Below are 67,213 nucleotides of genomic sequence, written 5' to 3' on the forward strand. Positions count from 1 at the left end.
CGTTATTGATTACATTCCCCAAATTGAATTTCGTATCCCTGTGGCAATCTTGTGGTTACCTATTGTGCTTTCTAATCCCCTCATCTTCCTCCTTATCTCCACCCCCCTCCCATCTAGCAACCCTCAGTTTTTCCTCTATGTCTCTGAGACTGTTTCTAATTAGTTCATTCATTTATTCTTTTCTTTAGATTCCACATATAAGTGAGATTATATGGTATTTGCCTTTCTCTGTCTGACTTATTTCACTTAACATAATGTTCTCTAGGTCCAGCCATATTGTTGCAAATGGTAAGTTTTCATTCTTCTTTATGGATGTGTAATACTCCATTGTATAAATGTACCACAGATTCTTAATCCTGTTGTCTAACATAGGGGTGCATAAATTTTTTCGAATTAAGAGTTTTGGAACTCTCCGGATAGCTACCTAGGAGTGGAATTGCTGGGTCACAAGGTAGTTCCTTGTGATACCTCCATACCTCTCCTTGAGATACCTCCATACTGTTTTCCATAGTGGCTGCACCAATCTGCGATCCCACCAACAGTGGACAAGGGTTCCCTTTTCTCTACATCCTCGCCAGCACTTGTTGTTTGTTGATTTATTGATGATAGCCATTTTGACTGGGGTGAGGTGGTATCTCATTGTGGTTTTTATTTGCATTTCTCTAATGATTAGTGAGGTTGAGCATTTTTTCATATATCCGTTTGCCATCTGTATGTCCTCTTTAGAAAAATGTCTCTTCATGTCCTCTGCCCATTTTTCAATTGGGTTCTTTGTTTTTTTGGAGTTGAGTGAGTTTTTTATAAATGTGGGATATTAACCCCTTATCAGATATATCATTGGCAAATATCTTCTCCCATTCAGTAGGATCCCTTTTTGTTTTATTGATGGTTCCCTTTGCTGTGAAAAAACTTTTCAGTTTGATGTAATCACACATGTTTATTTTTTCTCTTACTTCCCTTACCTGAAGGGATATATCAGCAAATATCTTACTCTGGGTAATATCTGTAAAGTTTCTTCCTTTATTTTCTTCTAGGGATTTTATGGTTTCAGATCTTAAATTAAATCTTTAATTCATTTAGAATTTATTCTTGTATGTGGTGTAAGGAGGTGGTCCAGCTTCATTTTTTTTTTGCATGTGTCTGTCCAGGTTTCCCAACACCATTTATTGAATAGACTGTCCTTACCCCACCGTAAATTCTTGCCTCCATTGTCATAGATTAAATGACCATATAGGCATGGATTTATTTCTGGGCTCTCTATTCTGTTCCATTGATCTATGTGTCTGTTTTTATGCCAGTACATGCAGTTTTGATTACTGTAGCCTTGTAGTATAATTTGATGTCAGGTATCGTTACACCTCCCACTTTGTTCTTATTTCTCAAGATTGCCGAGGCTATCCAGGGTCTTTTATGGTTCCATATACATTTTAGGATTATATGTTCTATTTCTGTGAAAAATATCCTTGGTAGTTTGATAAGAATTGTGTTGAATCTGTATATTGCCATAGGCAGTATGGACATTTTAACAATATTAATTCTTCCTATCCATGAGCATGGTATGTGTTTCCATCTATTTGTACCTTCTTTAATTTCTCTCTTCAGTGTCTTATAATTTTCTCTGTACAGATCTTTTACTTCTTTGGTTAAATTTATTCCCAGGTATTTTATAGTCTTTGAAGCAATTGTAAATGGGATTGTATTCTTAATGTCTCCTTCTGATATTTTACTATTGGTATATACAGACACAACTGATTTCTGAATATTAATTTTGCATTCTGCTAATTTACTGTATTCATTTATCAATTCTAATAGTTTTTTGGTGGAGTCCTTAGGGTTCTCTATATAAAGTATCACGTCACTTGCATAGAATGACAATTCTACTTCCTTCTTACCAATTTGGATGTCTTTTATTTCTTTTTCTTCTCTGATTGCTGTGACTAGAACTTCCAGCACTACGTTGAATAGAAGTGGAGAAAATGGTCAACCTTGCCTTGTTCCTGATCTTAAGGGGAATGGTTTTAGCTTTTCCCTTTGAGTATGATGTTAGTTGTGGGTTTATCATATATGGCCTTTTTTATGTTGAGATATGGTCCCTCTATTCCCACTTTCTTAAGAGTTTTTATTATAAATGGTGCTGGATTTTGTCAAATGCTTTTTCTGCATCTATTGATATGATCGTGTGATTTTTATTTTTCATTTTATTAATGTGGTGTATCACATTAATTGATTTGCAGATGTTGAAACACCCTTGCATACCAGGAATGAATTCCACTTGATCGTGGTGTATGATCTTTTTAATGTATTGCTGAATTCTGTTCGCTGTTTTGTTGAGGATTTTTGTATATATGTTCATTAGGGATATCGGCCTGTAGTTTTCTTTTTTTGTAATGTCTTTGTCTGATTTGGGGATCAGGGTGATAGTGGCCTCATAAAAAGTATTTGGGAGCCTTCCCTCCTTCTGGATTTTTTGGAATAGTTTGAGGAGAATAGGTGATAATTCTTTTTTGAATGTTTTGTAAAATTCACCTGTAAAGCCATCTGGTCCAGGGCTTTTGTTTATTGGGAGCTTGTTGATTACTGATTCAATTTCCCTGGTGGTAATCGGTCAATTCAGGTTTTCCATTTCTTCTTGAGTTAACCTTGGAAGGTTGTATGCTTCTAGAAAATTGTCCGTTTCTTCCAGATTGTCTAATATGTTGGCATGTAAATTTTTTGTATTTCTGTGGTGTCTATTGTCACTTCTCCTCTTTCATTTCTGATTTTATTAATTTGAGTCCTCTTTTTTTCTTTTTTTTTTTTTTTTTTTTTTTTTTGATGAGTCTGGTTAAAGGTTTGTTGATTTTGTTTATTTCTCTAAAAACCAGCTCTTGGATTCATTGATCTTTTGTATTGTTTTGTTTTGTCTCTATTTCATTTATTTCCACTCTGAGCTTCATTATCTCCTTCCTTGTACTCCCTTTGGGCTTATTTTGCTGTTCTTTTTCCAGACCTCTTAAGTGTGGAGATAAACTATTGTTGCATTGCTATGAATTTCCCTCTTAGGACTGCTTTCGCTGCATCCCTTAGATTTTGGGTCATCGTGTTTTCATTTTCATTTGTCTCAAGATATCTTTTGATTTCTTCCTTGATCTCATGGTTGACCCATTCATTATTTAGTAACGTGTTATTCAGCTTCCATGAATTTGTGTGTTTTCCAGTTTTTTTCCTGTAGTTGATTTCTAATTTCATAGCACTGTGGTCAGAGAAGACAATTGGTATGATTTCAATTTTCTTAAATTATCAAGATTGGTTTTGTGGCCTAACATGTGGTCTATCTTGGAAAATATTCCATGTGCGCTTGAGAAGAATGTGTATTCTGCAGCTTTGGGGTGAAATGCTCTGAAAATATCATTTAAATCCAACTGGTCCAATGTGTCATTTAAGGCCATTGTTTCCATATTGATTTTCTGTCTGGAAGACCTGTCCCTTGTTGTCAGAGTTGTGCTGAAGTCCCCTACTATGATAGTGTTACTGTTGATCTCTGTCTTTATGTCAGTCAGTATCTGTTTTATATACTTAGGTGCTCCTATGTTGGGTGCATAGATGTTTACTAGGGTTATGTCCTCGTGTCAGATCGATCTCTTTATTATTAGGTAGTGCCCATCTTTGTCTTTTAATATATTCTTAATTTTAAAGTCTCTTTTTTCAGATATAAGTATTGTAACTCCAGCTTTTTTCTCATTTCCATTTGCATGAAATATCTTACTACAACCCTTCACTTTCAGTCTGTATGTGTCTTTTGATCTGAGGTGAGTCTCTTGTATACAGCGTATGCAAGGGTCTTGCTTTCTTATCCACTCAGCCACCCTATGTCTCTTGATTGGAGCATTTAATCCATTTACATTTAAAGTGATTATTGATCGGTACATAGTTATTGCCATTTTTTTTAATTTGTAGTTAGATTGCTTTCATCTTTCTTCTGTTTATACAAGCTGTTTTAATATTTCCTGCAATGCTGGCTTGGTGGTAATAAATTCCTTTAGCTTATTCTTTTCTGGGAAGCTCTTTATCTCTCCTTCAATTTTAAATGATAGCCTTGCTGGATAAAGCAATCTAGGTTGTAGGCCTTTGTTTTTCATCACTTTGAGTACCTCCTGCCACTCCCTCCTGGCCTGCAAAGTTTCTGTAGAAAAGTCATTTGATAGTCTTATAGGAGTTCCCTTGTGTGTAACCCTCTGGCTTTCTCTTGCTGCTTTTAGGATTCTCTCTTTGTCTTTAACCTTCGCCATTTTAAATGTAATGTGTCTTGGTGTGGACCTGTTTGGGTTTATCCTGCTTGGAACTCTCCGCACTTCCTGGGTTTGTGTGTCGGTTTCCTTCACCAGGCTAGGGAAATTTTCAGTCATTATTACTTCAACTATTTTCCCGATCCCTTGCTCCCTTTCTTCACCTTCTGGTATTCCTATGATGCGCATGTTGTTGTGTTTGATGTTACCCCAGAGGTCTCTTAAACTATTTTCATTGTTTTTTATTCTTTTTTCTTTTTGTTGTTCCCTTTGGGAGATTTTTGCTAACTTGTCTTCTAAGTCACTGATTCAGTCCTCTGCCTCATCTAACCTGCTGGTAATTCCTTCAAGTGTATTCTTTATTTCAGTTATTGTGTTCTTTAGTTCTAACTGGTTGTTCATTATGACTTCTCTATCCTTCTTTATGTTGTCACTAAGCTCCTTAAACATTCTTATCATCAGTGTTCTGAACTCTGTCTCTGATAGGTTGGTTACCTCTGTTTCATTTGGTTCCAATCTGGAGGCTTCTTCTGTTCTTTTATTCGGGACATGTTTCTTTGTTTCCACATTCTGGCTGACTCTCTGTATTTGCTTCCATGTATTAGGTAGATCCCTTAGGGTTCCTGGTTTTTGCTGGGTTATCTTATGTAGTATGTGTCCTTTATATTTGACTTGCACCACTTCCCTATTCTCCTGTACGTGTGCTCCAAAGGTGACCCTTGTGTTGTGTATATTGTTCTGTCAAGGTTGAGCTTTAATTGCATTTGGCTGGTCAGTAGGTGGGATTGACTCCTAGGCAGACTAGTTTTGAGACTTGGCTCTGCCCACAGTGGATGCTTTGCTGTGTGAGGGTTGACCGCTCAAATGAGGCTTGGCCTCTATGGGCTCTTGTGCCTGTACAGAATTCGCTCTGGGTGTGTTACTTGTAGGTCAAACCCAGTAATACTCTGGTTTGGTCTGGAGTTGGCCTCTTGGTGTGTTGAATCTTCTGCCTCTTGGGCTGGGCCCTTCAAGTAATCCTTGTACGAGTCTCTTAGCTGTTCTGTGTGATAAGCAGAGAGTCCTTTGATGGATTATAGATGTTCAATTTGTGATAGTTTGAACTCAAGAAGACCACCTCGCTTCCGCCATTCCTATGACCTATATCCTGTCTTTCATATTAATAAAGTTAACATCCATACTGCTTCAACAGGAGTCAATATATGTTTTAAAATATTTGAAAGAGTATGTCATGTTGTAGACCAAATAATCTAGGACACTGAGGCATGTATCTGAATTCCAGACCATGAAACAGGGAAAGAGAGAATGTCAGAATACTTATTCAATGTTTTATGGCTTAGACTGGAATATAGCATAATTCATGTGTGCTCACATTTCGTTGTGAAAATTAATACACCAGGACATACCTGGCCGCGATATAGGAAATAAAGACTCCAGGTGTGTGGTCATGTGCTAAGAAAAAGGGGCAAACAGATTTTATTTATTTATTTTTTGATGGTGGAGGCAACCAAAACTTACTATGACTTTTAAAATAGAATCATAGTATATTAGAATATTCAGTAGGATATGTTGACCATAGAGAAATAGCACAGTACAGTTAGTTCATAATAGCATAGGTTTGGAACCAAGATGCATGTTTTCCAACTGCATTTCTACATTCTGTTGACTTTGTGACCTTGAGTAATTTACCCAACTTCATTCTGTAGGTTTTCTCATCATGTGGCCTTGTCATGAGAATTAACGACTTAACACCTTTCAAGTATTGGACACACAGTAATTAATAATTGTTTTGCTATTAGCAAGAGTGAAAATGAACTCAAATTGGAATGGCTGGTCAGCTCAATAAGTTTTTACATTTGGATATAAATCCAAGTTTTTACATTTGCTCTAGGGCACAACTTTCAACACTGTTTATAACAGAAATAATTTCTGGATTGTGTCATTATTTAGGTGCTGTTATAAGTTATACAAACAAATTAGACTGGGCTTTATGGTCCTTTGTCCGGCTGCATGAGGCTTAACTTCTACACGTTATTTCTGGTCCAGTCAAATCAAATAATTCAAAGACCTGTGCATTCAGCCATATATAATTCTGCTTCTGTGAGTCTTTCTACCTGTGAGATCACCTTCATTTCTTCAAGTCCACATTCTACCAATTGTTTAATGCTCAGTTCAATACATAAAGCAAAACTTCGTGTCAGGTACGCTTTTCCAACTTTCAGAATTCTGTTCTTCCTTGATGGACTTCTAAACTTTAATTTAAAATTGTAACTATAGGTTCCACTGTTTATAAACATACTAAGATGTAAGCTCCTTATGGATGTTATCTTTGTTGCATTTATTCTTAGGAATATTTGTCGTTGCTTTGAAATATCATGAAAGTAGTCATTGTCATTTTAGACTTTGCTTTTGAAATTTAAGAACAGTGGGAAACATTCAGTAGCTTCCCATAAACATTTGTTGAATTTAACTAGATGTAATTTGAATCCCCAGATATGCCAACAATGGTATATTTTACATTGCCTATGACCAATCAATATGTGTAGCTGAGTATGTGTTAACACCCACCATTGAATATCTAATTGGATTCCAGGTACGATACTAGCTATTCTATATATGTTATTTTATTTCATCCAACTGAATTAAAAGAAAGCTCTGTGAAGATTACAATTTCTTCATATATGAAAAAACGTAGTCACGAGAAATGTCTTTGTAATTGTCAGAGTTGATATCTGTATTTAGGTCTGTCTTCAAACTTATTTCTTTGCATGGTAAATATTTGAGCTGAAATAATAAATGGAAGACTGATACACTTACTGTCTGAATGAATTTCTGCAAGGTAAACTCCTAAACGTCTTACTCGAATGTGCTTTCTAGGGCGACCCCAAGAATGACTCCTGGATCTTCACGCTGGCCGTGCTTCTGAGCAGCAGCTTTGTCTACAACAGCATGAGCACCATCAACCACCAGGCGCTGGAGCAGCTGCAGTATCCTTCCAGGAACTGAACCCCTGGGTCGTTGAGTCTATAGGGTTGGAGATCGACGCAGGTTCTCCTTCTGTCACTTAGTTGCCTTTGCTGAAGCAGAAGAACCTGGGGCAAAAGGGAGTGTTTATAATAACTTTTTGTTAGAGAAATGTGAGATTTGTGGGGAGGAAGTTCCTTTTCCTTAGCCAAATTGTAGTTATGTGACAGAACTGACAGAACTCATCAGGGCAAAGTCCTCCCCTTCCCCGGAAGAAGTAGAAGATTCCTCAGAGTTTGTGAGTTTCTTTCCAGACTTTATCTGGTCTGTCCGGGATTTCACCCTGGAGCTGAAGTTAAACGGTCGCCCTATCACAGAAGATGAGTACCTGGAGAATGACTTGAAGCTGATTCCAGGTATCAGAGCATGGCCTGGGCAGTGGATGGTCCAATAGGGGGTGGGAGGTACCAAACATTGTCCATCATCTCTGGGGTTGCTTGTATTTGAGATTAGATTGAAGTCTGTAGAAATAGTGACTGGAAGGTGGGATAAAAAGCTCTAGGGACTGGAGTCAGGTAAGAAAAGCAGAGCCTAATGTAGAGTATAACTATTTAAAACCATTTGTTCTTCACACAATTTAGCATCCAATTGTAACTTAGAATACAGTGGGTGCTAAAAACCTTCTAAAGACCAGACACTTGTGTTCCCTATTTTGGCTTCTGCTTTGCTGTGTTGAGGAAAACAACTGAGCAGATACTTGTTATGCATGAAATTGCAACGAAAAGCCTATCTAATAAAAACAAATAAATTTGCATACAAATAGATATTATTCTTTAGAAATAGGGCTATAGCTTTCAATTGACTGGATAGATACCCTGTTTCCCTGAAAATAAGACCGGGCCTTACATTAATTTTTGCTCCATTGGGGCTTATTTTCAGGGGATGTCTTATTTTTTTCATGTACAACAATCTACATTTATTCAAATAAGTCATGTTATCTTCGTAACATGTTTATAACATACTAAATGTGTTCATCTGGCTGAGATCTTAACTGGGGTTTATTTTTGGGGCAACACCGTATGGAATCTACAAAGATAACTTTATGTTTGTTGTTTTTTAAAAGATTTTCTTGGAGAAGGGGAACACTGCATTTTTCCCAGGAGCCATCAGATCTAAGACAATTTGTTGTCCTTCAATCTTAGTTGTGGAGGGTGCCGTTCAGCTTCAAGTTGTTGTCCTTCAATCTTAGTTGTGGAGGGCGCAGCTCAGCTCCAAGTTAGTCACCGTTTTCAATCTAGTTTCAGGGGGGCACAGCTCACCGGCCCATGTGGGAATCGAACCGGCAACCCTGTTGCTCAGAGCTCACACTCTAACCAACTGAGCCATCTGGCCTCCTGGCTTTATGTTTTGAATGAACCTCAAGAAATATATGTCTTTTCAATCTATGCTTTTACAATATTTCTAATAATTATGAGAATATTTCATTTTACTTTCTATGTCATAGCTTTCTATTAATTTCCCCATGCTAATAATTTCAAAATAATAAATTATTTTAATGGGTTATATTTATGTGGGTGAGTATCTAATGACCGTGAGAGAAATATCAAATCCATTTTATTTATTCCTGTCCTCATGTTTCTATTTATGCTTTCTCAAAAACACTTAATGAGAAATTGGCTAGGCAGAAGAGAAATACTATCAAATTAAATACAGTTCTTTAAAGAATACAGATATTAGTAGTAACATCTTAAAATTACATTTCAGTTTTATTTAGTCTTCAGAGGTTTTTGCTAAAAACAAAAGCTGTTGCATACACAAGATTTTTTAGCATCCAAACAGTTTTCCGTAAATAATCAGGATGTCATTCCTAATATTGCTCCATTATCCCTTGTTTGTGGCTCTTCCTTTTGTCCCTCAACTCAGTTTCTACGTGGAATCAAGTCGCTCAAACTCTTACATTTGAACTCCTTTTCTGTTAGTTATTCAGTAAGCCATATAGACAGTTTAGGCCTGGGAATAACGGCAATAAGCTTCTTATTGCCATATTAGATCTCTCCTCAAATTTCTACCCAGAGTTGTATCATTGGTGAGTTTGATGTTTTAAGAAGCATTGGATCTCTATACTAAGGGAGTTATAAATAGAACTTCTATTTATAGATGGCAAAGATACACTAGATGGCAGAAATATGAAAATCGGTCATTAAGTCTTTGCATACCTTGTCCTCAGATTCCTTGTAATCATCTCTGTTTTCTTTTTTTCTTTAGGCAGAAATCCCAAAGTCCCAATGTCCAATCTTCCCAGAGTGGGCATCGGCATTTCTTCCCTAAACGGAAGTGTTTTGTCTTTGACCGGCCAACAAATGACAAAGAACTCCTACCCAATATTGATAATGTGACAGAAACACAGCTGGAACCTGAATTCCAGGAACAAACGAAGAATTTCTGTTCTTATATCTTCAGCCAGGCGAGAACCAAGAACCTCAGAGAGAGAATCACGGTCACTGGGAAACGTGAGTCTCCTCTTCACATTTCTGTGAGGCCTAACACATATTGAATAAATCATGCGATGTGTCTTTTCAAGCATTTTAGTTTGATTCTATATAGAATTATAGGTCTACTAATATTAAATACCCGATGAAGAAATATTTGTATTTTATAATTACCACACTTTTTTGGATTTACTAATTCCTGTCCAAAATTGCAAACTTTATCTAATATCTGTGGCTTCCACCTATGTGATAAAGTGCTCTACTGATAATGAATTCTCTAAGGAGGTATAAAAATATATATACTATTTTCTCAAGGGAAGTCCTGCACAATAAATGTAATTTGTAAGGAGAATACAAAAGATATTTTGGGAATTTAGAACAGTCCATTAACAAATATTAGCCCATGAATACCTGAAACTATATATCTCATTAACCCTGCCTATCTATTGATCTACCTGTGTAAACAATTTTGCTTTTAATTTTTTAATGGGAAACTATGTTATCCAGATACCCTTCAGTGTGATAGATGAAGGTCGATACTTAATTTTATTTTAGCCCTGCGGTCTGAAGAACCATAAAGTTTAAGAGTCAGTAGAAAACTGAAGATGATGCTAGAAGAAGGGAGGGTGCGTGTGTGTGTGTGTGTGTGAGCGTGAGAGAGGAGAGAGAGAGAGAGAGAGAGAGAGAGAGAGAGAGAGAGAGAGAGATTGACAGAGAGACAGAGAAATATTCAGAAATGTAGCCTTAGAATCTTGGATCCTCTTGAGTGATAACTTTAAATTCATCCTCTAAATTTCCTGGCTTATTCAGGGCTAGGGACTCTGGTGGTGACCTATGTGGATGCCATCAATAGTGGAGCAGTACCTTGTTTGGAAAATGCAGTGACAACTCTGGCCCAGCTTGAGAACTCAGTGGCTGTGCAGAAGGCAGCCGCCCACTACAGTGAGCAGATGGCCAAGCGAGTGAGGTTCCCCACAGACACACTCCAGGAGCTGCTGGAGCTGCACGCAGCCTATGAGAGGGAAGCCATTGAAATCTTCATGAAGCACTCCAAGGATGACCAGAGGAAGTTCCAGAAGGAGCTTGTGGTACTTTGTCTTAGTATTTATTGACCTTTTGTGACTCTTCCTCTTAAACAATGAAGCCTAGAAATGCTGATATTGACCTCCATTGTTCCTCTCTTACTCATGGATCAAGTAGTTAGGAACCAAATTTCTCTTAACAGACTCTAATTCCAGGGTCTTTTCAACCTCTATTGCTTCTTGTTGCATCCTTGAAAACAGAAACATTGAATGCTGCAGCTGCAACAAAACATTGAGATTTGGTAATGCAACTCCAGTATTTTTGATGAAGAACCTGAAAGGCAGGGAGGTTAAAAAGATTTCCCCTGAATTGCAGAGATTTTTTAGGGTTATGAGTAAATCAAGTCTCATGATTCCTGTTTTATTCCCTGTTCCCTCTCCAACAGAATGCTTTTCTCATGAAGACCACAGTTAAACTTCTTTCTATCATATTCTTCAGAATTTTATCTTCTCTGTTCCTTTCTTCTGGTGACATCCCTTTATTTTCCCTTGTAGGAAATCCTAAAGAATAAGAAGGAGAGTTTCTTGCTGCAGAATGAAGAGGCATCTGCTAAATACTGCCAGGCTAAACTTGATCAACTCTCAACGGCCCTAATGGAAAGGATTTTAGCAGGAACATTCTCTGTTTCTGGCGGTCACAAGCTTTACCTGGAAACAAAGGAAAGGATTGAACGGGACTATTGGCAAGTGCCCAGGAAAGGAGTGAAGGTGAGGAAGAAGGGGAGCATGGGATCCTACAAATTAAAGTCGAAAGGGGGGTGGTCTTCCTGAAAATCTCAGAGGACAGCACCAGCTGTGGGTAATAAGAAAGTATGGGGATATCATGTCACCTTTAGTTTTTAAGGTCCACTATTTGCTCTTTCTTCCTAAATAGAGTAGAAATATTTAAAAATGAGTAAGAGTTTCTGAAATCCACAAGAGACAGAACAGAAATAATCATTTCTTCATGTAACAACATGACATTCAGTGTGCCAATGCAGATGATTTACTAGTTAAAGTCTGTCTTTCCATTCAAAGCTGATAAAACGTGAAAAAGTAGTCAAACATGTAGAAAATTGTATACAGAGTTATAATACGTATGAATCTGTGAAAATGGGTTTTATAGGTGGTGGTAACACATTACAATAATAATATAATAATAATAACAAAAAGTAATAATAATAATGCAATATATATCGGACTGTTATTGTTATAGGCATAACATTAAGCTCTTTCCCTAGACTTTTAAATTTGAAACCTAAAATAGCATTAAGAAGCATCTACACTTATTGTCAACATTTTCCACATTAACCGAGAGGCACAGATGGGTTAAAACAGCTTGCCTAAAGTCATAGCCCGCAAGTGGCAGAGGAGAACAGTACCCCTAGAGACAATATTTCACATTGGGAAGGCAAATATTAAAAAAACACCCGAGACTGTGGGTTTGTAGAATGGAACAGGGTTCTCACCGGCTGGTACCTGGAGTGGGTAGAAGGAAGTGGCACTGGGAGAGAGACAGGAGGGATGCAGGAAGCAAGGGATATGGACAACCCGTGGTGACTCTACAGAGCTTGCACACACTTTGTTTGGAACCACTGTAGAGTTTTAAGCATGAAGGAAAAACTACGTAGACATTCTAGTTTTTGCAGCAGCATTCTCCCCACTGGAGATGGAAGTTCTTTGCCCTTTCTTATTTCCTCAGGCGAATGAGGTATTTCAGAGGTTCCTGAAGTCACAGGCAGCCATAGAGAAATCCATCCTGCAGTCAGACAAAGCTCTCACTGATGGGGAGAAGGCCATAGCAGGTAAGGGGCGGGTCTGGGCTCACAATGGGCAGGCAGGTTCCTGCAATGCCCTTCGGCAGGTGTGAGAGAAAACCTTCCTGCAACAAGGAACTTCCTCTTCTGTGGAACAGAGTCTGCTAAATCTGAAAACCACAGGGGAGTTGTAGTTGTACCTCAGCCAGGCCAGGCCTTTCCCATCACATTCTGCAGTGTGCTCACGCTGGTGTGGACACGGGGGGAACTCAGGGATTTCCCACCGGCCCTTCCAATTTGGTTTGGTCTCCTTCTCCTTTGGGAGGGTAAAGGTCCATCCTCACTTAATTTTCCTCCTTCTCTAAAACCTTCCTGGGGCAGAGGAGCGGGCCAGGAAGCGGGCAGCTGAGAAGGAACAGGAGCTGCTGCGGCAGCAACTGCAGGAGCAGCAGCTGCAGATGGAGGCACAAGAGAGGAGTCTCCAGGAAAACATCGTCCAACTGAAGGAGAAGCTGGAGAGGGAAAGAGAAAACGCAATAAGAGAGCAGAAGATGATGCTGGACCATAAACTGAAGGTAAATCCAGCTGCAGCCTCAGCTGTGCTCCATGGTCATTGTCCTGGTACCTCGGTGGGAGGGATGAAGGTTTCAGCAAGGCCATGGAGGGAAGTACCGTTGCCATTTACTGCTGTGATTTATTGAAGCCTGAATCCTTTGACCTCTTCTCCTTCTCTCCTCCTCTTCCTTCTCTTCCTCCTCCTTCCCCTCCTTTCTCCTTCTCCTTCTCAGCTTTGAATTCATAAACTTTGGAGGAAAGTATGGCTCCTCCAAGTCTTTGGAGAATATAAATAGGTTTGAGCTGTCATTTTGGGAGATTTTAAATTGATTAAACACATATTCCTCTCATGTGTATTTCATATGAGCAGCAACTGGTTTGCTTTGTCAACATCATTGCCAATTATTAGGAACCCTACTACCACCCAAAGACCTGAGGTACACCTACGCTGACGATAATTATCAGAAATGTCCAGACTTCAAATTACAGGGACGTGACAGCATTAACCTTGCTGCATTGTCTCCAAATGTGGATAGTTTATCCAAGTTATCATATGGCATAGGTAGAATGCTGATTGTCTATCTGGAATTATATGTTTATAACAGATTTCTAGAACAGCTTGTAAGTCCCAGTATTTCTAAAATTTGGTTGATTGTATTATCCCAGTGGGAGTGAGAATTAGCGCCCGCAGACCAGCCTACTTCTCAACTGGTGTTTTTTGACTGGAACATATTACATTTGTCCTCATGTCAGGTTTAGTGTTCTTACAAAACCCTAATGGTTTGTGAATGTTAATAGGCTGTAATCTCTGCTTCCTCTCAATGTTCAGGTTCTAGGCATGACATATTCCTTTTCTAAAATTCTCCTTGCTTTTGTCAGAGAGAACAATTTTAGTCATAAATCAAGGATACCTTGGCCACGTTCTTAAATATAAAATATGATTCTTAGAAACTAGGTTATTTTTAAAGTTTTACTTCCCTCCTCACTTTCTCTTTTTTTTTTTTATTTTATTGTTTAGGCCCAAAGAGATCTGCTTATTGAAGGATTTGGAAAGGAATCTGATGAGATGAATGCAGAGAGAAATAATTTGAAAAGATTGGTTGTTACTGCTCAAAATGATGCTACTCCCTGGTTAGCAAGAACTTTAGACAAAATAGACAGGAAGAGCACTGCAATAATTCTGTTCCTCCTCATTTTCTTGCTAATCTTGTGTCAGGCATGAGCTCACTATTTAAAAAGAAATAGTTCTCCTTTTAAAGAAATTATGTGGATACATGCTCTGTCCTATTTTTGGTGTGTATGCGTTTTGCTTTCATTCAGCCAAATTTTAAGCATAAAAAGTGCATATAGAGGATTTAATGCCTGGCCCACATTAGGTACAATAAATACACGTACATTTTGATATAGCACATTCACTTTTTGGAAATATGCATGTGAAAGATTATTTATATATATATATATATATATATATATATATATATATATATATATATATAAAAGATTGACAAAAGATTGGAAACTACTTAAATATTCATCCATATAAACTGGTAATATAAATTTAGCATGTACATATACTGGAATACTATGTAGCCAGTAAATAAATTGAGAGTGTAACTCTATTTTTACAAATATAGAACAGTTTTGAAATATACCATAAAGTGAACACAAGGTGAGTATAACATAAAAAATGTAATTATTTTGTGCAAACTTATGTATGTGCACATAGAATATATCTGGAAAGATTCTTAGAAACTAGTATCCTTGGTTACTTCAGGGGAGAACTCAGTGTCATGAGGGTGGAATAGAAGTATGCTTTTCATATATACTCTATTTTTTTGAATATTGTAAGTAATACTTATATTGTCATTTCATAAATAACAAAAAATGTAAAGTATGACACCACCGCTACTACTAATAAAAAGAATGTGAAATTGGCTATTCAGTGATGAAATTGCTCGTTGCTTCTAGAAATGGCATCAGCCTGCACAATGAAGGGTCTGTGATTAAGATGAGTGTGAGAGAAGGCATAACATTTATATCCTAATCTTGTTTTTATTTTGGCCTTGGTTCTTAGTCTCTTACATTTGATTTAAAACTAAGATATAAACTTTTATGTTGCCTTTTGAAATCTCAGAAGAGTAACGTCTAGTTTCTATCTTTGAATTATGCTTTTAAATTATTGGAAACAAATTACCCAGCTTAAGAATATGCACCGCAAGAGGGATCCCATCATCCTTAAAAGTGCAGTGGTGGCCTCTCTACTGTAAGGAAGAGCAGAGGGACATGTGCCATTGCAGAGCTGGGTGCCCTGGTGATGTTGGAGATGATAAGCCCCTGTCTGACTTATCTCACTTAGCATAATGTGCTCAAGGTTCATCCGTGTCCTTTCTAATGGATAAATAATATTCAATTGTGTATATATACCATATATTTTTATACATTCATTTATTGATGGGCATTTAGATTGTTTCAATGTCTTGGCTATTTTGAACAATGTTGTGATAAACATGGCAGTGCGTATATCTCTTTGAAATATTACTTTCATTTCCTTTTAAAAAATCAGCATGCATTGATGTCTTAAGAGCAAATGAAAAGGCTTTCAAAAATATGGAACAATTTATTCACATATCTCTGCTAATACTCATTAAGGTATACTTAGTTTCAATTATTTGCAGTTTGTTAAATTCTTCTTTTTGACCTGCCTTTGTCCTGGATTCCGTGAAGAGGGAAAGGCAACGATCATGTCCTCATGCAGCTTGTAATCTATGGGTAACTTACAAAGTATATAAAAATAGATAGCATTGTTTAGGGAGTAATCGATGCTGTGAATGTGTATTTCTGTTGTTGTGCATAGTGATTACAAATTATTGGGCAGAGTCTGACAAGTATCCTGTGATTTCAAAATATGTTGGGAATTTTTAGGGAAGAGCATGGAGGGGTCTACTTTACCTATTACAGTATTCTGTTATAGGGTTCCACACACCCTAAATGTCTGATATCAGTGGAATTTCTTGCCCCCAAAGAGGAGAAGTCCTGCCCACTAATTGGCTTAAGATCTCAGTAAGGTGGGTACTAGACTGAAGAGGATGGAGGAGCTTAGGGAAGTCAGACAAAGGCCTTAGGAAATACAGGTGTAAGGTAAATGAATAAGGGGTCTTGTGAAAGGAGTCCTTCAGGAGCACAATAAACTTTATTACCCCAGTTCATGAAGTTTCTGGGGTAGGTGGGCTAAGCAGGACATTGTATTGAGCCTTAAGGGAATCTATAGAGATGTCGAAAGACTGGGAAGTAGCTTATGGAGCAACTTGTCCAACCCCACCACTGGCAATGTTTGGTGACGCTGAGGAAGAGGGTGAAAATGAATCAGTGTTAAGGGTTGAATGTGTCACCCCAATATCAGTGAGAAATGTGGTAAGGTGCCTTTCAACTAACAAGGTAAATATCCCCTTGCAAATTAAGTGAGAATTAAGGGCAGGGAAGATCTACTTCCTCAGAGGAAAGGTGAAGTATTCCTCCCATGAAGAGGGTATTTAGGGTTTTTCCTCCTTTTGAGGGCTGGACATTCCCAAACTCGACAGCCTTTTTCTTCACAGAAGAAATGGGGGCCTATACTTTAGGGTCCTGTCTTGATTTAAACTTCTATTTGTTTTCATTGTAAAGCCATGCGCTTGGGTTCTGTATTTTCTATTTTATTAGAAATGTTACCCTAATAGTGCTGGGCTAATGTCTGAAGTTCAGACATCTCAACATTTTACCAGTAGACATTCTTTTGTTATGTCACTAAGCTCAAGACTTAGACCATTCAAAAAGCCTGTGGCCAGAGAAAAGGATGTTTGGTAATTAATTTCAAGCCCTGAGTGCTCTTTCCAAATAGTTTCTAATCTGTGGCAATAATTTGCCACAGTTTTACCTTTTACTTGTTTACAATTTTGAATACATGACATAATCTGTTTTAATAGAATGAACTTTGACATGGCTCCTAAAAGTTTTTCCTTAACTCTTTTTCTCTGCCTGGACCCAGCAGTGGTTTGAGATCCCTCTTTTGAGATGGCATACCATGTAGTTTTCTTAAACCAAGGAGAGGCATCTCTCAGTCCCACAGACAAGTAGGTAAGTTGATATAAGTTGGGGACTCTCAGAGATTACTCATCCAAGATAGCCTGAAATGGTCAATACATTTCTTTCTTTTCTTTTAGGAGTTTGGTAAATCTTTAGTTATACATTTGAACCAAGACCAAGGCTTACATGCTACTACCTCGATTTAGTCTTGGTTGGGATTAGGTGGTGGGAGTGGAGTGTGCATCATCTACAGAGGGTGGAGATCCAACTAATTTAGTCATCAGTGAAACTGAAGAGCGGGAGAGCATTCTGAAGGGGAAGAAAAAGAGTGAGGAGGGTGTATGAAGGCACTGTAAGATAGGGTGTAGGGGATTGAGTTTTGGGGGGAATAAGAAGGATCTCAAGGTCTGAATTGGTGATATTGGGAACTTTTTGTTCCAAGATTCCTCTAAGATGATAAAAAGGAACTCACACTCAACATAACTAAGTACACAGTACAACGATGCACCATGAATAGGTGAAAGCAAAAACAACAGAGAGCTGGTAGAGACCTTTAGAGTCTTTAGACACAGAATTATCAAAGCACATTAAAAATACTTAAGTTCTCTATGTTTAGAGAAATAAAGACAAATTTGAAATTGTCTGCAGGAAATGATAAATTAGAAGATTATATAATGTATTTGAAAATGAGCGTATTGAACTTCTAAAGAGAGAAATTCAAATAATTGAATGAAAAACTCAAAGAATATGTTTAGAGGCAGATTAGGCACAATTGAAGAAAAATTGATTGAGCTGGAATACTCGTACATATCAGAAAAAAACGATTAGGGTGAAAGGTTGGTAATAGAGAGGATGGAGCAGGTGTTCTAACCAACACGTAATCAGAAGTAGTAGCTGAAGAAAGAGAAATGGCAAAAAAGCAATGTTTGAATATAATGTCAGAGAATTTTCCAGAACTTTAAAACCATTCTTGTACAGATACAGAATTTAATGAATGTTTAAAAAAAAAAAAAAGTAAACCTACCTCTGGGCAATCAGAGAAAAATTATGGCATCTAAATGAGAATGTCTTAAAAACATCTACAGAGCATGCAACTACTTACTTCAAAGCAAGACATAGCGAAAGCTGACTTCTCAGTAGCATCAATGGAAGGCAACCAATAGTGCATGAAAGAAATAGTGCAGGTGGGAAAGAAATAATTATTAAACTAAATGCATGCAGATAAAAATTTTCCAAAAATGTGTGCAAAATTCAGATTTGGAGGAGAGTTTACTACAAGCAGATTGACTCTTAAAAGGTTCTAAATATTTTACTTTAGGCAGAAGTAAAGATCTCCCAATTAGAAAGTCTGAAAAACAAAGCAAAGGAAGATGCAACACAGCAGTCGATATGTGAAGTAGTCAATAAATATTGACAGCATGAAACAATCATGATAATGTATGGTGGAATTAAAACAAGAAGATAGAATTAACATAAAATAATTCAAGGAGAGTCGGTATATAGATGAAGCGTTCTAAAGTTCTTGATGTATTTTGCAAGGTGAGTAATTTTCAGTTTCGTGATTTAATTCTAAATATTGTCATTTATAATATAAACAATTAAAGAACAGAAAAAGAATTTAATTTCCATACTAGGAAATATAAAAATGATTTTAAAACATGTCAGTAAGTCAGAAAAGTCACAGACCAAAAATGTCAGTAAAGTTAGAAATCATTTTAAAAACATGATAAAGACATTTGGCCTAATGTATTAATGTAGAACCTTACACCCAACAACAGTAGAATGCTCATCTTTTTAAGGCATCCTTGGAACCGTCACATGAAGTTTGCATACACTAAACCAGAAAAGCAGGATTAGAAATGTCATAGGTCAGATTCTGTAGAAGCAAAACCTCAGGGACAGAGTCATATGCAAGTAAATTATTGAGAGGGCTTTTCAGAGAAGGGGTAAGCAGAAAAGGGCAAGACAATAAAAATTAAAGAGGCTGCTGTCTAGGTGGAAATTGGCTTCAGCCTGGTCCCATGGGATCTCTGTAGCACACAGAGCACCGGAGTTGATCCCTCCTTGGAGCAAAGGGGCTGGAATCTGTACCACTTGTCAGGGATTGCGTGGGGGCCATCATCTTAGTCAGAGCATCTCCCATTTCAGTCAAGGAAATTAATTCTCCAGAGAAGAGGGCGAACCAACCCGTTGTAACAACCAAATCTGTTTCCAGACATTGGCAAATGTAACCTGGGTGCAAAAACCCACATTTAGAATATACAGAGCTGAAAAAAGTAAAACTGTGTCTATTGAATCATATCTGAATCTCAAAATAGGTCTTTCAGGGTCTAAAGAGCCACAGTGGCTAGAAAAACACAGGGAAGAAGGGGTCACTTGTCAACGTGTGATGCAGATGTCTTCTTTGCCTCAAGATATGTTTAAGCTACCTCTCTGTGTAGAAAATAAAAGTAACACGAGTCAACCCACTGACTCATGCTGTACTACCTCAGGTCTCTTTTGTTCCCCTTATCAGTTGGTAAGGAAGTAGGCCTTATTCTATTAAATTTTTTTCAATGTTCATTCTTTTCTTTTTAATTCAGAATAATATTGAGTAAATAATTGAACTCAGAACAAAATCCAAAAACTCTCAGTAGCAGCACAAAACAAATCTAAGCAAAATCCCTAAGCTTCCTTGGTTTTACATATTTGTCACAGAGACAGTGGTTCTTTGGAGTCACATAACCATGAAAGGCAAACCTAACACAGATGATATTAGTGATGATGGCAGCAACAAATAAAATACCAAAAAGAGGACAACATCATCAGTTCACATTTTGTGTATGGTCAATGGATTTTCCAACGTTACAAAGTAGAGAGCAAAGGCATACGTTCCTGACTGACATCAAAGTGGGAAGTTCTCAGTGGTTGCATTTTATCGCTCAAGAAGTGTTGACCACTGATCATGTGCTAGGCACTGAGGATTCTGCGGTTAGCATAACAGCCACGGTCCCTGTGCTCATACAGTTTTTAGTTCAAATATGACATTAAAACAAGTTATACAAGTAAATGTAATATTGAATTTCTGATAAGCATTGTAAAGGAATAGTACAGCATGCCATAAGTATAGAAAGAAATCCAATTCAGATTAGTCAGTCAGAAGTCTTCCCCTGGTGAAATGAGATTTAAGATGAATTTTCAGTATGAGCACAAATCGGAAAGAAATGAAAGACATGAGTTCCATGCAGAAGGGAAGTTTGTGTACAAAACGATTCCTGACTGGTAAAAAGTTGGTGTGTTTGGTATGAGAATAAAGGCCCACGTGCTGAAGCTGACATAACAGATGATGACGAGAGGGGGCTGCAGAAGCCAGATTGTAGGATCTTGCAGCCCTGGTATGAGGAATGCAAGCTTATAAGACTTTGGTGTAGAAAAAGTGACATGATTTAATTTTTGTTTTAAAAAATTCACCATGACTACTGCATGGACGTGACTTAGGACTGCCCCAACTGATTCTTCCTGGACATGCAGTCAGCCCTAAAAATAGGCCAACCGGTGGCTTCTTAAAATTATCAGGCTGTGTGTAAAAGATTTAAAATGCTATGTGCCAGATACTTGCTCTTGAAAAACAACAAGGAGCTGGAACTCTTAAATGTAATGTTTCTCCCCTGGATCTCTCCAAATTGCACACACTTCCAGTCATTACTTTTTTCTGGCTTTAGTGAGATATAATTGATATGCATATCAAACATTCTGCAAGCTGAGGGTGAGCAGTAATTCAGTTTTAATATGATCTAGAATAAATGTTTCCAACCAGAAAAGCAATCCCTTATGTCATTCAAGGCCACTGGACAGGCATTTGGAGGAAATGTAATTCAGATTGAAACTGAAAGCAATGGAGAACTACTTTGCTCACAGGTTCATTTGCAGGAAATCAACCACCTTTCTCTAGATGCAAAACAGGAAGCTGGTTTTGGAAAACTAAATGCACAGCAGGATGTGTAAAATGTGTTTAGACAAGTAAATGATTCTTGTTAGCCTGTGGTCTTTAGACACCACAGTTTCCTTCCATTGGAGCCAGTTGTATTTCACGGGTCAGAAAAGTTCAAAAGTGCAACGCTGCTTGTCTGAGAACTTCCCTAAAATTCCAGAGTGGTGTAATTAGAAATAGGATTTTAATTTCAGCTGCATCCCTTTGTCCTCCTGTGGTACATTTTGCCACACAGTTTCCAAAGCAAAGTTACCTGTATGCTATTTGAACTCTTAGAGTGTTTTACATACAGCCTCCTTCTTTTCACAGCAGAATAGATATTGTGATGACATATTATAAAATGATAAAACAAGGTTTATTATTTTAACATCTGACCCCTGGTTCTTGATAGACAGGGAAATGTGCATATTTGCAAAAATTCATTAATATGCCTACTGGAGCAGAGGGGGAGGCTACACGACTGTAAGTGGCAGCAGAAACCTAAGCAATAAAAAAAAATGTTGCTTTATCTATAAATGTTTTCAGATTTTTGGGTAGATACCCAGGAGAGGGATTGCTGGGTCATATGGTAATTCTATGCTTAATTTTTTGAGGAACCTCCACACTGCCTTCCATAATGGCTGCACCAGTCTGCATTCCCACCAACAGTGTATGAGGGTTCATTTTTCTCCACAGCCTCTTCCACACTTGTTACTATTTGTCTTGTTGATGATAGCCATTCTGACTGGGGTGAGGTGATATCTCATTGTGGTTTTTATTTGCATTTCTCTGATGATTATTGATGTTGAGCATTTTTTCATATGTCTATTTGCCATTTGTATGTTCTCTTTGGAGAAATGTCTCTCCAGGTCCTCTGCCCATTTTTCAATTGGGTTGTTTGTTTTTTTGTTGTTGAATTACATAATTTCCTTGTATATTTTGGATATTAGCCCCTTATCAGAGGCACTGTTAGCAAAAATCTCCCATTCAGTTGGTTGCCTCTTTATTTTGTCGATGGCTTGGAATGTCAACCTCCACCCTTTCACTATGAGTCTATGCTTGTCCTTGTAGCTGAGATGTGTCTCTTGAAGACAGCATATAGTTGGGTTTAGTTTTTTTATCCAATCTGCGACTCTGTGCCTTTTTATTGGTGAGTTCAGTCCATTTACATTTAGGGTGATTATTGATATGTGAGGATTTCCTTTCATTCTATCTTTAGTTTTCTGGTAAGGCTGTGTCTCCATTGTTTCTTTGCCTTTTTGTTGTTGTCTATTATTTCTGTGTGGTGGTATTCTATGATGTTTCCCTCTGTTTCTTCTTTTATTTCAGTATATATTTCAGTTCTGGATTTTTTTTGAGTGGTTACCCTTAAGTTTATGTAAAAGAAAGTTTGATATTTAGAGTATTCCATTTTCTTCAGCACGTTTACTTTCTCCATTCCCATATTCCGGTTCAGGCCTTTACTCTCCCTCTTTTTATGTTTCTGTTGCCACAAATTGTCCCTGTTGATGGTGGTCGAATAGCCTCCTTTAGCATTTCTTCTAGAGCAGGTCCTGTATTAGAGAATTCCCTCAGCTTCTGTATGTCTGGAAAGGTCTTTATTCCTCCTTCATATCGAAAGGATATCTTTGCTGGATATATTATTCTTGGCTCATAATATCTCTTTTTCAATAGTTTGAATATTTGGTTCCACTCCCTCCTGGCTTGTAGAGTTTCTGCTGAAAAATCTGATGATAATCTAATGGGCTTTCCTTTGTAAGTTACTGTCTTCTTTTCCCTGGCTGCCTTGAGGATTCTTTCTTTGTCGTTGATTTTAGACAGCTTCAATACAATGTGCCTTGGAGAAGGCCTGTTGGGATTGAGGTAATTAGGTGTTCTATTTGCTTCTTGGATTCGAGGGTCCAGTTCTGTCCACAAGTTTGGGAAGTTCTCATCGACAATTTGTTTGAATGTATTATCTGTTCCCTTCTCTCTTTCTTCTCCTTCTGGTATGCCTATTATTCTTATATTGCTCTTTCCGATGGAGTCAGAAAGTTCTTGTAGAGTTCTTTCATTTCTTTTAAGTCTCAAGTCTCTTTCTTCTTCCATCTGTGTAATTTCCAGGTTTCTATCTTCGATGTCACTGATTCTTTCCTCCATCTGGTCAACTCTACTACTTAAGCTGGTTATTTCATCCTTAATATCTTCTATTGAGTTCTTAATCTCCAGAAATTCTATTTGGTTCTTTTTTAAAATTTCAATCTCTTTTGTGAAATGCTCATGCTGTTCTTTGATTGTGTTTCTCAGTTCATTTAACTGCCTTTCTGTGTTTTCTTGTATCTTATTGAGTTTTTTCAGAACTGCAATCTTGAATTCTCTGTCATTTAAGGCACATATTTCCATATCTTTAAGTTCCTTTTCTGGAGACTTTTCTTTCTGAGCTGTCTTGTTGCCTTGGTTATTCATGGCAATTACTGATTTACTATTTCTCTTCCTAGACATCTACAGGAGTGGCTTCTGCAACAGGTTGATAGTAAGAGGTCTTTCTTTGTTTTCCAGTACTTGTCGGTAGAATGTTTTATTTTTTCTCCGACTGCAGCCTATTTTTCCTCTCCCACACGGTAGTGCTATGTTTTCTCTGCACTATTCCAGCTTCTCACACAATGGGGGGACTCCCTGGGAGACAGGCTTCTCCTCTGTTAATAGTTCGCCTGGATCACAGGGCGCAGTGTGTGTGTGGATATGGGGAGAGCTTTTGAAGTTCCAAAGCACTTCCTGCACCAGATTCAGAGCCCGTATGTTTCAGCAGTTCTGTTTACTCCTGCAGGGATCCGCCCAGATAGGTGGGGTCAGGGGCAAGGTGAGTTGTGAGAGGTGGCCCAGAGCAAATGCGGTGACCACCACCACAGCCGGTCCTGCCTCCACAGCTCCCTCCCCCTTGCTGGAACCAGCTGGGCTGCAAATCTGTGTCTGCGGTCCACAGTTTTTAGAACAGCAAATATTCTGTTCTTTTGATCTGACACTGCCACTGGTCCACTTCTAGCACTGGGCAAGTGGGGGCTGGGCGAGCTCTGGGAGGGTAGGGAGGGGGCGGCTAGTCTCAGTGCCTAAGGCTTCCGTTCTCTGTTTGGCAGTGCGGGCTTAAACCACCGTTTTCATCCTTCTTCCCTCAGTCTTTGCTTCGAGGTCTCTGCCATGAGCATTGGGTTCAGTCGTGTTATATGCTGCCCCCTCAGCCCTGTGGGCCATAAGTGGAGCCCTAGCAGTCCGAGTTCTTCCCTCTCCCGCAGCTGAGGTTGTTCCGGGGAGCAGCGAGCTCGGAGCACTGAGCCAGGTCTGCGTCCTGTGCCCGCGCGGCTCCGTCTCGGTACTTCTCCCTTCCCTCCTCCCCGCTCGTGCGAATCTCCCAGCTGTAGGTGACTTCGGTAGTGGGCCTCTTCGTCTTGCCTGTCTGCTGTGCAGGGAGTCCTTTGTGGAGTTAGTGCTGTTCGATTCGTTGTAAATTCCAGGGCAGCTTTACAGAGGCTCACCTCACGCTGCCATTTTGATGACGTCTTGGACACATAGTAATTAATAATTGTTTTGCTATTAGCAAGAGTGAAAACGAACTCAAATTGGAATGGCTGGTCAGCTCAATAAGTTTTTATTGGCCACGTGTATGCTCATCCTGCCTTCTCTTCAACTCAGAAACAAACTTCCTCTCTCAGTGACTGGCTTACATTTTTTCTACTTCTCATTATTATACTTCCAAGTTCTTCAAGACAAGCATGTGTTGATGAAAAGGACTTAACAGAAGTAACATAGTCTAAGAAAAAGGCTCACACCAGGAAGTGTATAGGGCTTTCCATTCCTTGATCCAGGCTCCTCCCGAGTGCTCTCTGAAAGGTCCCAAATCCCAGGATGTCCTGGATTCTGCTTGTAGATGCGCTTCTTCCATGTAACTTGAGGTGCTCCAGCCCCAACCTGAACACCAGAGTTATGTCAGTGAGTGGCCGGCCAGCTACCCCAGGAATTATCCTTCCCAAATTGTATGATATGACCAAACCTCCAGAACATGAAGTCTTGTAACTAAGGAGAGCTGTTGTTTTTAATGCGGTGCACAGTTTTGGCTAAGATTATACGTCCAGAACATTTCACCAAAGTTTGACGGAGTCAGCATTCTCTGTTCTTCTCTCCCTATCTCATTTCCTTCTTCTGTCTTGTCCTCTTCCTCTTCTCTCTTCTCCAGACATCTTACACCTCCCGCTTCTTGGGATATCATGCAGAGACTCTTGAATCAGACATTTCTGTTTACAACAAAGTTCATTCCACACATTATTTTGTTCGTTGTCATGGCTTCATCATTCCCAAATGAATATAAACTATATGTGTCATCTGCCACTATGAAGAGGTAGAATCATTAAATATACACAAATTATTTCAATGAGTAAGACTCCAGAAAAAATATTTCTCTTTTAGAAACTGTTATAAGCTTTAAGATGATTTCCTGTACACTGAGAAAAACTGTTCAGAATCATCTACTTCAATTGAACGTAAGCTCCCTATGACCAGGCGCTTTTGCTCCTAAGAATATGTTCAGCAGAAATGTGGATACATGTGCATAAAAAACATATAGAGAAAAATCATAGGAGCGATATGTATAATAGCTGCAAACTGAATATAACCCAAATGTGCATCCACATGAAAACAGTTAAATAAACTGTGGTATTTTGCACAATGGAGTTTCTCATAACAATGAAAATAATCAAACTACACTTTAACCCAGCAACATGAATTAATCTCACAATCATAATGGTGAGTAAAATAAACTGGGCACAATAGAATGCAAGCTGTTCAGTTTTATTTATATAAAATTCACAAACAGGCAACCTAGTCTCTGATGAAAAAAGGAAGGAGCGTGGCTGTCTTTGAAAAGGATGGAGAGGTTATTGAGTAGAAGGGGCACAAGAATGTTTCTGTGATTTTGGAGTGCTCTTGTATTTTTAACTGAGGTAATAATTACAGGGATGCGTTCTTTTTGTGTATTTAACCTACTATACACTTTTGATCTGAGCACTTCTTTGTTTCTATGTTATGCTTTAATTTAAAAGGTTAAAAAAAATATGGCAAAAGTTCTTATACTAATCAAAGGTAACTTAGGATATTTCATTATAAATGCTCTGCCTCATAAACGGGAAACAAACAACAGAAAAGAAAACTGTTGCCTCTTTTATGTCACAGTCAGCAAACAGAATTTGGACATTTTTTTGTGGAAGATGTAAACAATTTTGAACCTGGTCTAAAACTCAGATTCTTACCTCAAGGCATAAGGAATACAGGCTTATGTGCAAAAAATGACAAGGATGTCAATATATTTGGGGACTATATGCAACTCCCATCTGAGAGAAGTTGGGAAAGAACTCAACAAATCTACCTATCTCCCCTCTTGCCTTCCCCAACTTTCTGTCTGATTAATAGTCTGTATATGTATGATAAGGTCTAAAGTTTATCCTTGCCTCATCATGAATGTGAAATCCTGGTGTCAATTTTAGGACAACATTTGATACTTTACCTTCTATTAATACAAGTGAAAATGAAAGTGAAGTAGTGTAGGCTACTTTGAAATTGGATTAATGCTAAGAAATCAGCTGCTTTTGCTCTGACCAATAAAGGTTCTTGTTTATGTCAGGGAACCAAAAAGAGCTCCAAGGATGACTAAATGTTTTTGTGAACTTTATGAAATGAAATTCTTGCCAATCCTCCCCACCTCTTCCCAGATTTATCGCAGGCACATAAACTTGGAAAGGTTTGTAAGAATAGTTTAATTTGTGGTATGTAGAATAGGAGTCTTTTTTTTTAATTTATAAATCACTAAGGTGTAGATAAAACCCTAGAAAAATATGTATGCTAAAATTAACAATATTTCTAGGTCACTAAAGGAATTAAAGGTTATTTTTACAGTTTTGTGTGCTTTACGAATTTATTTTCAATGAATGTTATTTTTTAATCATAGAAATACACATATGATGATACAATATTTTCCATTTTGAAAAAGGAAATCATTTATTTTCAAGTAATATTTTCTGACTAATTTGCATGTAATAGTTATTGCAAGTCAATCAGCCATTTTATCTGTTGCACAAGTATTTAATAAGCATTAACTATAACCAAAACTCTATCTCACATTGGAGACCAGCTGGGCATATTTACATTATTCATATTAAGGTAGGTCAGATAGGAAAGGTGATTTGGAATGAGGGGTTAGATTGGCCCCATTGGTTTGAACAGAACTTGGACGTTTGCTAGAGTTGTACAGACCAAAAAAGGTATTTTATCCTCGTGAGCAAATAAGGAGGTAATGTTTCATGACAATAGCAGGTTGGAACTAGGACAAATTATTATTTTGCCCATGTGATAATTTAAATTAACACAGTTTCTGCATCCTTCTCTTTTCAGTTTATAATAAATCTTGGAGATTTCCTTATATTAGTAAAAAATAGTGTTTTTCTCTACTTTAGTGACTGTAGAGTATTCCTTTATACATATGTCCCATGATTATATTATGAGTACCTGATAGATGACTTTAGATTTCTTTCAAGTTTTTGCCATTACAACAATGCTGCAACAAATATCCTAATACATATGTGACTTTCTACTAGGGCAAATATATCTGTACGGTAGATTCCTGACATGTGGGCTTGCTGAGTCAGAGGGTTTTGTGCATTTAAAATTGTGATATGTGAGGTTGGACAATTAAGTTCATGAACTCATCCTAGAAAAAGTGCTACATACCTTATTGCTGAATATCACTATGGTCACTTTCGAAGTACTCCCCTTGGGAAACTATGCACCAATGCTAGCACCTAGTCCACCCTTCAAAGCAATTTTGGAACTCTTTTTCTGGAATGGCCATCAGAGCTGTCATCATATTACTCTTGATGTGCTGAATGTTATCAAAGTATCTTCCTTTCAATATTTCCTTTCTCTTTGAGTGAAAAAAGAAGTCATTGGGGGTCAGATCAGGTGAGTAGGGAGGGTGTTCCAATACAGTTATTTGTTTACTGGCTAAAAACTCCCTCACAGACAGTGCCATGTGAGCTGATGCGTTGTTGTGATGCAAGAGCCATGAATTGTTGGTGAAAAGTTCAGGTCGTCTAATTATATTTCACACAGCCTTTCCAGTACTTCCAAGTAGTAAACTTGGTTAACTGTTTGTCCAGTTGGTACAAATTCATAATGAATAATCCCTCTGATATCAAAAAAGGTTAGCAACATCATCGCAACAAGTTGATGAACTTAATTGTCACATCCCGTATAATTGTACCAATTTGCACTGTCATTAGCAAATGTGAGAGATTGCTTGTTTCCCCAAACCCTTGCCATCCTAGTATGCCAGCAAATGCTTGATTTCTTACTTATTTTAGAAGTGAAACTGGTAACTCATAGTTTTAATTTGTACATCTCCTTATTACCAGCAAATATAAACATCTTTATTTTCTTCTAATTTTTCTTTTTTGTGCTCATTTTTTCATGAAGTTATTGCTCTTTTTATCACTGATCTGTAAAGGGTTCCTTAGAGCATGAACAAATTATCTCCTTGACTAACATAAATTATAAATGTTCTCTTCACCTGCCATTTGTCGTATTGCTATGCTTATATATTTTAATAAAGAATTTCATTATTTTATGTAGGTGAATTTATTCATTTTTTATGTCTTTCATGTTACACTTAAAAGGGGCCTCTTTATCACAATATTATTTTTTAAAGCTCAGATATATTAGGTAAGCTTTTAGTTCTATTTTTCACATCTTACCTTGATCCACCTGAAATTTATTTTGGTAAAGCATATAACAGAGGCTCCAATGTTATATTTTTTCATATGAATACCTGTAGTACAAATACTATTCACTGAATATTCCATAATTCTTCCTTTACTGCAAAACACTAGGTCTAGGGCCCGCCCGGTGGCTCAGGCGGTTGGAGCTCCATGCTCCTAACTCCGAAGTCTGCCGGTTCAATTCCCACATGGGCCAGTGGGCTCTCAACCACAAGGTTGCCAGTTCAATTCCTCAAGTCCCGCAAGGGATGGTGGGCTATGCCCCCTGCAACTAGCAATGGGTGGCTGGACCTGGAGCTGAGCTGCGCCCTCCACAACTAAGACTGAAAGGACAACAACTTGAAGCTGAATGGCACCCTCTACAACTAAGATTGAAGAGACAACAACTTGACTTGGAAAAAAGTCCTGGAAATACACACTGTTCCCCGATAAAGTCCTTTTCCCCTTCCCCGATTTAAAAAAAACACACAAAAAACAGGTCTGTCATATACTAAATTCCCATATGAGTTTCAGTCCTCTTCTAAACTTTCTTTCTTTTTTGAAAGCTTATAAGAGTTTATTTGAGCCAAACTGACGACAATTGCCAGAAAGCAAAATCTCAACGGATTGAGAAAATGTTCCCCCTCTTCTAAACTTTCAAGTCTGTTTTTGTAGCTGTTTAAATATTTAGGTGTCAGTACAGTGTGCTAATTATTGGACTGTTTTATCATATAATTACAATGAGTCCCCCTACATTTGTCATCTTGATGATTATCCAAATTATAATCCAATGTAATTATCCAAAGTAGTTATCCAAATTATTGCTTTTGGTTTTTATATACCTAGTTTAAAATACGTATTTCTTCCACCAAAAATATATTTAGTCATATTTATTTGAGTCATATTAAATGTATTCATCACTTATAAAGACTGACATTTTTATTTCTATCGGTTTTTATAAACTTTTGTTTCTTTCAGTAACACTAATATTTCTTCATATGAATGTTACCTACTGGTTGATAATTTTATTCTAAAGTATTTCATTTGTTTTGATATTGCAAATTTGGTTTTACTTCCATTACATTTTCTAACTTGTTTCCCATTTCTTTAATTATTTCAATTAACATGCAATTTATTTTCTGAATCGCAGGTCCAGATATTCCTTGGAAATTACTTTTTATTTTTAAAGTTTTCATTGAATGAAAAAGCATGACACGTATACCTGAAAAGTGAGCCAAAGCATTACACTATTAAAACAAAAAAAGTCTCATTTTCTAAATTCCTTAACAGGAATTCTAAAGCCTATTTCATTTATGGGCTCAGAATTTGTGTTCCCCTACATCATCTATCTTGGCAGTACAATATAGCCCCATAAGGAATACAATGCCAGCTTTACCAAGGGACTGTGAAAGCAATGAGTTTTCATTGCTTTTAGTTCTTTCAATCTATTTTTTGCAGTTGATATTGCTGTTTCTTTACTCAGATTTCTTTTTAAATACTTCATTAAGCCATTCTTCTTGCTTTTAAAAATTCCCTGTCATCAAGAGTTGAGATTTTGTATTTAATGTCAGCAGCTAAGTATGTGTATCTATTTCCCTAGCACGTTAGAGTTCTCTTTGGAGGGATCGTCCAATGATTTAAACCTTTCTAGGAGTCCCTCACTATCTTCTCACTAGGGGTGGGAAGAGGCTGTTAATAAGTGAGGCCTGAAAACTATCCCTATAATGTGTCAAATAACGCTCTTTGAGAAGTAATGTAAGTTTGATGCTATAATAATTAATTCTCAATTCCAATTGAGGTTAAGTGGTCACTTATATCAACAAAAAGCAATGGAATGCTGACCCTGTGTGGAAAATTGATTATGAAGTTCCAAGGTGGGTCAAAGAATTTTCTTCTGTGCTTTATAGTAGGGTGACATAGGCCGATCTAGAAACAAATGCAGCACAATTTAGAGCTTTCAACATCGGGTATTTCATATCAGGTTAACTCTGACACTTTCAAGATTGGGTGGATCTATTTCAGATGTCTCTGATGGTTGCAGCAAGAATCCTATTACACAGTTACTTAAACTTTATAGATCAAGAGGAGTAAGGAAGGCTCTATTCAATTGGGGCACTATGAGACCATGCTAATCACTCTCACTCATTCTTGTTTTTCCCAAGCCATGCTTTTGCCGTGTGTCAGGGAGTTGGGATTATTCTAGCAAATCCCATTTTGAGGGCCACCTGGACTCAAGAATCTCCAAGACCACTCCTTCAGTTCAATGATTCGCTAGAAGGACACTCAGAACTCAGAGTTTTATGCATGAAGTTACAGTTCATTACAGTGAAAGGCTACAAATTAAAACCAGCAAAAGCAAAAGGCACATAGATTAGAATTCAGGAGTGACCAGGCACACTTACAATTGTCTTCTCCCAGGAGAGTTGTACAGACAGCACTTAGTTCTTGAAGAAACAATGTGTGACCACATGTATGGGATATTGCCAACAAGGGCAGCTCACCCAAGACTTGGCCTCCAGTTTTAGAATTGTAGGCAGTCATGGAGGAATGGAATGCTCAGGTGACAGATCTTAGTTACTTAGTCTCCAGTCCCTTCAGAGATCAAACGGATAAAGTACACCAAGCCCTTTACCAAAAATCAGATTGTCAGCATAAATTATCTGGTGTGGTCCAAGGCCCCCATGTATGCAAAACATTCTCATTAGGCCAGCTATTCCAGGGGCTTGGAGGTTTTCTTCCAGGAGCCAATCAAGGGCCAGACCTTTCCTTGTAATGTGAAGGACCCCCAAAACTACTGAGTTAACCTTTATTGGAAAGGTTGTAAGAATGTGGAAAGTGATGTCTTGAAAATGTAAAATGAAAGATTTGGTCACCTTACTGGAAAGTGTGTCAGTATTTTCTTCTTGACCTTTTAAAATATAAACATTCTTTATCTGAAATATGTAATTATCTAGGCACTAGTAAAATATGCTGTGTGAAATATATTTTTTAATTGCATCATTTTATTTCATTGTGATTTTTTTGATTAGCGACTTCCAATCTAATTAGCTATTCTTCTCAGTACACAGCGAGAGGAGCATTTGATAATGAAGACAAGTATGTGAGCCTTGAGAAATATTAACACTGATTGTAACCTAGACATTTGTTTCAGGGTACAAATTGGTCTAAGGTCATTTGGTCCAGCTTTGAGCCTGAATTTTCTTAGTGAGCTTAAACGCTAGTCCCTGGAGTATTTCAGGTAAAACAATAATGCATGAAAATGAATTACCTATCACTTTTCAACAATTACCATTAACATGGGCCTCAATCCATTTCAAATAAAAATTGACATCAAGCACTGAATCGCAACTCCTACAAAAACTTTCATCGCTCTCGCCGTGCTCTGATACCTGGAATCAGTTTCAAGGCATCCTTCCTTCAGGAACTCATCTTTGGTGATGGGGTGTTCCTCTATCTTTATTTTCATTATGAAATCCCACACAGTCCAAACAAAGTCTATATAGAAACTCACAAACTTAGTGATGTCCTCTAATGTATTTCTCTGGGTACTCTCAGCAGCACAGCTCGTTGGTCCATGGTGAGAGTTGGGGCAATGGCTATTTCCCGTCACACTTTTGTGACATTGGGTGTCTCAATAGTGGTCTCCAGTTTAGCCTATGGGGCAACAGACCCTACTGGTTGATCATTCAAAGGTATTATAGCCTGGGACGGTACTTTAGTCTACCTGGACAAGGTAGTTTTACTTGTTAGTAAATTAATCTGCTGCTTTAATGTTCCAGTTTTTCTTTTTAACAACCCTGCCATTTTCAGGTTGTAAGGGAGATGGAACCTCCATTCAATGTCATGTTCTTTTCCCCAGTCTTGCATATTATGACTCTCAATCTGTGGGGAGCCATGGTTGCAGTTAACTTTAAAGCCTTAACAGAATGGCTCAGTTTATACTTAACCTATTTCCTCCCCCTGAGGCAATTATCTCTGCCTACATCTGGAGAGTGCTTGCATGCTGCTCAGGAATGTGGTGGGAGTGGCCAGTTCCCAGAACTGAAGGCTGATGCCTATCAGGGCTATTGATAAGATAATTACATTTGGGAGTTTCAGTAAATTTTGTGTCTCCTGTGTTAAAGTTAAAGTTTTACTGTTAACTAGGTAATGCATTTTTGTACTTGTTAAACTGCACGTCCACAGAAGGTATAAATTCTGGGGACAGAATAAACTCAGCGTCTCCAGGATCACTGGGGTCCGCGATCGCCATCATCAAAGTGTGAGTGCCTTTTTTCATTCCCACTCCCCTTGTCAGGAACCGTTCGACTCGTGGTGGCAGGCCCGCTGCATCAATCCCTATCTATTTGATGAGGGCATCTATACATGGTACTCAGCTACTATAATCCCCTAATGGTGGCAGCCTGGTTTGTGTAGTGACACGGTAAAGCTTGGGTTAAACCAGACACAGGGTCCACACAAACCAAGGCATAAATAGAACCCTCACTCACAGGGAGGGGAACAGTATAAGCAATTTGCCAATCCCTTTCCAGTTGGGAACTCAGATGGATGGCCCAGACTCCTCTGGCAGTTGCCTTGGACATTGTTCAGAACAAACAGGATATGTTATTACTGCATTAACCAAATCACTGCATTTCAAGGGCAATCCAACATCCTTGGCAATACATCATCCCATCCGGGCACTGTGGTGGTCACTCTTTATATGCACCCAATCCGCTGTATCTACTGAAGGGTCAATTGCTAAGGCTTATACAGAACTAGGGCATCAGCTTCTGATTGCCCGGGGGGTATCAGTGCCCTGTGATCTGGGATGTGGAAAACAGTTAGGATTGCCTCGGTTTCCTCAAATGTCCCTCCACTCATTGTGACTCCACAAGAGCCCATTCATGAATCATGCCCCCGTCAACTTCCCCTTGTCTAAGCCATAGGGTTAATCTCTTTAGGGCAGCCCAGCTGTTAGTGTAATGGGTTAATGGCCAGGGCTCATGAGTGATCACCAGGAAAAAAAATACTCTGAATTCAGCCCACTGGTTGTTGTGATTCGTTCCTTCCTGAGAGGCTCCACTTGGAGGAGCGTGTGTACACTGCTAGGAACTGTTGCTCTGTGGAAGTATGTTAGGTTCTTCCCCCTTCCAGAGATGGCTGCAGGATCCTAGGGGTATCCTCCTTTTCTGTAGTCTCTGCCACAGTGCCTGACCCATACTTTCCAGAGTCTCAGACACAGCTAATTCAGATGGTGGCCCTGCTTGGGAGATACTCAGAGCTTTAAGCTGCTTTACTAGTATTTTTGCCTTCTCAAAGGTGGCTTGCTGCTCTTATGTCCAGTGCCATATGTGTGCCCTTTACCAGGTGGCCTAAGGGATGAAAGTAATGTGCTAGGTGGGGAGTAAATTCCTGTAAAGCCGCAAAATCCCTGCAAGGCTTGCACCTCTTTTATATTCTTCAAGGTTTGATAAGCTTGTATTTTATCAAACACAGCTTTTGGGACAATAAGCATCTCACCCAAACAAATGACTCTCAAACCTTCACAGCAGTGCTAGGCCTTAAATTTTTGGTGGGTTCACCACCCATCTTTTCTCTTGCAGATGTTTCAGCAAAGCCTTCAGTGTCCTGCAGTAGGCACAGGTCTTCACTTGCAAACAATATATCATCAATGTAATAGGCCTGGTTTACTGATGTGGGGAAGCAGAGTAGGGACCGGTCTCTGGCTGCCATCCTATGACATATTGCAGGGCTGTGCAGGTAGTCTTGGGAAGTACTTTAAAAGTCTATCATTCTCCCTCCTATGTGAAGGCAAATTGATCTTAGTTATCAGAAACCTCTACGTGTCAGTCTCTTCTGTGAATCTCTTTGAAAGATGGAGCATCAGTACAGGCAAAACTATCAGAGTGGTACCGAACTCAGGTTTGTCTGCTTGCCCCTCATGAGCCAAAGATCAAGAGACAAGGGTTGGTAGAAAGAAAAGTAGATTTATTCAAAATGCTGGCATTCCTGGAAGATGGCAGACTATTGTCTGAAAGACCATCTTCCCTATTCCTAGAACAGTGAGAAGGTTACATAGGAACACAAGAAGAAGCAGAGAAAAGGAAAGGGGAAGTTAGTCGTGTGACTTGTTAGGGAGGATGTCTCCTGGGGTCTGGTTTGTTCCATGATGGTTATCTTGAACGTGCCTTAGGAGTGAATCATATGTCATCTGACAGAAAGTCACAGTCCACGATTGCAGCCTGGTTGCTAGTGTCTGCATGTCTGAGTGCTGATTCAGTTTCTTGCAAGTTAGTGTTCTGCTGATTAACTAGATTAAAGGGGTTTGCATGTACCCTTGGGAAAGCAGAACAATTAAATCAGACAGTGAGGGAAAGAAACAAAGAAGATAAAAAAATAATAATAACCACAACATAAAGTAAATCAAACTATTATTTAGTAAACCAAACAAGATTGCTAAATCCTTAAAGGTATACAGTCACCCTTACAAAGGTAAAACAATAACTATCTTTAAATGACAAAATACTTAAAAACCGGTCATGGTTAAAAATCTGGTTCGATTTCATGTACACACACAAAAAAAATGATGTAATTAACTTAGCTATCCATTCCAATTTTAGTCAGCTTAACCATAGATAACATTTCTTTCTCAAGATCCCTTTTCCACAAAACTTCTGCAACTTTCTTTTGGCTTTTGTGCTATCTTTTCCTTTCTTGTTTTAAAATATTTATTTTACTATAGGACAAAATTACTTTCTTTTCTTCCTTTACCAAAAACAAAACAAAACAAAAGTGTCCTTTATACCTTTCTTTATCCAAAACATGTTCTATGTTTCTTTCCTTGAACAAAACTGTGTATCCTTTGTTCATACCTTCTTTAATAGAAAATATACATTCTACTTTCTATATACAGTCATTTTCCTTTATCCTTATTATTTTCTAGTAGTTTTGTACCCCCCCCAAAAAAAAAAAAGTAGCCTTTTACAAATGAATTTTAGCAAGGGAACTGGTATAGCATTCTATTTTAAGGGCCTCTTTTTTTTCCCTTCAGTTTCTAAGGACACTGTTTTGGTTAGCTACTGGGGTGTTTACATTTAAGAGACAGGATAAGGTTTACAACTTGGAAAGATGGAAAGAGTGCAAGTTTTCTTAGGTTTTGGGGTTTGGGGTTATTGCTATTTAAAATGTCTTTGTATTGGGGACAGAAAGCCTGAGGCACTCCATCCATTTCAATCTCCATAACATCCTCCCCTTTGCTCAACTCACTTTCCCAAGAATTCCACCTCCTAATGTCCTAATCAGGCTTTGTCACACGGCCTCATAACTTAATCCCAGGCACTCTGTGCCCTCTTAGCTTTGCAAAACTGCGTGCTAAGGTCTCCAACTTATTATCCTACTCTCTCACTTGGTCTGCCAGGCCCCCCAAAAAACACATGAATAAATAAAACAAAACAAAAACAGACTCATAGATATAGAGATCAAGTTGATGGTTGTCAAAGGAGAAGGGGATGGGGAGATGGGAATACAAAATTTAAAAACAAAAGAAGTGAGTGATGCTGTAAAAGTGTGTAAAATATTTAATACAGTCCTCAGAACAGAGTAGGTTTACTGTATGTGGACAAGTATTTCTATAGCAAATTTTTTCAGTCCTGAGCTATCTTAGGGACACAAATGCAATAAATTAAATCTAACAAATAATTGTTGGGTATCTATTAAATGCCAGGTACTACATCTGTTGATGTTGTTGGGGAAGGGGACAATTACCCCCCACCACCACACCCTTTAGTTCTGATAGGTCGGCCAGTAAAGGAACACGCATGGTCAGGCAAGTTAAGAAAGTTTTTATTGTAAGACAGCAAAGTATATTGGGCTAAGCAAAAGATGGCTACAGCCCGGGCTGAATCTAGAGGAGATTGCAGCCCCGAAGGAGGGGGTGAGGAGGGTTTTATAGAGGCTGTGTGGATAGGGTGGCATTGTTTGAACAGAAAATGCTCACTGCCTGTAAGCCAGTAGCTGTTTTGTGGCGTTTTCTGTTATCGCAAGTTTGGCTCTGTCTGCAGGTGCAGGCCCACAGACATTTTGTGGTTTTCTTGCAGACATGGCTCTGTCTGTAAGTCAAGGTCTCTGAGACCTAACATTCAGAGACCTAACATTAAGTCAAGGTCTCTAACATTCAGAGACCTAACAAGTTCTTATGGCTGGACAATAATAAAGCAATGTAATTTGATTTATAAGTTGTTCACTGGGAAATAATTTGATAAGAAATTTTGCGGGTTCCAGGGAAAACCAATTTTCTTTTAGTTCCCTAATTATCCTCTGTCTACACATATGTCCCATTTGGTGGGAGATAAGTACAAGCCATAAAGTCAACAGAAAAGGAGCTACAGGAAATCCATTTGGCCTGATATATAATCCATCTCATAATGGTTTGGCCCACTATTGTATCTATTTTTTGCTACTGGACTGTGGGACATTTGCCTGGTAGTTAATAATATTAATTACAGACAAAGGCAGGTTTAAAAATTGGGTAGACGAAGAATAAGGTGGTCCCTTTTGAGCTGCATATTTAGCAGTTTTGTAAGCCCTGTTATTTCCTAAAGATATAGTATCAGTCTTCTTAGTATAGTCAAAACAGTAAACAATAGCAATTTTAGAAGGAAGGTAAAAAGGTTGTAATAGGGCAGCACGTACAGGTCCATTGGCAATAGGAATACCTGCGGAAGTTAAGAACCCATGGGATTCCAAATACAAAACTCAGATCATGACAGAACCCCCAAGTCATTCCTCATGCTCTCATTCCAGCTTAACCAACTCCCATTTCTGCCCATCAAAGATAAGTTCTATCCTGCTTTAGCATTTTATTTAAGTGGAATCATAAACGATGTATGCTTTAGTACATAGTGTATTTCTTCCATATTGTACTTTTCAGATTAGTCCATAATTTTATGTATAGTTGTAGATCATTGATTCCCATTGCTATATGGTATTTTATCCTATGAATACAGCGTAATTTACTTATCCATACAAGTGTTGATGGACATTTGAGCATTGTGTAGTTTTTAGATTATTATGAAAATTCTTGCACATATCTTTTAGTTCACATATGTGAAAATTCTTCTTGTGCATGTACATAGAAAAGGATTTCTGTAAAGACATGTTCAGCATGAGCAGATACTGTCAAGCAATTTGAGAGTTGCACTAATTTATATTTTCACTAGCAGTGTAGAGCATTCTAGATGCTCCACAACCTCAGCAACTTTGATATTGTCTGCCTGTTTTCTAATTCGGTGTATGTGTAGTGCTAACACATTGTGATTTTAATTGTGCTTATTTTTATATGTTTATTGGCCATTTGCTATCCCTTTTCAGTATTTTGTTAGAAAAAATGTCATCTGATATGTAGCTGGTTGAACTGGTTGTAACATTTCTTTTTTCACATGACCTTTTCTTTTGAGATCTGTGTGTGGATGTGCGTATTCAATAGCTGTTACTGGGTATGGAGCTAACGTTTGGATTTGCCCACTGAAACACATTTAGACTGCTTTCATTTTCTCAATATTTATAAGATCATCCTTAGTTTTTAGGAGCACATAGTGTGTAGCTCATCCTCCAGTACTTACCTCAGAGCCATTCTCCCCAGGAACCCAGTCTCCAAGACACTCTGTCTTGACAGGTGACATAGTAAAGAACTTAGAACAATCTAAGAAATGTGGCTGAACCTCCATTCCTTCCCTAAGTATTCCCTTTCAGAGCTCTTTTCTTTTGTTTGTTTGCTAGTTCATGATGAATTTCTTCACTCTGCTGAGATCATTTATTGGACTAAAAACCCATATCTCCAATTCCAACATACTGTCTCAAATTTCACAGCCTCCCAAAGGGTAAAAGCAGAGCAAGGAGTCATTGCCATTATTTCTTGTGACATTTGGTTGTTTTCAAGGGCTAGTTGAGGTCATGCTGTGTCCTTGTCTGATTGCCTGCATCATGACTTTTGCAGTCGTGGTGAAGATGGCCTCACCTTCTATATGGTAATTCAATCTGGGATAGAGCTGCATATAGCACCTCCTAGAACTCCACTGCCAAATGCAACACTATCCAAAAAGCTTCTATGAGTGTAAGAAATTGTACTGAAGATAGGAGAGGACATACTTTTTCCGAAGATTTCTTTGCCCATCATAACTTTGAAGGGAACCGTGAGCTCTTCACTACACTGAAGCCCAGTCTCTTTCTACCTTGCTAGCTCCACCCTCCTCCCCCTATTCTGTTGTGTTCTGTCCTTTACTCACTAGCTTGCTTTTAGGAGCAATTAAACTTTCTCTAACAAAGCAGTTGACCACCTTTTTTTTTTTTTTTTTATTGCTTAGGTTTCTGCTGCCACTTACAGCCTTGTAGCCTCCCGCTCTGCTCCAGTAGGCATATTAACGAATTTTTGCAAATATGCACATTTCCCTTTCTATCAAGAACCAGGGGTCAGATGTTAAAATAATAAACCTTGTTTTATCATTTTATAATATGTTATCACAATATCTATTCTGCTGTGAAAAGAAGGAGGCTGTATGTAAAACTCTCTAAGAGTTCAAATAGCATACGGGTAACTTTGCTTTGGAAACTGTGTGGCAAAATGTACCACAGGAGGACAAGGGATGCAGCTGAAATTAAAATCCTATTTCCAATTACACGACTCTGGAATTTTAGGGAAGTTCTCAGACAAGCAGCGTTGCACTTTTGAACTTTTCTGACCCGTGAAATACAACTGGCTCCAATGGAAGGAGACTGTGGTGTCTAAAGACCACACGCTAGCAAGAATCATTTACTTGTCTAAACACATTTTACACATCCTGCTGTGCATTTAGTTTTCCAAAACCAGCTTCCTGTTTTGCATCTAGAGAAAGGTGGTTGATTTCCTGCAAATGAACCTGTGAGCAAAGTAGTTCTCCATTGCTTTCAGTTTCAATCTGAATTACATTTCCTCCAAATGCCTGTCCAGTGGCCTTGAATGACATAAGGGATTGCTTTTCTGGTTGGAAACATTTATACTAGATCATTTTAAAACTGAATTACTGCTCACCCTCAACTTGCAGAATGTTTGATATGCATATCAATTATTATCTCACTAAAGCCAGAAAAAAGTAATGACTGGAAGTGTGTGCAATTTGGAGAGATCCAGGGGAGAAACATTACATTTAAGAGTTCCAGCTCCTTGTTGTTTTTCAAGAGCAAGTATCTGGCACATAGCATTTTAAATCTTTTACACACAGCCTGATAATTTTAAGAAGCCACCGGTTGGCCTATTTTTAGGGCTGACTGCATGTCCAGGAAGAATCAGTTGGGGCAGTCCTAAGTCACGTCCATGCAGTAGTCATGGTGAATTTTTTAAAACAAAAATTAAATCATGTCACTTTTTCTACACCAAAGTCTTATAAGCTTGCATTCCTCATACCAGGGCTGCAAGATCCTACAATCTGGCTCCTGCAGCCCCCTCTCGTCATCATCTGTTATGTCAGCTTCAGCACGTGGGCCTTTATTCTCATACCAAACATACCAACTTTTTACCAGTCAGGAATCGTTTTGTACACAAACTTCCCTTCTGCATGGAACTCATGTCTTTCATTTCTTTCCGATTTGTGCTCATACTGAAAATTCATCTTAAATCTCATTTCACCAGGGGAAGACTTCTGACTGACTAATCTGAATTGGATTTCTTTCTATACTTATGGCATGCTGTACTATTCCTTTACAATGCTTATCAGAAATTCAATATTACATTTACTTGTATAACTTGTTTTAATGTCATATTTGAACTAAAAACTGTATGAGCACAGGGACCGTGGCTGTTATGCTAACCGCAGAATCCTCAGTGCCTAGCACATGATCAGTGGTCAACACTTCTTGAGCGATAAAATGCAACCACTGAGAACTTCCCACTTTGATGTCAGTCAGGAACGTATGCCTTTGCTCTCTACTTTGTAACGTTGGAAAATCCATTGACCATACACAAAATGTGAACTGATGATGTTGTCCTCTTTTTGGTATTTTATTTGTTGCTGCCATCATCACTAATATTATCTGTGTTAGGTTTGCCTTTCATGGTTATGTGACTCCAAAGAAAAACTGTCTCTGTGACAAATATGTAAAACCAAGGAAGCTTAGGGATTTTGCTTAGATTTGTTTTGTGCTGCTACTGAGAGTTTTTGGATTTTTGTTCTGAGTTCAATTATTTACTCAATATCATTCTGAATAAAAAAGAAAAGAATGAACATTGAAAAAAAATTAATAGAATACGGCCTACTTCCTTACCAACTGATAAGGGGAACAAAAGAGACCTGAGGTAGTACAGCATGAGTCAGTGGGTTGACTCGTGTTACTTTTATTTTCTACACAGAGAGGTAGCTTAAACATATCTTGAGGCAAAGAAGACATCTGCATCACACGTTGACAAGTGGCCCCTTCTTCCCTGCGTTTTTCTAGCCACTGTGGCTGTTTAGACCCTGAAAGACCTATTTTGAGATTCAGATGTGATTCAATAGACACGGTTTTACTTTTATTTTCTACACAGAGAGGTAGCTTAAACATATCTTGAGGCAAAGAAGACATCTGCATCACACGTTGACAAGTGGCCCCTTCTTCCCTGCGTTTTTCTAGCCACTGTGGCTGTTTAGACCCTGAAAGACCTTTGCTCCAAGGAGGGATCAACTCCGGTGCTCTGTGTGCTACAGGGATCCCATGGGACCAGGCTGAAGCCAATTTCCACCTAGACGGCAGCCTCTTTAATTTTTATTGTCTTGCCCTTTTCTGCTTGCCCCTTCTACTGAAAAGCCCTCTCAATAATTTACTTGCATATGACTCTGTCTCTGAGGTTTTGCTTCTACAGAATCTGACCTATGACATTACTAATCCTGCTTTCTGGTTTAGTGTATGCAAACTTCATGTGACGGTTCCAAGGATGCCTTAAAAAGATGAGCATTCTACTGTTGTTGGGTGTAAGGTTCTACATTAATACATTAGGCCAAATGTCTTTGTCATGTTTTTAAAATGATTTCTAACTTTACTGACATTTTGGTCTGTGACTTTTCTGACTTACTGAGATGTGTTAAAATCATTTTTATATTTCCTAGTATGGAAATTAAATTCTTTTTCTGTTCTTTAATTGTTTATATTATCAATGACAATATTTAGAATTAAATCATGAAACTGAAAATTACTCACCTTGCAAAACACATCAAGGACTTTAGAACACTTCATCTGTATACCGACCCTCCTTGAATTATTTTATGTTAATTCTATCTTCTTGTTTTAATTCCAGCATACATTGTCGTGATTATTTCATGCCGTCAATATTTATTGACTACTTCACATATCGATTCCTGTGCTGCATCTTCCTTTGCTTTGTATTTCAGACTTTCTATTTGGGATCTCTGATGCTTAAACTGAAATATTTAGAACTTTTTAAGAGTCAGTCTGCTTGTAGCAAACTCTCCTCCAAATCTGAATTTTGGACACATTTTTGGAAAATTTTTATCTGCATGCATTTAGTTTAATAATTTTTTTTCCCACCTGCACTATTTCTTTCATGCACTATTGGTTGCCTTCCATTGATGTTACTGAGAAGTCAGCTTTCGCTATGTCTTGCTTTGAAGTAAGTAGGTGCATACTCTGTAGATGTTTTTAAGACATTCTCATTCAGATGCCATAATTTTTCTCTGATTGCCCAGAGGTAGATATACTTTTTTTTACTTTCATTAAATTCTGTGTCTGTACATGGATGGTTTTTAAAGTTCTGGAAAATTCTCTGACATTATATCTTCAAATATTGCTTTTTTGCCATTTCTCTTTCTTCATCTACTACTTCTGATTACGTGTTGTTATAACACCTGCTCCATCCTCTCTATTACCAACCTTTCACCCTAATCATTTTTTTTATATGTATGAGTATTCCAGCTCAATCAGTTTTTCTTCAATTGCGTCTAATTGGCTACTAAACATATTCTTTGCATTTTTCATTCAATTATTTGAATTTTTGTCTTTAAAAGTGCAATAGGCTCATTTTCAATGCATGATACAATCTTGTAATTTATCATTTCCTGCAGACAATTTCAAATTTGTCTTTATTTCTCTAAACATAGAGAACTTAAGTATTTTTAATGTGCTTTGATAATTCTGTGTCTAAAGACTCTAAAGGTCTCTACCAGCTCTCTGTTGTTTTTGCTTCCACCTATTCATGGTGGATCGCTGTACTGTGTACTTAGCTGTGTTGACTCTGAGTTCCTTTTTATCATCTTAGAGGAACCTTGGAACAAAAAGTTCCCAATATCACCAATTCAGACCTTGAGATCCTTCTTATTCCCCCCAAAACTCAATCCCCTACACCCTATCTTACAGTGCCTTCATACACCCTCCTCACTCTTTTTCTTCCCCTTCAGAATGCTCTCCCACTCTTCAGTTTCACTGATGACTAAATTAGTTGGATCTCCACCCTCTGTAGATGATGCACAATCCACTCCCACCACCTAATACCAACCAAGACTAAATCGAGGTAGTAGCATGTAAGCCTTGGTCTTGGTTCAAATGTATAACTAAAGATTTACCAAACTCCTAAAAGAAAAGAAAGAAATGTATTGACCATTTCAGGCTATCTTGGATGAGTAATCTCTGAGAGTCCCCAATTTATATCAACTTACCTACTTGTCTGTGGGACTGAGAGATGCCTCTCCTTGGTTTAAGAAAACTACATGGTATGCCATCTCAAAAGAGGGATCTCAAACCACTGCTGGGTCCAGGCAGAGAAAAAGAGTTAAGGAAAAACTTTTAGGAGCCATGTCAAAGTTCATTCTATTAAAACAGATTATGTCATGTATTCAAAATTGTAAACAAGTAAAAGGTAAAACTGTGGCAAATTATTGCCACAGATTAGAAACTATTTGGAAAGAGCACTCAGGGCTTGAAATTAATTACCAAACATCCTTTTCTCTGGCCACAGGCTTTTTGAATGGTCTAAGTCTTGAGCTTAGTGACATAACAAAAGAATGTCTACTGGTAAAATGTTGAGATGTCTGAACTTCAGACATTAGCCCAGCACTATTAGGGTAACATTTCTAATAAAATAGAAAATACAGAACCCAAGCGCATGGCTTTACAATGAAAACAAATAGAAGTTTAAATCAAGACAGGACCCTAAAGTATAGGCCCCCATTTCTTCTGTGAAGAAAAAGGCTGTCGAGTTTGGGAATGTCCAGCCCTCAAAAGGAGGAAAAACCCTAAATACCCTCTTCATGGGAGGAATACTTCACCTTTCCTCTGAGGAAGTAGATCTTCCCTGCCCTTAATTCTCACTTAATTTGCAAGGGGATATTTACCTTGTTAGTTGAAAGGCACCTTACCACATTTCTCACTGATATTGGGGTGACACATTCAACCCTTAACACTGATTCATTTTCACCCTCTTCCTCAGCGTCACCAAACATTGCCAGTGGTGGGGTTGGACAAGTTGCTCCATAAGCTACTTCCCAGTCCTTCGACATCTCTATAGATTCCCTTAAGGCTCAATACAATGTCCTGCTTAGCCCACCTACCCCAGAAACTTCATGAACTGGGGTAATAAAGTTTACTGTGCTCCTGAAGGACTCTTTTCACAAATCCCCTTGTTCATTTCCCTTACACCTGTATTTCCTAAGGCCTTTGTCTGACTTCCCTAAGCTCCTCCATCCTCTTCAGTCTAGTACCCACCTTACTGAGATCTTAAGCCAATTAGTGGGCAGGACTTCTCCTCTTTGGGGGCAAGAAATTCCACTGATATCAGACATTTAGGGTGTGTGGAACCCTATAACAGAATACTGTAATAGGTAAAGTAGACCCCTCCATGCTCTTCCCTAAAAATTCCCAACATATTTTAAAATCACAGGATACTTGTCAGACTCTGCCCAATAATTTGTAATCACTATGCACAACAACAGAAATACACATTCACAGCATCGATTACTCCCTAAACAATGCTATCTATTTTTATATACTTTGTAAGTTACCCATAGATTACAAGCTGCATGAGGACATGATCGTTGCCTTTCCCTCTTCACGGAATCCAGGACAAAGGCAGGTCAAAAAGAAGAATTTAACAAACTGCAAATAATTGAAACTAAGTATACCTTAATGAGTATTAGCAGAGATATGTGAATAAATTGTTCCATATTTTTGAAAGCCTTTTCATTTGCTCTTAAGACATCAATGCATGCTGATTTTTTAAAAGGAAATGAAAGTAATATTTTGAAGAGATATACGCACTGCCATGTTTATCACAACATTGTTCAAAATAGCCAGGACAATGAAACAATCTAAATGCCCATCAATGAATGAATGTATAAAAATATATGGTATATATACACAATTGAATATTATTTATCCATAGAAAGGACACGGATGGACCTTGAGCACATTACGCCAAGTGAGATAAGTCAGACAGAGAAAAACAAGTACTGTATGATATCACTTATGTGTGGAATCTAAAGTAGTTTTAAGCCTTTTTCTTTCTGTTCTTCAATCCGGGGCATCTCTGGAGGATTAGAACATCTGATTCCAGCTCTCAATGGGAACAGATATTTCTACAGAATACCTTGCTTTTCCATTAAACCCTATTATTTATTGGGTTCCTAAAAAAGCAAAGTCATTATTTCTTATGAACACCTGAAGCCACAGTCGGGTGTAACACTTTAAAATTTCCACTGCAAACGTGTTGAAATCCTCACGAAGGCACAGAGACTGTGACACATGTGGTCACATACAAGGGGGTACTTCACCAGAAATGTTTCTGTTGTTCTGCTAACCTTTAAATCACCTTGGAGACTTTAACCTGTTATCAAAAATCCGAACTGTGTATTGCCTCAAATCTTTGAAGTGTTCATGGTATTCTAGCAATTAAAAGCAATCATGCATGTGTCGACATTTTGTTTTTCCAGAGGATGCTTTCAGTACATTCTATGCCTAAACATACTCCAAGGAGATGTACAGAAAAACATGCAATTGTTCCTGTCCTCAGATTATTTTTATTTGAAAAAAAACAATACAAGACCCCAATTAGTTGCTCCTGGGTGAGGAATGCATTTAATACTTAGATCACAGGTAACCCTACTTTAACAGGGAGACTGTGATGTCTTTCCCATATCTAGTATCCCTGCCCCTTATATCCTGATTCCTAGCATCTTCAAATTGTTTGGGCATCACAATTTCCCCAAGACACAGGTACCAAGTAAATGGGCAGAATTCCCCTAAAAAAAGGACTGCGAAAATCATTATCATTATTCCTTGTCCCCCGGTTCAGGGCCCTTTGTCTTGGAATCCTGTCCACCCCACCAGAAGACAGGCTCAGGTTCTCATATTGGCTTAGGTCAAGGCTAGGTAGGGATTGAGACATTTTCTCATGACTACCTCTCAGCCTCCTGACACATCTAGAATCCGTTTTGTTGTTTCCTTCCCCCTCCCTTTTGACCCTGCAGATTCCCTGTTGTATTCACCACCTTCATAATTCTTTCTATTCAGGATGCAGACTGTCCCTCCAACCATGTTATGAACTGAATGTTACGTTCCCTTAAAATTCATTCGATAAAACCCCAGTGTGATGGTATTATATTTAGAACTGGGGCTTTGGGTAGTAATTAGGTAATAAGGGTGGGGCCCTCATGAATCCAATTAGTGTCATTGTAACAAAGAGTCATGAGAGCTCACCCCAACTTTTCCAACACGTGAGGGCAGAGCAAGAAAGCAGCCATCTGTAAAGCAAAAAGAGGGCCCTTACCAAGAACCCACTAATGTTTGGCACACTGACCTCTGATTAACAGCTTCATCCAGAAATGGGAGAAATAAAAGTTTGTTACCAAGTTACCCAGTTTATGGTAACTTCTTATAGCAGCCTGAACAGACTGAGAGAAACCATAATGCTCATTAGTATCACTGTACGTACATGGCTCTGATATTTAAGTGCCAACACCTGGCCTTCATGTATCAGGGTTTATCATCCCCAACATCACCAGGGCACCCAGTTCTGCAATGGCACATGTCCCTCTGCTCTTCCTTACAGCGGAGAGGCCACCACTGCACTTTTAAGGATGATGGGATCCCTCTCGCGGTGCATATTCTTAAGCTGGGTAATTTGTTTCCAATAATTTAAAAGCATAATTCAAAGATAGGAACTAGAGGCTACTCTTCTGAGATTTCAAAGGGCAACATGAAAGTTTATATCTTAGTTTTAAATCAAATGTAAGAGACTAAGAACCAAGGCCAAAATAAAAACAAGATTAGGATATAAATGTTATGCCTTCTCTCACACTCATCTTAATCACAGACCCTTCATTGTGCAGGCTGATGCCATTTCTAGAAGCAACGAGCAATTTCATCACTGAATAGCCAATTTCACATTCTTTTTATTAGTAGTAGCGGTGGTGTCATACTTTACATTTTTTGTTATTTATGAAGTGGCAATATAAGTTTTATTTAAAATATTCAAAAAAATAGAGTACGTAATGAAAAGCATGCTTCTCTTCCACCCTGATGACACTGAGTTCTCCCCTGAAGTAACCAAGGATACTAGTTTCCAAGAATCTTTCCAGATATATTCTATGTGCACATACATAAGTTTGCACAAAATAATCACATTTTTTACATTATACTCACCTTGTGTTCACTTTATGGTATATTTTCAAATGTGTTCTATATTTGTAAAAATAGAGTTACATTCTCAATTTATTTACTGGCTACATAGTATTCCAGTACATGTACATGCTAAATTTATATTACCAGTTTATATGGATGAATATTTAAGTAGTTTCCAATATTTTGTCATTTAAAGTGAAGCCTTAATGGATTGCTTGTAAGTATGTTATCTTTCACATGCATATTTCCAAAAAGTGAATGTGCTATATCAAAATGTATGTGTATTTATTGCACCTAATGTGGACCAGGCATTAAATCCTCTATAGGCACTTTTTATGTTTAAAATTTGGCTGAATGAAAGCAAAACGCATACACACCAAAAATAGGACAGAGCATGTATCCACATAATTTCTTTAAAAAGAGAACTATTTCTTTTTAAGTAGTGAGGTCAAGCCTGACATAACTTTACCAAGAAGATTAGCAGGAACACACAATATTGAAGTGAACTCCCTGGCAAATTTGTCTAAAGTTCTTGCTATCCAGGGAGTATCATCATTTTGAGCAGCCATATTTTTCAAATGGTTTATCTCTGTATTCATCTTCTCAGCTTCTTTTCTAAATCCTTCAGTAAGTAGATCTCTTTGGACCTAAAAAATAAAATAAAAAAGTAAAAGTGAGTAGGGAAGTAAAACTTTAAAAATAACCTAGTTTCTAAGAATCATATTTTATATTTAAGAACGTGGCCAAGGTGTCCTTGTTTTATGACTAAAATTGTTCTCTCTGACAAAAGCAAGGAGAATTTTAGAAAAGGAATATGTCATGCCTAGAACCTGAATGTTGAGAGGAAGCAGAGTTTACAGCCTTATTAACATTCACAAACCATTAGGGTTTTGTAAGAACACTAAACCTGACATGAGGACAAATGTAATATGTTCCAGTCAAAATACACCAGTTGAGAAGTAGCCTGGTCTGCGGGCGCTAATTCTCACTCCCACTGGGATAATACAATCAACCAAATTTTAGAAATACTGGGACTTACAAGCTGTTCTAGAAATCTGTTATAAACATATAATTCCAGATAGACAATCAGCATTCTACCTATGCCATATGATAACTTGGATAAACTATCCACATTTGGAGACAATGCAGCAAGGTTAATGCTGTCACGTCCCTGTAATTTGAAGTCTGGACATTTCTGATAATTATTGTCAGCGTAGGTGTACCTCAGGTCTTTGGGTGGTAGTAGGGTTCCTAATAATTGACAGTGATCTTGACAAAGCAAACCAGTTGCTGCTCATATGAAATACACGATTGGAATATCTGTTTAATCAATTTAAAATCTCTCAAAATAAGAGCTCAAACCTATTTATATTCTCCAAAGACTTGCAGGAGCCATACTTTCCTCCAAAGTCTATGAATTCAAAGCTGAGAAGGAGAAGGAGAAAGGAGGGGAAGGAGGAGGAAGAGAAGGAAGAGGAGGAGAGAAGGAGAAGAGGTCAAAGGATTCAGGCTTCAATAAATCACAGCAGTAAATGGCAACGGTACTTCCCTCCATGGCCTTGCTGAAACCTTCATCCCTCCCACCGAGGTACCAGGACAATGACCATGGAGCACAGCTGAGGCTGCAGCTGGATTTACCTTCAGTTTATGGTCCAGCATCATATTCTGCTCTCTTATTGCGTTTTCTCTTTCCCTCTCCAGCTTCTCCTTCAGTTGGACGATGTTTTCCTGGAGACTCCTCTCTTGTGCCTCCATCTGCAGCTGCTGCTCCTGCAGTTGTTGCCGCAGCAGCTCCTGTTCCTTCTCAGCTGCCTGCTTCCTGGCCCGCTCCTCTGCCCCAGGGAGGTTTTAGAGAGGGAGGAAAATTAAGTGAGGATGGACCTTTACCCTCCCGAAGGAGAAGGAGACCAAACCAAATTGGAAGGGCCGGTGGGAAATCCCTGAGTCCCCCCCGTGTCCACACCAGCGTGAGCACAGTGCAGAATGTGATGGGAAAGGCCTGGCCTGGCTGAGGTACAACTACAACTCCCCTGTGGTTTTCAGATTTAGCAGACTCTGTTCCACAGAAGAGGAAGTTCCTTGTTGCAGGAAGGTTTTGCTCTCACACCTGCCGAAGGGCATTGCAGGAACCTGCCTGCCCATTGTGGGCCCAGACTAGCCCTTTACCTGCTATGGCCTTCTCCCCATCAGTGAGCGCTTTGTCTGACTGCAGGATGGATTTCTCTATGGCTGCCTGTGACTGCAGGAACCTCTGAAATACCTCATTCGCCTGAGGAAACAAGAAAGAACAAAGAACTTCCATCTCCAGTGCAGAGAACGCTGTGCAAAAACTAGAATGTCCACGCAGTTTTTCCTTCATGCTTAAAACTCTACAGTGGCTCCAAACAAAGTGTGTGCAAGCTCTGTAGAGTCACCACGGATTGTCCATATCCCTTGCTTCCTGCCTCTCTCCTGTCTCTCTCCCAGTGCCACTTCCTTCTACCCACTCCAGGTTCCAGCCAGTGAGAACCCTGTTCCATTCTACAAACCCACAGTCTCGGGTGTTTTTTAATATTTGCCTTCCCAATGTAAAATGTTCTCTCTAGTGCTACTGTTCTCCTCTGCCACTTGCTGGCTATGACTTTAGGCAAGCTGTTTTAACCCATCTCTGCCTCTCGGTTAATGTGGAAAATGTTGACAATAAGTGTAGATGCTTCTTAATGCTATTTTAGGTTTCAAATTTAAAAGTCTAGGGAAAGAGCTTAATGTTATGCCTATAACAATAACAGTTCGATATATATTAGTTGCATTACTATTATTACTTTTTGTTATTATTATTATATTATTATTGTAATGTGTTACCACCACCTATATAACCCGTTTTCACAGATTCATAAGTATTATAACTCTGTATACAATTTTCTACATGTTTGAACTCTTTTTCACGTTTTATCAGCTTTGAATGGAAAGACGGACTTTAACTAGTAAATCATCTGCATTGGCACACTGAATGTCATGTTGTTACATGAAGAAACGATTTTTTCTGTTCTGCTTCTTGTGGATTTCAGAAACCCATACTCATTTTTAATTATTTCTACTCTATTTAGGAAGACAGAGCAAATAGTGGACCTTAAAAACTAAAGCTGTCATGATATCCCCATACTTTCTTATTATCCACAGCTGGTGCTGTCCTCTCAGATTTTCAGAAGGACCACCCCCTCTCGACTTTAATGTCTAGATTCCCATGCTCCCCTTCTTCCTCACCTTCACTCCTTTCCTGGGCACTTGCCAATAGTCCCGTTCAATCCTTTCCTTTGTTTCCAGGTAAAGCTTGTGACCGCCAGAAACAGAGAATGTTCCTGCTAAAATCCTTTCCATTAGGGCCGTTGAGAGTTGATCAAGTTTAGCCTGGCAGTATTTAGCAGATGCCTCTTCATTCTGCAGCAAGAAACTCTTCTTCTTATTCTTTAGGATTTCCTGCAAGGGAAAATAAAGGGATGTCATCAGAAGAAAGGAACAGAGGAAATAAAATTTCAAAGAATATGATAGAAAGAAGTTTAACTGTGGTCTTCATGAGAAAAGCATTCTGTTGGAGAGGGAACAGGGAATAAAACAGGAATCATGAGACTTGATTTACTCATAACCCTAAAAAATCTCTGCAATTCAGGGGAAATCTTTTTAACCTCCCTGCCTTTCAGGTTCTTCATCAAAAATACTGGAGTTGCATTACCAAATCTCAATGGTTTGTTGCAGCTGCAGCATTCAATGTTTCTGTTTTCAATGATGCAACAAGAAGCAATAGAGGTTGAAAATACCCTGGAATTAGAGTCTGTTAAGAGAAATTTGGTTCCTAACTACTTGATCCATGAGTAAGAGAGGAACAATGGGGGTCAATATCAGCATTTCTAGGCTTCATTGTTTAAGAGGAAGAGTCACAAAAGGTCAATAAATACTAAGACAAAGTACCACAAGCCTCTTCTGGAACTCCTGGTTTTCATCCTTGAAGGAGTGCTTCATGAAGATTTTAATGGCTTCCCTCTCATAGGCTGCGTGCAGGTCCAGCAGCTCCTGGAGTGTGTCTGTGGGGAAACTCACTCGCTTGGCCATCTGCTCACTGTAGTGGGCGGCTGCCTTCTGCACAGCCGCTGAGTTCTCAAGCTGGGCCAGAGTTGTCACTGCATTTTCCAAACAAGGTACTGCTCCACTATTGATGGCATCCACATAGGTCACCACCAGAGTTCCCAGCCCTGAATAAGCCAGGAAATTTAGAGGATGAATTTAAAGTTATCACTCAAGAGGATCCAAGATTCTAAGATTACATTTCTGAATCTTTCTCTTTCTCTCTCTCTGTCTCTCTGTCTCTCTGTCTCTCTGTCTCTCTCTCTCTCTCTCTCACACACACACACACACACACACACACACACACACACACACGCACCCTCCCTTCTTCTAGCATCACCTTCAGTTTTCTACTGACTCTTAAATTTTATGGTTCTTCAGACCACAGGGCTAAAAAAAATTAAGTATTGACCTTCATCTATCACACTGAAGGGTATTTAGAAAACATAATTTCCCATTAAAAAATTAAAAGCAAAATTGTTTACATAGGTAGACAGATAGATAGGCAGGGTTAATGAGATATATAGTTTCAGGGATTCATGGGCTAATATTTGTTAATGGACTGTTCTAAATTCCCCAAATATCTTTTGTATTCTCCTTACAAATTACACTTATTGTACAGGACTTCCCTTGAGAAAATAGTGTATATATTTTTATACCTACTTAGAGAATTCATTATCAGTAGAGCATTTTATCACATAGGTGGAAGCCACAGATATTAGATAAAGTTTGCAATTTTGGACAGGAATTAGTAAATCCAAAAAAGTGTGGTAATTATAAAATACAAATATTTCTTCATCGGGTATTTAATATTAGTAGACCCATAATTCTATATAGAATCAAACTAAAATGCTTGAAAAAACACATCGCATAATTTATTCAATATGTGTTAGGCCTCACAGAAATGTGAAGAGGAGACTCACGTTTCCCAGTGACCGTGATTCCCTCTCTGAGGGTCTTGGTTCTCGCCTGGCTGAAGATATAAGAACAGAAATTCTTCGCTTGTTCCTGGAATTCAGGTTCCAGCTGTGTTTCTGTCACATTCTCAATATTGGCTAGGAGTTCTTTGTCATTTGTTGGCCGATCAAAGACAAAACACTTCCGTTTTGGGAAGAAATGCCGGATGGCCTCTCTGGGAAGATTGGACATTTGGACTTTGGGATTTCTGCCTAAAGAAAAAAAAAAAAAAAGATGATTACAGTAGGAACAGTCTGAGGGCAAGGAATGCAAAGACTTTAATGACAGAGATTTTCGTATTTCTGCCATCTAGTGTATCTTTGCCATCTATAAATAGAAGTTCTATTTATAACTCCCTTAGTATAGAGATCCAATGCTTCTTAAAACATCAAACTCACCAATGATACAACTCTGGGTAGAAATTTGAGGAGAGATCTAATATGGCAATAAGAAGCTTATTGCCGTTATTCCCAGGCCTAAACTGTCTATATGGCTTACTGAATAACTAACAGAAAAGGAGTTCAAATGTAAAAGTTTGAGCTACTTGATTCCACGTAGAAACTGAGTTGAGGGACAAAAGGAAGAGCCACAAACAAGGGATAATGGAGCAATATTAGGAATGACATCCTGATTATTTACGGAAAACTGTTTGGATGCTAAAAAATCTTGTGTATGCAACAGCTTTTGTTTTTAGCAAAAACCTCTGAAGACTAAATAAAACTAAAATGTAATTTTAAGATGTCACTTCTAATATCTATATTCTTTAAAGAACTGTATTTAATTTGATAGCATTTCTCTTCTGCCTAGCCAATTTCTCATTAATTGTTTTTGAGAAAGCATAAATAGAAACATGAGGACAGGAATAAATAAAATGGATTTGATATTTCTCTCACGGTCATTAGATACTCACCCACATAAATATAACCCATTAAAATAATTTATTATTTTGAAATTATAGCATGGGAAAATTAATAGAAAGCTATGACATAGAAAATAAAATGAAATATTCTCATAATTATTAGAAATATTGTAAAAGCATAGATTGAAAAGACATATATTTCTTGAGGTTCATTTAAAGCCATAAAGTCATGGGAGGCCAGATGGCTCAGTTGGTTAGAGTGCGAGCTCTGAGCAATAGGGTTGCCAGTTCGATTCCCAGATGGGCCGGTGAGCTGTGCCCCCCTGAAACTAGATTGAAAATGGTGACTAACTTGGAGCTGAGCAGCGCCCTCCACAACTAAGATTGAAGGACAACAACTTGACTTGGAGCTGATGGCTCCTGGGAAAAACACACTGTTCCCCTTCTCCAATAAAATCTTTAAAAAAACAACAAACATACAGTCATCTTTGTAGATGATGTACGGTGTTATCCCAAAAATAAACCCCAGTTAAGATCTTAGCCAGACGGACACATTTAGTACGTTATAACCAAGTTCCGAAGATGACATGACTGTATTTGAATAAATGTAGACTGTTGTACATGAAAAAAATAAGACATCCCCTGAAAATAAGCCCCAGTGGAGCAAAAATTAATATAAGACCCAGTCTTATTTTCAGGGAAACACAGTATCTATCGAGTCAATAGAACATTATATCCCTATTTCTAAAGAATAATATCTATTTGTATGCAAAATGTTTTGTTTTTATTAAATAGGCTTTTTATTGCAATTTCATGCCTGATAAGTATCTGGTCAGTTGTTTTCCTCAACACAGCAAAGCAGAAGCCAAAATAGGGAACACAAGTGTCTGGTCTTTAGAAGGTTTTTAACACCCACTGTATTCTAAGTTACAATTGGATGCTAAATTGTGTGAAGAACAAATGGTTTTGAATAGTTATACTCTACATTAGGCTCTGCTTTTCTTACCTGAACTCCAGTCCCTAGAGCTTTTCAACCCACCTTCCAGTCACTATTTCTACAGACTTCAATCTAATCTCAAATACAAGCAACCCCAGAGATGATGGACAATGTTTGGTACCTCCCACCCCCTATTGGACCATCCACTGCCCAGGCCGCGCTCTGATACCTGGAATCAGCTTCAAGGCATTCTCCAGGTACTCATCTTCTGTGATAGGGCAACCGTTTAACTTCAGCTCCAGGGTGAAATCCCGGACAGACCAGATAAAGTCTGGAAAGAAACTCACAAACTCTGAGGAATCTTCTACTTCTTCCGGGGAAGGGGAGGACTTTGCCCTGATGAGTTCTGTCAGTTCTGTCACATATCTACAATTTGGCTAAGGAAGAGGAACTTCCTCCCCACAAATCCCACATTTCTCTAACGAAAAGTTATTATAAACACTCCCTTTTGCCCCAGGTTCTTCTGCTTCAGCAAAGGCAACTAAGTGACAGAAGGAGAACCTGCGTCGATCTCCAACCCTATAGACTCAACGACCCAGGGGTTCAGTTCCTGGAAGGATACTGCAGCTGCTCCAGCGCCTGGTGGTTGATGGTGCTCATGCTGTTGTAGACAAAGCTGCTGCTCAGAAGCACGGCCAGTGCGAAGATCCAGGAGTCATTCTTGGGGTTGCCCTAGAAACAACATTCGAGTAAGACGTTTAGGAGTTTACCTTGCAGAAATTCATTCAGACAGTGAGTCTATTAGTCTTCCATTTATTATTTCAGCTCAAATATTTACCATGCAAAGAAATAAGTTTGAAGACAGACCTAAATACAGATATCAGCTTTGACAATTAAAAAGACATTTCTTGTGACTGCGTTTTTTCATATACGAAGAAATTGTAATCTTCACAGAGCTTTCTTTTAATTCAGTTGGATGAAATAAAATAACATATATAGAATAGCTAGTATGGTACCTGGAATGCAATTAGGTATTCAATGGTGGGTGTTAACACATACTCAGCTACACATATTGATTGGTCATAGGCAATGTAAAATATACCATTGTGGGCATATCTGGGTATTCAAATTACATCTAGTTAAATTCAACAAATGTTTATGGGAAGCTACTGAGTGTTTCCCACTGTTCTTAAATTTCAAAAGCAAAGTCTAAAATGACAATGACTACTTTCATGATATTTCAAAGCAACGACAAATATTCCTAAGAATAAGTGCAACAAAGATGACAACATCCATAAGGAGCTTACATCTTAGTATGTTTATAAACAGTGGAACCTATAGTTACAATATTAAATTAAAGTTTAGAAGTCCATCAAGGAAGAACAGAATTCTGAAAGTTGGAAAAGAGTACCTGACACGAAGTTTTCCTTTATGTATTGAACTGAGCATTAAAGAATTGGTAGAATGTGGACTTGAAGAAATGAAGGTGATCTCACAGGTAGAAAGACTCACAGAAGCAAAATTACATATGGCTGAAAGCACAGGTCTTTGAATTATTTGATTTGACTGAACCAGAAGTAACATGCAGAAGTTAAGCCTCATGCAGGTGGACAAAGGACTGTAAAGGCCAGGCTAATTTGTTTGTATAACTTATAATAGCACCTAAATAATGACATAATCCAGAAATTATTTCTGTTACAAACGGTGTTGAAAGTTGTGCCCTAGAGCAAAAAGATTTATATCTGGAAGAGAACATACAAGAGTTTGGAGGGAAAATAGCCTACTTACTTATTTATTTCCCCAACCACAATTTTTTTTAAAGTAATCAATTAAGATAAGGAGAAATGGCATTTATGACAAACAACAAACAATTTAAATATCAAGACTATATCATTGTTTAATATATGATTTTAAAAATAAACATAGAATTTATAACTCCTCTTTGAGTAGAAATAGACAGATATAGAAATTTAGATACTATTTTCAAATAAGTCTCAAAGTAATCCAAAAAAGGAAATATCATTCATTTCACCAATTCGTATAAAGCTAAACTATTGAAGAAATGCACATTAAAATGTTTGTTGTATAACCAACAAATGCTTTTATAGAACCAGCACATTCAGACGTGTGTCAAAACCTTCCAGAACGCTCTTTGGGCGCTTGGTGAACTTCACCATAGGACTGCAGACTCACCAAGGGGAGGACCTTAACTTTGTTCACTAATATTTACAGTGCCAATCCCAGAGACCTTGGAATCAGGTGTTCAATAATCATTTACTAAATTGAATCAAATCATTTACCTCGTGCCAAGAAATAATAGAAAATTTGACTTAATATACCATGATGCCTCACCTAGAAGCGATGTTCAAACAAACTAAAGTTTGCCTCATTTACTACAGTTGAATTTCTAGATTCCACAAATAGATCACAGGGCTTAAATTACCAAATACCATGCAGAAATAAGGAGAAAATCCAGGTTACAAAGGACTCTCTGTGACTCCCTGCCTTACCTTTTCCACATCACCCAGGCCCTCGGTGTCCAGAAGGACTAGGGTGTGGTTAGGCTTAGAAGGGTGAGGCACACACCACATCCAGATGCCCTTGGTTTCAGACTGCACTGTGGAGCCCAGAGGGAAGCCTATAAAGAAAGGAGAGACACAACATAGAGTGAGAGCAGATAATCGAAGCAGCCAATAGGTTACAATGTCAGACCCATTAGAATTACAGTACCCCAACATACAAGATGCTGCTTTCTCTATTGCATAAAAATGTCCTACTTTGTGTGTCATCTATTTCAAGGAGGAGGGGATGTTAGCTGTGAGAATGATACCAGGCTAGAGCTCAAGATGGAGACAAAGAGGCATCCATGAACTAGACAAAATAGGGGTTACTGATAACCATAACAAGAACCTTTTGAAAGAATGGTGAAGCTCAAAGCCAGAACGAAGTGTGTTAAAGAGAGACATGCAAAGGGAAAAGTGGGAAAGGAAATTGTGATAATGTGACTTTTTGCCAAGCAAAGTGATACAAAGAGGGTGGGGTTAGTAGCCACAATGGAATGTGAACTCACAAAGGATTTAAGATAACAGATATTCAAAGATCTTTGTATGTTGATGGGAATATTCCGTAGAGAAAACAAAATATGTTGAGAGGAAGAGAGAGAGAGAAAGCGAGAGAGAGAGAGAGAGAGAGAGAGAGAGAGAGAGAGAGAAACACAATTGCAAGATCCCAGTGTTTGCACAGGTAAAATAAGGTAGGAATCTGAGCATTGCTAAGAGAGAATTTCCTTACCAGGAATAAAACAAGAAATATGGTAACAGATTATAGTAAAGTAGTAATTTATTGGCAAGAATTAGAATTAAAATGTTGGATGATTGAGAGGAGTTTAGTTCTCTCTTCATGTGACCAGGGAAGAAAACTAAGAAGCTATGATATAGCTAGAGTCAAAGATTGCCCCTGCCTGAGACAGCACTCACCATCTTTCTGTCCTGCAAGACAGTTCATCAAGTAGGATTTGCCTGTACGATATAGTCCTACAATGGCCACGACCACCACTGGCTGAGAAATCTTGTCAAGAATCTGTAGAGCTTTCTGGTTCACTGACAGCTGCTCATTGTTGTTTTCCACCAGACAAATGGGGGCCATCATGTTGTGTCCAGATGCCATGGCAGCCTGCCAACCTAGAAGAGCCTCCTACTAGAAATAAGATTGCAAATTTATTCTCTGGCTCAGAGTTATCCAAAGCACCCAACAATTTAGGACTGAGTGAAACTTCTGTCCTTTCTAAGGAAACAAAGGTAACCTTGAATTAGCAGACTGTAGAGGACTTGCTCTATTATCCCACCAAATCTCTGATGATGCTAGTGATGAAACATAGGATATTATCACTCTCCAAAGTTTTGCTTCCATAGTATAATAAAATTCAATTATCATATACTGAGGCTCTATAATATACCGAGCCCTGTTATACATACTTGGCCTCATTGATACTTATAAGGATCTGCAAATTAGAAATTTGATATGCACTTTGCAACAAGACAAATGAGTTTCACAAAGGCTGAGTGAATAAGTTACAGAGCCAGGGTTAAAACCTAGACAATCAAGCAAAATGGCAGACTAGGAAGACTTAAGCCCTTCTTCTTCCTGGAGACATCAAAAAATAAGGCCCAAATTGGCTAAAATAACTTTATATTAGTTTTGCAAAATAGTCAAAGGCCTAAAGCAACTAAGCAAACACACAATCTAGAAAAAGCCACATTCAAAATGGTAGGAGATTCTGTGGTATTTATGTTAGTCCTTCCCCCACACCCGCTCCGTGTGGTACAGTCTGTCTACAGGAGGTGGCAAGCCAGTTGCCAAGTTCTTTCTCTGATCCAGAGGGAACAGGAAGACCTTGTTTGCAAGGTTCTAACCTGTTTGGGAGCTTTGTTCTACCTCTTCAGGGCTTTGTTCTACTTCACATGGATTTCAAATGGCCAGGGGAGAAGAGAATGTTAAACGCAGATCTGACACGTTTAACAAATGCTACAAATGACTCCAATGTTCTTAATGAAAAACAAAAAGAGAGAGAGGGAGAATCTGAGAGTGTAGGGGGAGCAGGGAGAGAGAGTCTTGACTAGATAGTTACTTTTAACAAATAAAGATTGGAGATGTGGGGACTAAATTTATTTCTACATAGAAATTACAGAGCTCTCACTCCAAAGCTTCCGTAAGTATGACTAATAGAAAGATTAAAAAGAAACGATCTCTTTGCATTATAATGGCTTGTGAGTTTCTTGAGGGAGTGTGTCCTGCTCTACGCATTCCAATGCCTGCCCCAGAGCCTGACAGAGCAAGGCAGACAGGCCCCCACAGGGGCTCTTTCCACTCTACTTGCTGCTGCCATGCTGCCCTGAGTTGATGTTAGGAGAGCAGAGCATCCAGGGGACACTGTGCACTTGGTGTCACTTTGCAGAGAGGCTGAGCTTCCCCAAAACTAACACTAGGCACAGACCCCTGCAACCCAGACAATAGGCCACCTGCCTTTCCTGCCCATTCTTTCGTTGTCACTCTGAATGAGAAATTAAGTTTTGAGTTCCAGACGAAGTGAACATGGGAAGGAAGATGGACATACCTGCTCTGTAGCATGTGAGTCCAAGAAGAGTTTCAGCTGCCTCTCAGCACAGACTCACTTGCTCTTTCACTTTTCTGTCCCTCCCTTACAAGCGCTAAGAAAGAGACTAAGGAAGCTGGGCTTCCAGTTAATTGGTGTGATAAAACTGAAATTGAAAATAAAAGCAGCATGCTGAGCCAGCTGAGAAGAGCATGAGCACGGGAGTTTGGTGCAGGGTGAGAGGAGGTTAGAAAAACCCAATTACTCAACAGTCACACCATAGTAAACTACTCCACCAACTGTTTTATGTCCTTTCCATCTTGAAAGGCCTTCACTATCTCTCTTCTCAATACCTCTCTGCCCATTGGCTTAAGATTCCTTGGTACACAAGAAAACCAGAAAATCCATGACAAAGCTATATAAACCAAGTGCATTTAAAGCCGTGTTCTCTTTTGGGATTCCTGGGGACTTCTGTTAGTGAAGAGCTTTTAACAGTTTAGATATGTTCCCTAATACATATTTAATTAAACAAGTACCTTTTAAAATAAAATCATTAGAAATTAAAGATCAGTAAAATAGAGATGAACAACCATTAACTGCTTTAGCCAGAGAAACTGACACTTGGCTCAGCGTTTATTCTTATACTTCCCCAGCACATGGACCCTCTCCTAACGTAAGCACCCTTCTTTCTGTAGAAATTTAACCAATTGGCCCAGTTCCAAAGGAATCGATTCAGTCAGATGAGAAAGTGATTGGATGTGCATGTTTGTTTGTGAGGAAAGAAAGGAGCAAGAGTATAATAGGAAAATGAAAGGTGCCATAGGGAGATGCACCTGCGCTAGTGAGGATGAACAGAATTCTCCTTCCTCGTCTTCTTCTCCACTTACCTCTCCATCCTCCTTACCAATGGACACTTTTTCAGAAGGGGCCAGATAATAAACATTTTAGGATTTGTAGGCCATTGGGTCTCTGTCACAATTATTCAGTGACAGCATCATAGACAATAGGTGTGGCTGTATTCCAATAAAACTTTATTTACAAAAGTAGGCAACGGGACAGATTTGGCCTATGGGCCAAAGTTTGCTTGCCCCTGATTTAGGTCAATATGCTACCTTCTAGAGGTTATCATGGGGTGATTACCTCCAGTATCATTGGCTTACAGGTCAATGGTCCAGTTCCAGAATATCAGTCTAGGTCTGCTCCTAGGGACATTTGGATCACACGGGATATGAAAATTCTTAATGTTCCAGAGCAGAGATATGGAAAAGGAATGTATTTACTCCATCTGTCTGAGCATCATCCAAATGAGTTCCTGCCTGGGTGCCTGGGCCATGCGTCCACATGTCTGTACAACTAATTATCTAACTCCCAACAACGTAGCACTGCCAGTAGCTTCTAGGTAGGCCAAAGAGAAACCAGTAGTGATAGAATATAGTCAGTGGTAATGAGGAAGAGGCTGATTTCTGGGAGAGAGGGGGAGACACCTGCCCAGGAGACACCTGCAGGCCTTTGTGAGTGAGCGAGGAAGCCCAATGTTTGGGTACATGTCAAGGTGACTTCAGCTAGCCTGAGTGAACTGGGCATTAATGAAGGTTATGAGGAATTTTCAGGGGTATTTCTGCCTGCACTTTCTAGATATGGCCTGTCCACTCCAAACACAGAATAAAAACAACACAGCTGCCATGGATGCAGCACAAGGCCAAACCTAAGATATAAAGGCTTGCAGGCACTGCCATCATGTGGTAACTCAAAACCATAATTTATCCAGTAATATATGAATGAGTGAATTTCTTACGAAAACTGCTTTATTGATATGAATATAGAATTTATAGAAATTTGATTTTAATAAAGTAAAAATCCGCATGTACAAATATATCATGTGCTTGTAATGATAATTTTGCCTCTATATGTTTCCTAACATAAATATTGGCTTTAATTGTAGGTTCTTTAAAGTTTAATTGAAATTATGAGAGAAGCAGTAGCTCTTAAGGTCCTATGGAGAGAATGTGTTTTTATTTGCATTCTCACTCCCAACAGAAGAGATTTGGATGCATATAATTTATTTGGGAAGAGATGGCAGAAAGCCATAGGAAAAGAAAAGAGAAAAAGGGAGAGTAAGACAGATGAAATAAAAAAGTCACAAAGGTGAATTGTTGGGGCCGGCCTGGTGGCTCAGGCGGTTAGAGCTCCGTGCTCCTAAATCCGAAGGCTGCCAGTTCGATTCCCACATGGGCCAGTGGGCTCTCAACCAGAAGGTTTGCCAGTTCAATTCCTTGAGTCCCGCAAGGGATGGTGGGCAGCGCCCCCTGCAACTAAAATTGAACATGGCACCTTTAGCTGAGCTGCCACTGAGCTCCCAGATGACTCAGTTGGTTGGAGCATGTCCTCTCAACCACAAGGTTGCCAGTTCAATTCCTCGACTCCCGCAAGGGATGGTGGGCTGCGCCCCCTGCAACTGGCAACGGCAACTGGACCTGGAGCTGAGCTGCGCCCTCCACAACTAAGACTGAAAGAACAACAACTTGAAGCTGAACAGAACCCTCCACAACTAAGATTGAAAGGACATTGGAGAAAAGTCCTGAAAGTACACACTGTTCCCCAATAAAGTCCTGTTCCCCTTCCCCAATAAAATCTTAAAAAAAAAAAAAAAAAAGGGTGAATTGTTGAGCTGGTTACCATTGTGGGAAACTGGAGATCTATCCCAATGCAGATATTCTCAAGAACTACTGTGGGGACAGAGCCAGGAGTGCAGTTTCCAGGCTCTCGCCTTCACGTGGAAAGGTGCTCACTCAGGTAGTAAATGGCCATCAACTGTGATTGGATGGCCATCAGCTGTGGCTAGTTGGCCGTCAGCTGTAACCAGTGAGCCATTGGCCACTAATATAACTGCTGTGGCTATACTAGCAGAAAAGTGGGGGCTAGCAAGAAGATGGTGGCTGAGCTGGCAAGCGTGGATTGCAGTTAGCAGGGCAGATTGCAGCTAGCAAGTGGGGTTGGTTGGTTGGCAGAGAAGCAGATGGCAGGTTGCAGATCGTGTGGCTCCTGCTTCCTGTGTCTCCAACCCAGCCGCCAGCAAGACTATAGTGGTATTACTCCCCTATATATGGCTCTGTGAGTGTTCCTTTTTGGCCTCACCATATCCTGAGTTCTTGTGCAGGGAGCGGGAGCTGAGACCCTGCATTACACATGGCTCCGTAGCAGGGTACAGTGCCGGCCAAAGCTCTCAGATGGACGTTGGAGCAGTTTGTGCGTATGAACACTCAGTCTCAGGAAGACCAGGCGGAGCAGCTGCTGGAGAGCTGGACCCCATGAAGGGGTAGGAAGATGTGGACAGTTCCCCAACCAGCATAGGCCGGAAAAACTGAATGTCGTTGCGGCCCTGTGGGCTGGGAAGTTCTTGCTGAGGCCCTCACCCCCAGGATGGGGAGAACTTGGAGCCCTCACCCTGCAGAGAGGGCACACATTGTGAGGCTAACGCAGAGCCCTGGCGAATCACTGTGGACTATGGGAAATTGCCTTCCATCCCTGATTTGATGGACCGCTTGACTGCTTGGGAACGTACCACCATGGAGTGGAAACGGTGGATGTTTGCTTCCTGTATCTCAACGGACCGCCATCGAGAATATGTAAGCACCTTGGCTGTGGGCCACTATTGTTCCAGCACGGTGCCCTGAGAACCCTGGCTGTGCCCAGGAAGTCTGGCTGTGCCCAGAAAGAGTGGAGGTGCCCTGATAGCCCTGGCTGTGTCCAGGAAGTCTGGCTATGCCCAGAGAGAGTGGCAGTGCCCTGAAAGGCCCTGGCTGTGCCCGGGGAAACTAGTGGTACCCTAAGAAGCCCAGGAAGTCTGGCTGTGCCCAGAAGGACTGGTGGTGCCCTGAGAAACCCTGGCTGTGCCCAGAGAGACTGGCTGTGTCCAGGATATTGCATTCACCTCCAGGTTCCCTGCACAGGGCCCCTTGCAGAAGACGCTTGTCGCATAGATTGTGAGGCGAGACCCTGGAAGTGTGGAATGTGGGAACAAAGCCAGGAGTTCAGTTTCCAAGTTCTCGCCTTCACGTGGAAAGATGCTCACTCGGGTAGTAAATGGCTATCAACTGTGATTGAATGGCCATCAGCTATGGCTAGTTGGCCGTCAGCTGTAACCAGTGAGCCATTGGCCACTAATATAACTGCCATGGCTATGCTAGCAGCAAGTGGGAGCTAGCAAGAAAATGGTGGCTGCGCCAGCAAGCACAGATTGCAGTTAGCAGGGTGGATTGCAGCTATCAAGTGGGGTTGGTTGATTGGCAGAGAAGCAATGGCAGGTTGCAGATCGTGTGGCTCCTGCTTCCTGTGTCTCCAACCCAGCCGCCAGCGAGACTATAGTGGTATGACTCCCCTACCTATGGCTCCGTGGGTGTTCCCTTTTGGCCTCACCATGTCCTGCGTTCTTATGTGGGGAGCAGGACCAGAGACCCCGCATGACACCCTGCATGACAACTACATAGAATGCATTTCAGAATTATCCCTTTGAAAGGCAGTATGGGATTTATCCAATAACCCCTGTTTCCCATTGATAGAGAGTTGCCATAGGGGTCTTTAACCCCCCTACACTTATAGGCTCTGCTCATGCAAAACGGTCTGCCTTTCACAGCTTAGAGAGAGAGAGAGAGAGAGAGAGAGAGAGAGAAGGAGAAAAACACTTGCAATAGGACATATGTAGCATTATGCTGGCTGGTACCATAACTGCCTATTGCAATGGGTTAGAAAGTTGAGGCAAGAGATAGAATGAGGAGACCATCAGTATCAGAAATAACTGAAGCCTAGGTGTTGGGAACTGTAAACAATATTTAAAATTCTGGATTAAGAAAAAGTTTAATCTTTTCAAAAGCAATAAAAAATAATTAATGACATCACTAGGCTATATTCCAAGGGAAAGTAAGGACATGAAGAGTTAGGCAGAGCACTGAAGCTGCCTTTTCCTAGTCCCATTTTCCAAACAAAGGAATGTACCATAAGTTTTTGTTTGTTTGTTTTTTGTTTTTTGTGGGGGTTTTTTGTTGTTGGTTTTTTTGTTGTTGTTGGGTTTTTTTTGGGTTTTTTTTTTCAAAGAGTGATAATTTAACTTCTTCATTCCCAATTTGGATACCTTTTATTTCTTTCTCTTGCCTGATTACTCTGGCAAGGACTTCCAACACTATGTTGAAAAGCAGAGGTGATAGGGGACATCCCTGTCGTGTTCCTGAACGTAGAGCAAAGGACTTCAGTTTTTCTCCATTAATTATGAGATTTGCAGAGGGCTTGTCATATATGGCCTTTATTATGTTAAGGTATTTTCCTTCTATACCCATTTTATTAAGTGTTTTAATCATAAATGGATGTTGTATCTTGTCAAATGCTTTTTCTGCATCAATTGATATAATCATGTGATTTTTGTCCTTTATTTTGTTTATGTGATGTATCACATTGATGGATTTGCGTATGTAGAACCATCCTTGTGCCCCGGGGATGAACCCCACTTGGTCGTGATGAATAATCTTTTTAATGCATTGTTGTATTCGATTTGCTAGAATTTTATTTAGGATTTTTGCATCGGTATTCATCAGAGATATTGGTCTGTAGTTTTCTTTTTTGTGCTGTCCTTACCAGGTTTTGGTATCAGGGTAATGTTGGCCTCATAGAATGAGTTAGGGAGTACTGTCTCTTCTTCAATTTTTTGAAGAGTTTGTGCAGGATTGGTATTAGATCCTCTTTGAAGGTTTGGTAGAATTCACTAGTGAAGCCATCTGGTCCCGGACTTTTGCTTTTGGGAAGGTTTTGGATGACTGATTCAATTTCGTTACTGGTGATCGGTCTGTTTAGATTTTCCAGTTCTTCATGGTTCAGCCTTGGAAGGCTATATGTTTCTAAGAACTTGTCCATTTCTTCTAGGTTGTTGAATTTGGTGGCATATAGTCCTTCATAGTATTCTTGGATGATCCTTTGTATTTCTGTGGTGTCCGTGATAACTTCCCCTTATACGTTTCTGATTTTGTTAATCAGTGTCTTCTCTCTTTTATCTTAGTAAGTCTAGCCAAGGGTTTGTCAATTTTGTTAATCTTTTCAAAGAACCAGCTCTTTGTCACATTAATTTTTTCTATTGTCTTTTTGTTCTCTATTTCATTTAGTTCTGCTCTAATTTTTGTTATTTCCTTTCTTCTGCTGACCTTGGGTTTTACTTGTTCTTCTTTTTCTAGTTCTTTAAGGTGTAACATGAGGTTATTTATTTGGGAGTTTTCTTGTTTCTTGAGATAGGCCTGTAATGAGATAAATTTCCCTCTTAAAACTGCTTTCGCTGCATCCCAAAAATTTTGGTAGGATGTATTTTCATTGTCATTTGTTTCTATGTATCTTTTGATCTCTCCTCTAATTTCTTCTTTGACCCAGTCCTTCTTTAAAAGTATGTTGTTTAATCTCCATGTATTTGTGTTTTTTCCCACTTTCTTTTTACAGTTGATATCCAATTTCAAAGCCTTGTGATCAGAGAATATGCATGGTATGATTTCAATCTTCTTAAATTTGTTGAGACTGATTTTATGTCCCAATATATGGTCTATCCTTGAGAATGTTCCATGTACACTAGAAAAGAATGTGTAGTCTGATGTTTTAGGATGAAGTGCTCTATAAATGTCAATTATGTCCATTTCATCTAATGTGTCAGTTAGGGCTACTATTTTGTTATTTATTTTCTGTTTGGATGATCTATCCATAGCTGTCAATGGTTATTATACCAAAGTTTTGAGATAAGGAGTCAGAGTTCAAAAGCCAGAGCTTGCTCAAAGAAGAGTCTATGGAGATGCAATATGCAGCTTGGTGACCATAGTCAGTAATAGCCTATTGTATCTTTGAAAGTTGCTAAGAGAATAGATCTTAAAAGTTCTCATCACAAGGGAAAAAAATGTGTGACTGTGTGGTGACAGATGTTAACTAGACTTATTGTGGTGATCATTTCGCAACATATACACGTATCAAATCATTATATTGTACACCTGAAACTAATGTAATGCTGTATGTCAATTATATCTCAATTTTCAAAGTTAGCACAAAAGCCATGTATCAAATTAACTAAATAATATGATTCTTGGTTCAACAATTGCTAGTCTATTGCTAGCAATAGGAAAACTAAAAGGTAAGGAAGTTGGTTTTAATAACGTGATATTAAACACCTGTGAGAAATAGTCACTATAAAATGGGATGGATAAGTCTATACTCTTGCTCCCAGAAACGCTGAGGAATAATGAGATGACAACACAGATCCATTTGCTACAAGAAGAAAGGTGATGCTCCAATAGAAACGTGTCTTTATTAATGAGAAAATATGTTCTGTTTGAACATTAAAACACGTCCAATGTTAGGAAAAAAAAAGTAAAGAAAAGCAAGGTAGACGACACCATGGGGAAATGAGCAAACACATCTTACAGGATATTCTATAAGAAAACGAATCAAGTTTCTTCAAAAAGTCATTGAAAATGAATAATAAGCTAAAAACACAAATGACTCTTCTAGACTAAGTCTAAACAGATATACAAATAAATGACCAGCCATGAAACTTACTTTGGTCTTGGTTCAAAAATATGAGTAAACAGCTATGAATATATTTTTAGAGGCAATTGGGGAAACTTGAATATAGGCTGACTATCAGGTTATATCAGTGAATTGTTAATTATGATTAACTTTCCTTGGTGTGCTAACAGCATTGTGCTTATTCAAGAGATGGTTTTTATTCTTAGGAGATGCACGCTGAAGTGTTTAGGGGCAAAGTA

General features: G+C 38.8%; 1 protein-coding gene and 1 long non-coding RNA gene across 3 annotated transcripts in view; one reads left to right on the plus strand and one right to left on the minus strand.

The window, feature by feature from the left end:
• LOC109439377 (guanylate-binding protein 6) overlaps positions 1-14,532 on the plus strand; it is a 146,470-nt gene extending 131,938 nt beyond the window's left edge. The window contains exons 4-11 of the long non-coding RNA XR_012497296.1: positions 7,143-7,252; positions 7,449-7,645; positions 9,495-9,739; positions 10,529-10,806; positions 11,296-11,508; positions 12,482-12,584; positions 12,918-13,111; positions 14,110-14,532. This is a non-coding gene — a long non-coding RNA (guanylate-binding protein 6). The remainder of the gene's footprint in view (positions 1-7,142; positions 7,253-7,448; positions 7,646-9,494; positions 9,740-10,528; positions 10,807-11,295; positions 11,509-12,481; positions 12,585-12,917; positions 13,112-14,109) is intronic.
• A 32,708-nt stretch (positions 14,533-47,240) lies between these two features.
• Positions 47,241-59,590, minus strand: LOC109458608 (guanylate-binding protein 6). 2 transcript variants are annotated; one of them, XM_074335103.1, is made up of 11 exons: positions 59,454-59,590; positions 57,817-58,036; positions 56,851-56,978; positions 54,963-55,072; positions 54,570-54,766; positions 52,511-52,756; positions 51,435-51,715; positions 50,733-50,945; positions 49,656-49,758; positions 49,128-49,321; positions 47,241-48,136 (listed from the first exon to the last, which is right to left on the minus strand). In XM_074335103.1, the coding sequence occupies exons 2-11, from the start codon at positions 58,004-58,006 to the stop codon at positions 47,915-47,917; spliced, it is 1,884 nt and encodes a 627-aa protein (XP_074191204.1). In that variant the 5' UTR covers positions 58,007-58,036; positions 59,454-59,590; the 3' UTR covers positions 47,241-47,914. The 2 variants fall into 2 exon arrangements, with proteins under 2 accessions (XP_074191204.1, XP_074191205.1); XM_074335104.1 differs by having other exon boundaries at positions 57,817-58,033; positions 59,454-59,580.
• Between the last annotated feature and the right edge of the window lie 7,623 nt (positions 59,591-67,213).

This window comes from Rhinolophus sinicus, linkage group LG06 (assembly GCF_036562045.2).
Source record: "Rhinolophus sinicus isolate RSC01 linkage group LG06, ASM3656204v1, whole genome shotgun sequence".
NCBI lineage: Eukaryota > Metazoa > Chordata > Mammalia > Chiroptera > Rhinolophidae > Rhinolophus > Rhinolophus sinicus.

Coding starts and splice junctions, on each gene's coding strand:
- LOC109458608 (XM_074335103.1), bottom strand. CDS start 58,006: ATGGCATCTGGACACAACATGATGGCCCCCATTTGTCTGGTGGAAAAC. Junction 51,716..52,510: donor AATCACGGTCACTGGGAAAC/GTGAGTCTCCTC, acceptor TGGCTTATTCAG/GGCTGGGAACTCTGGTGGTG. Junction 48,137..49,127: donor TGCTGGACCATAAACTGAAG/GTAAATCCAGCT, acceptor TTTATTTTTTAG/GTCCAAAGAGATCTACTTAC.